Genomic DNA, 71932 nt, shown 5'->3' with positions numbered 1-71932 from the left:
ACTTTCTTTTTCCTTTTTGTTTTTAATTTTTTAAGTTTTTTGTTTCGTTGTTTGTTAGGATGATCCAAAAATTCATATGCAGGTGAAAAACATCAATTTTTCCCTATTGAACAAGTACTTGAACAAAAAAAATGATTACATCTCATGGATGAAAAAAATAATACATAAACAAAGGGAAAGCGATAGCATTTTATTCCTCCCAAGTCCAAACTAGTGAAATTTTTTTCAAGAGCTTATTATTGATTGCCGGATGTGTTATTAGAACTCAAAAACTTGTGCATTGCAGTATTGATGAAGAAGCCTGTGAATACATGTATTCTTTTATGCTTAATATTCTTACTATTGCCATCATGACAAAGATATTCAAATATTATTTATCTTTCCTTTTCCATTTTAGATTTGTCACACTGGGATTGTAAAACCTGAATTACCTTTTTGTCTTTTGGTTATACTGGAAGAGATCAAATCCGTGACCTAACCCTTTTTCCCACCCTCCTCCCACACCACTTGGGCTAACCCCAAGGCTTAAACCTGAATTACCTTTTAAAATGTTATCACCTTTCTTGAAGGTTGCTCATGAATTCATCGATTCCATATATGGAAAGAAGCCTGAAAAGTTTAAAGTTATTGTCTCTTCTCACAACTATCAACATACTCCATCTGTTGAGGCTCTTGGAAATCTTGTTGCAAGAATACAAGCCACTGGAGCTGACATAGTGAAGATTGCAACCACTGCCATGGATATCACTGATGTAGCACGCATTTTTCATATAACTGTGCATTCTCAAGTAAGCAGCTTAGGTGGTGTGCTCTTGCATTGTACTTTTAAATCTTTGCCCACAGTTTCTGTCCATGCCAAGCTGAATTTTAATCTGTTTTTGTAGTTACCATTTTATAATGCCAATATTTAGGATATCAAGTTGATGGATTTTGTAATCGACTGTATACATAGAACATACCTATGCACATATGTATGGTTGACTAAGGTGTGCATTTTTTTTAATTTCTGCTAGTAGTTACACTCTTTAAACATGAGTTGTGCCTTGGCACAACATTAAGTTACTCCGTTGCAGTTTGGAGGCTACGGGTTTGAAATGGGGGACAACCTTCCCTCAAGTGGGGATAAGGGTATTTACATTTGACCTTTTCTAGACTCTAGAATAGTGTGAGCCTCGTGTTCTGGGCCACCTTAATTCTATTTGAATATCACTGGATAGCATTTCCATTTGTTTAAATGATTAATATGATAATAAGTAAAGCCTTCTTATCAAATAATTGGGTTCATTCAGGGAATGAATGTTGGCAGATTACACCTCTTGTTTGAGAACTGATCTTCTCATGAATTGATGAAGAGAAAGAGTGACATCTTACTGTCATGCAGGGTAGGAGAACAGGATGCAAAGAGACTTGCATTACTCTGTCTCTCTTCATCTGTGGGCGCACACATGTGTGCCTGCATGAAATGTCTTCTCCTTGAGTCGTTGCATTTTTATTCTTCATATGATAAGAAAAAACTGACTCCTTCATGGAATTTCAGGTCCCAACGATAGGACTTGTAATGGGTGAGAGGGGTTTGATTTCAAGGATACTTTGCGCAAAATTTGGTGGTTATCTTACTTTTGGTACGCTGGACTCGGGAATAGTTTCAGCTCCTGGTCAACCTACTATGAAGGATGTATTACATCTATACAATTTTGCACAGATAGGGCCTGACACAAAAGTGTTTGGCATTATTGGAAAGCCTGTCAGCCACAGCAAATCACCTTTTCTGTACAATGAAGGATTCAAGTCAGTAGGTTTCAATGGAGTTTATGTACATTTGTTGGTAGATGACATTGCAAAGTTTCTCCAGACTTACTCTTCAATGGATTTTGCTGGATTCAGGTTCATTTTTCTATTGCTCATCCTTAGTGTCAAATAGAAATTGCAGTATCTATATACAGTTTTTTCGTGCTCTTTTTACATCATGATCACAGCTTGTAGTCTTCATTTCTAAAACAGCATTACAATTCCCCACAAGGAAGCTGCACTTAAGTGCTGTGATGAAGTTGATCCAGTTGCAAAGGTACTGAAGAAGCCATTCATGTTACGATGCTGATATTCTTCATCTGAGTACTTTGGCTTACCTTTGAGTCATACTAATACATGTCTTCTTCTTTTTTCAGTCATACTTTTTGATAATTTTTTTTTTTTTTTATGGTGATCAATATTCAGTCAATAGGAGCTATTAATTGCATTATAAGGAGACCAACTGATGGGAAGTTATTTGGGTTCAATACGGACTATGTTGGGGCTATTTCTGCTATTGAGGATGGACTGACAGGTTTGATCATGTTGTACTAGCTAAGTTTTTATCTTTCTTTATTCTGGCAAGAATCTTTCTGTAAGGTGTTCTGGGTCCAACTCTTCTTTTCTACAGGTTCACATAAAAGTGGCGGTATAACTGGTTCACCTTTAGCTGGTAGGCTGTTTGTTGTTATTGGTGCTGGAGGTGCTGGCAAGGCGCTTGCTTATGGTGCAAAACAGAAGGGAGCAAGGATTGCAATTGCTAACCGCACTTATGGTTCAGTTCCAGCTTTTCTTTCTTTTTTTTATTAGTTCATAAAATATTTGTTTTCATCTATCCTTTCACACCATTTCATTAACTTTTTTTTTTGGTGGGTGTTCTTTCAAATGGCTGATCAGAATAGTAAAATACCCACTTATGCATCATCTCAGCACTCATTTCTTTATTTTTTTATTAATTAAAAAAAGTAGATTATAAGTAAATATGGTTGAAGGGCAGAATCATTTATTTGGAAAAAGCAATTAAGGATAAATCGAAAGTATGATACAAGGTCAGGGTGGATTTTGGTGAATTACTCTATTGTAGAAGATAGAGATCCTTTCTAATTGAGATTTGCCACCACCATTTCAATTGTCTCATTTTCCTTAATTAGTATTGTTTTATGTGTCTCCAACCCGCATTTGAGTAATCTCTTTGATTAATTTCACTTTGATGATTTTGTTGTTTGAAATATCCTTATTGTTTGTTTTCATAATGTTAAACCCTTAGGCTTTACCACACTATGTAATTGTTCTTTGCCCTTTCCCATTGGCATAATGTCATAGCCTAGTTGGACTTATTACGGGATTTTGGTTGAGTGCATCAATATGTTTTTCCTAGGAGGGTTATTTAGGACAAAACTCAACGCTTGCTTTTGGAATGGTAGTGTTGGTAAGGCCTTTGGAGCTTAGGTGATTGCCCGTGGTGTACATTTCTTTCATATAGGGTGGGAATGCTACAGTGCGTTCCTCTGGGTATAAAGGTGGCTTTTTTGCGAGAATTGAGCTGATGTCAGAGTCAGGTTGGCATTTTATAGGGCTATCTAGAATTGTAAGAAGATTTGATTCATTTGCTGGATGAATGTCCTTATTTATGCAGGTCTCTGGCATCTTATGCACCATTTTGCTTTAGTTTTAGGCATTGATAACTTTTGAGAAGATTGTGTCAGATGTTTGATATGACCAATCTCTTTGAACTAAGTGCACATATTGAAAAAAATTTGATACCTTGGATCCAATTCAACCTGTATCCTTTCCTATGTTCTGAGAAATATATCAACTACTTTTACATCAAAATTATGACATTCAAAGCTTTGTGCAACCTTTGAAGTGTGCTTTATTGTAGTTTGTAGTATGATGTTCTAAAACTGGAGTGCGCTGCACCTCAAATCTTTGCTTGACATTTTGTGCAACCTTTGTATAGCATGTTAGCTACAAACCTTGTTTATTTTTATTTTTTTTCAATATTCTCCACTTCCATTTTCCCATTCAAAAACGAAATCACTGTGATTTTGTGTTCTTATGGTTGATTTTTATTTTGTTCAAGATCGAGCCAGAGAACTTGCAGACACAATTGGAGGAGATGCTTTGTCTCTTGCTGATTTAGATAATTTCCACCCAGAGGAGGGCATGATTCTTGCTAACACAACATCTATTGGAATGCAACCAAAGGTTGATGAGACACCCATTTCTAAGGTTTGGCGCCCTCCCATTCTGTTGAATTATAAATCATCGGCTGGCCTTGTATTAAAATATTTGATCATATTTGAATTTGCATATGATCGTTATGATTGTTATGTTCAGCAAAATGTGGACAGCCATATGAATGCATTAATTCTTTTTAGTTCTACCAACTTAAAAGAAATTTTCTTCAAATGTTTTCTTTTTGTGAAGTTTTTCATTGTAACACACTTGTGTGCAACACCTAGCATTCTAAATTCAACATTCTTTTAACTTGACAAACTTTTAGGTATCTTCGTAAATAACATAGTGAGATTATTGGTGAACTGGCCAATAGAAATAAAAACTCAACACGACTTTGAAAGGATAGAGTTAGCACAATTTGTTAAATAGATGAAAGAAAGTTACTTCAGATGATTTTATCATTTGCAATCAATGCCAGGGTAGAGTGCGGTAGTAAGTGTAGCTAACATGAAGATGCCTAAGAATAACTTGGATTAATGTGATTGAGGATTTCTGACTATGCATGGTTGGTGGTATGCTGGTACCGTAATGTATGGGGATATCTAGTGTATATGGAGAAAAGGGGCTAAAAATGCGTCTCCAAGGAGTTGACATATGAAATAGTAGTGCATTCGGATTTGACACATACATAGCTCAGCTTATCACCATCTAACCTGATGAAAATTTGTGAAAATTTGGTGCATACAACATATCTTTCAAACTGCATAAACCACAATTCAAGATCACATGAACACTAAGGTCTCCTTTGGTAACCATGTAGTTCTCACTTTTTAGCTAAAGATAGAGAACAACATATGGGAGAATTGAGGGAGAAAGGTGGGAGAAAGAAGAGAGGAGGAAGGGAGGATGGAGAAACAAAACTTGAAAAACAAAAAAAACATTTTGAACTTGTTTTTAGTTTTCGTTTTCTGTTGCGTTCCACTAGATTTTCTCCTTCCTCCCTTCTCCTCCCTCTTTTATTCTTTCACCCATATATTTTCCTTCTATTTGTAAGTAAAAAACCAAATACTGAAATGGCTGCCGACCTGCATTAATGCCAGAACTGTTTAGCCAGAATCAAACAACTCCAATAAAAGTTGGGGTTTTTTTGTTTGGGTTGTTTGGGTACCTAAAACCCTGACAATCCTAATGGACAACTTTCAAGATTGGTCCACAGTCAAATTTCTCTAACCTCTAAGCATTATCAATTTAAGGCACGTTATGACTTTGAGATATATAGGTTCCTCCAAAGCAAATTCCAATCTTAAGCTATGTGTGTCAAGCGTAGTGTGTGCTTATAAACAAAGATGCGTAACTCAATACTGTGATTCATTGTCTCTAGTCTTGGTGCTTTGGAGTCTCTGCCCCATTTTCTTTATATCTTTGTTAACGTATTTCACCCTCCATTTGGATTTCATGACCTAGGGAAGTTCACGCCCCTATATCCCAAAAGTACTAGTTACTAATGAGACTCCCTGCAATCGCGTACATAACCCATATCGACCTAGAAAGCGTACACCACCTCAGTGATATACCCTAAAAGGACTAGTTACTAATGAGGCTCCCTGCAATCGTTTATATAGCCCAGATCTACCTAGTACAGAACCGAAATGGGATTTAACACATGCTAGCCCAATCTGGAGTACCCACAGTTTTAGCATTTCAACGATTAATGAAATTTTCCATACCTAAAATCCTAAATTCTACTATCTCCTCCTTTAACAATTTTATGACAAACCTAAGTTAGGAAAACCCACACATTTAATCTCATACAAATAAGTCTTCGTCAACATATTCACTCATACCTAGAAGTGGGTGTTTATTATTTAATAAGGATCAAATGTGTAGTGTGTGAACTATATTGAGCTATGTAAGTCGAGTATCAGTGCCTGCTATCCTTATACACAAAAATGGCAAGTTAATCACGATCCACAATCAATAGAAACAGACAAAGATTAGAGATGTGAAGCTTACCCGTGATCTCTTTCACCAATGAAGAGGTGAGCAGACTCACAAACATCCACTGCACTAATACTGAGAAAAACTCTCTATTGCCACATTGAAAAAGGAGGAGTATCACCCCTTCACCTATCCAGAGCCTTTGTTAAGCTTTGGGTTTCACCCTTCTTTTGTAAGATGCAAGGTGTAATTGAAAAAGCATCAACGGCTTTTTTTCAGTACTTCAAATTTTGAGTTTTGACAGGGGTACGGATAAATCCCTAGGATTGATCGACTGAGGTAAGTTACTGGTCAACCACAATGATTGGTCAGTACATCGAGATTCTTTGTGTCTTTTATTGGAGACCTCTGTTCGACCAGTAGGTTGCCTTAGTTGATGCTGACAACCAGCCAATGGCCCAGTCGACCAAACTACCTTCTGGATGATAAGAATGTCTTTCTAATCAGTTTTCTGTGTTTTGATTTTCCTACTTCTATCTGTCTACTTGAGTTCTAATTTTCCAAGGGTCCTAGACATGTTCTAAAATATTGTGATTATCCCAGACCCTGTAGACCTAACTTACCTCTACTTCTTGGTCAAGAAACTTATCCTAGTTCGGTCTTCTAATCCTAATCTAGACCTTGAAGTACTCTTGCAGCCGCACTCAACTGTCTTAACTCTGTTTCGATTGTGGTAGTTCTCTCTTGATGTCACCTTTAATCTCAATGCTATTTGTTTGTAGGGGCCAGATTTTTACTTTTTTTTTTTTTTTTGTTTTGTTTCAGTTGGTGTGTTTTGTGCATCTTTATGTTAAGTTTGTTATATCTTATGTTGAGTAATGATTGTCTTCTGTGGACCACTGGTCTACTTTGGTTGCGCCTTTCAGTTTGTATTTTTATATATTGATTTTGTTTCCTAACAAAAAAGTTTGTTGGGCTCCCTTTCTTAATATCTTCGTTAACGTACTGGACCCTTATCTGGATATCATCGTTGTTCCACACTAGAAGCTTAAAGGGTGGGTTCTTATTTACCTGATCTCATTAAGCCATTGACCTGGGAAAAAAAAAACAAAACAAAAAAACAATACGGCCCGTTTAGGTTTTGAGTTAAATGATTAAAGGCCACCCAAGAGCAAAACTATATTTGGAAAAAATCATTAATTCCTTTCATATGATGAAATTAAGGAGGCAACCTCGATAGATTAAAACTAAGGAAACTGGTTAGTTAGGTCTTTGGGTTTTTACCAGTTTACCAGATTCAAGTGTTTTTTTTTTTTCTGGACAAAATTACCTGGAAAACCCATGCAGCAATAATAGTCTTTGAAGATCGAACCTCAGACCTCTAGCTATGAAACCAACTTACACCATATTCTATTGTTGTTTCATGTTTCACAAAGTTGATCAAATGCTATTTAGTGATTCATCAACTTGCTGTCACTTTCAAAGGCAATAGATTTCATTGGCTTTCTGTTTTGGCAGCACGCTCTGAGATCTTACTCGTTGGTTTTTGATGCTGTTTACACCCCCAAAATGACCAGACTCTTGAAGGATGCTGAAGCATCAGGGGCCATAGTTGTTAGTGGGTTGGAAATGTTCATTGGACAGGCATATGAACAGTTTGAGAGGTTCACTGGGTTGCCTGGTAAGATTAACCTGTATCACTTGTTAATATAGTTTCAATTTAATACAAAATTTACATTCTATCAACGTGCATCAATTCTTATTGGCTATTTTCTTCTTTGAACTGTAATTTGCAGCCCCAAAGGGACTCTTTCGGAAAGTAATGGACAATAGCTCTTGAGGTTTGTTTGGCTAATTATTATTATTACTTTTATTATTTTCCTTGAGCAAGTTTGTGTGCATCTTTTTTTGACATTTTAGCACCTCTTTTTTATTCAAAATACTGGTTATCGCTTCTTTGTAGTGTTCGTGCCCAGGGATTATAGTTTTATGCAACTCTCCATTGCTTTATGCCTGTCACCGGAGTCTTCTAACTCTTTGTTATACTCTACGCCTCTATCAGGCATAACGCTCTGTCATTTCTTTTCTGGAGCTTTCAGTCTGAAAGAATAAACACTTCGTGCATGCCAAACAGCCAAACACCCTTGCTGCTGGTAATGTCTTGTGTAACAAGCCACAGACGGGCTTGTTTCGTTGTCCTAAAGGAGCCATGCTGCGCTCAGTGAAATAATCTGGACTGGGTTGGGAATATTCTAATGCAATTAGTCAAGCAAACACAAAATATGGAGCATTTTACCTTGAAAAGCTCAGGTTGTAATATAATTATGTGCATGAATTTATGGGAAACACACAAATAATGACAACTACATTAGAACTAAAAGAAAAAAAAAAAGAAACAAAACATTAGATGACGTAGTTTTAATTTAATGCCCTTGTCTGAACAAAAACAAGGACATCCTGATAGGGATGGTACAATAAATACATATATAAATAAAATGAGAGCAATGATTTTTTTTGTTTTGGACGAAAAAATGAGAGCAATGTCGCTCCTAATATCTACATATAAAATTTACACTCAATTTTATTCAACTTTATTTTCATTTGACATGGTTTGTTCAACTTGCAAAGAGAGAACCCGCAAACAGTACGTGCAGTTCAGTTGCAAGGATCGAAATATCACCCACTACATGTTTTGTCATCGCTCTTACCAAATGCCCTCGATGATTACGTACTACCACCCCAAAATTTGATATTTAAAATCTAAAATCTAAGCGATTTACTAATTCGAGACTAAATGGTGATTCTATACCATAAACAACTAACCATTTCAATAAATCGAGTGCAAAATACATCAAATTAAGTAGAAGTGAAATTTTCTCGATGCGTCCCGTACAAAAATGAACTCAATGCATATCAATTATAGGGCTTAATTGAGCAACTGGTATAAAAATTATAGTTTTCTTTTTTCTGTATAAGCCAAACGCAAAACCCTTGATAATATAAATAAGGCTTATAAATAATATATAAAACAAATTGGAAAGTCTTTTAAGGTAAAATAAAACTAAATAAATAAATAATAGGTAAATAAAAGTAAAAGAAATTAAGATTATAAAAGTAAGTATGTTACGGTGAAGCACGTCAGAGACACTGTCCTAAAGCCTTTGTAGCCTCCCTACGTGCAGGTGTCTACAAGACTTCAAGATACGACCCTTAATACACAGGCTCAAGGTCCGCTATGAGCACTTTCACAATCGGATATGGGTCTCCAAGTCACAGAATCGTTGCCCCAAAATAATAATATAGTACAAATTGTGGTGGTGATTGTGGTATGTATTATTATGGTAGTATGGTATTGTATTAGTATTTGTGTTATGTAGTTGTATGTCACATGTGAAGGAAAAGTGGTCTTTTATAAGCATTTAAGAACATGTAACCTACTATATGTGAAAAGTAAGTAATATAACACCTAGGATTTTAATAACCTGACCAATATGAAAAGTATTTTTGAAAAATGAAATTTATAGTTAAAACCCTAAAAATTAAAGAAAAAGAGGGAAGAATGAAATTGAGAAGAAATAAACATAATATGCCTCTTACCTGAGTCTTATGGCTTCTCATAAGTATACTGCAATTGATTCAACAAGAAAAAAATAATATGAAGAACAGAAGAGATTCAAGAGAAGGAGAACTCTGTGAAAGAGATGGCATGAAGAAGTAAAGGGATGCGAAGGAGAAAACGCACAAAGAGAAAAGATTGCGTGAAATAGATTGGAGTATTTTCAGAAGTTTGTAAATTTCATTATACCCAGTACCTCTTCGAAACTGATTCCCACATAATCAGAAAATGAAAGCACCTCATTTGTTGTTTTCCCTTATAGTTTTCTTTCACATCAATTTTTAACAATAAGTGATTTTCTCATAGTTTACCAAACTAGCTGAGCTTCCCAAATTTTTTAAAACATCACTTATCACCCCAAATAAGTAATGTCAAACGGGCACTTAGGTGTTATATATGCATATTGAAGAGATGTACCATTGGAAAACTCAAATCAATAAATCAATAATGTATATGCGAATTTATCACCAGATGAGTCAACAAGATAATACTATGCATAAAACATGTTGCCTTGAAAACCCAATTCTCAAACAAAACAAATGGAAAAACTTATCTGGCAATGCCAATCATTCTTGCGACATCCCTCTGAAAAGTTCTTTTTGGATTTTGCCCCTAAAAGATAATGTCTCGGTGTAGGTAGGTTGTATGGCAGCCCTACTCTTCAAGATATAACAACTTATGACCCTTGTACGGGGTGGCGCGATCCGGTTCAGTCCGGTTCTCACCTTAAATCGAAATTGAAACCGATACTATATAACCCGTCTGCTTTAGGCAAACAAATTCAAAAACCGGCCGATTCGGTTCTGACCGGTTCCGATTTTGAACCGGATTATTAATTTAATTTTTTTTCAAAAAAAATGATTTTTTTTTAAAAATTATAATAAATAACTTATTTTTTTGGCTTAAAAAGTAACAAATAATCCAATTCATACATTTAGAATTTTTTTGAAGTTGAACTTGGAAAAATAGTGATTATAAAATTTAAAATATGGCATCATATTTTAAAATTTTGTAAAAATAAAAATATATATATATTACCGGACCGGTTCGGTCTGGTCCGGTGCGATGTCGTGTAAAATCGGAACCAGTTGGAACTGATTTGGTCCGGTTTGTTGACTTTTTTGGTCAACCAATTTTTTTTCACCGGTTCGGTTTGGTGTTCCGGTTTTCCGGTCCCGATGTCCACCCCTACTTGTAAGCGTACACTTGCATTGCTCATATCCTGTGAACACTTGAACCTTTCCCAGGAAAAAAAATGTGGATGAACAAAATAATAATAATAATAATCATCATAATAATCATAATAATAATAATTATTATTATTATAATAAAACATTTCTCGAAATATGCTGCTCTCCCTTTTCTAGCCAACTAGTTAAGGCTTTTATAGTAGTGGATTGCCTCCCAAATCATAGTCAAACCAAGGTGTTAAACTGCTGCATATATACTACAAAAATTGTACCTTTTTCTACCAAATTCAAAACAATGATAGCCAGCAAAATAAAGAATAATTAGGCTCAATAAAACTTGCAATAATATCACATAAACTCTCTGCCAGTTTTGCAAAATTAATAGCCATAAATGAAAAAAAAAAAATTAATATAGCTACTGAATACAAAATAGGCCAAAACTAAAGTTGATGCAATATTAGATTTTGAATTCAAAACAATTAAACTACAAAAGAACTGTTTGCATGGTTTTTTTTTTTTTTTCCTTTCAAGAATTTGAAACCAAAGTAAATAGTATACTACAAAAATTTGCGAAAATGCAACAATTAATATTCAAATCAAATTTGTCTTTATAGAAAGGAAAATTTAATTGTCTGTTGACCAAAATGCAAGTTACTTATAGTGGCAGCATCTTTGTAAAGCTCAAATCGACATCACAAATGCAATGGTCTGGTCCCATAATCAAATATGGTTAGGCCCTTCTTTTTTTTTTTCTTTTCCTTTTCAATTAACTGATATTTTGATACTTACTTAGTGCCCGTTTGACATTACTTATTTGGAGTGATGAGTGATTTTAAAAAAAAAAAATTGGGAAGCCCAGCCCGTTCGGTAAACTATAAGAATCAGTTATTGTTAAAAATTACTGTGAGAGAAAGCTATAAGGGAAAGCTAATGAGGTGCTTTTATTTTATGATTATGCAGAAATCAATTTTGAAGAGTCGCTGGGTTTAATGATTATGTGGGAATCATTTTCTAATTATACGGGAATCAGTACCAACAACACTTATAACAAAAAGTTTACGAAACGTCAAACTGCTTTCTCTCACAGCAAATCTGACAGTGATTATTTTTACAGCACAACAATACCAAACTGACCAAAGATTGAAACTACCATAAATTAGATTTCTTATCCCTGTGTCGATGTGTGACTGAATTTTAGCATTTGACTTGCCCGTGTTAACTAGAAAATAAATAAGTAAATAATTGAAAATTTGTGTTGTAGGGAGAGTGGTTAAATAAAAGAATCTTAAAGCAAGAGAACGTTGTCAAACTCCTGTTCTTCACTTAGACCGAAAGCAATATAAACTCAAGCCCACCTTAAAAATAAAAGTTACATCTATACTAGAACTAGATAGTTGGGTTTCTAAGTGTTCAATAAATTCTTACTAGGTACAACAATGTTTATCTCATATAACAAGGAAACTCATATGCAAGAAATAAAACAACCAACCGATATTTTGAAACAATACTAAATTATATAAAAATGAAATTACACAGAATTAACAGACGTTCTATAGCTTTAACTTGAAACTTATAACAACTTCAGTTCAAGAGGAAAATAATTTTAACATACAAGGGCTTTAGGTTGTTATAAAAATTATAGTTTTCCTTTTTCAGTATAAGCCAAACGCAAAATCCTTTATAATATAAATAATATATAAAACAAATTGGAAAGTCTTTTAAGGTAAAGTAAAACTAAATAAACAAATAATAGGTAAATAAAAGTAAAATAAATTAAGATTATGAAAGCAAGGTATGCACATCAAAACGCTATTCTAAAGCTCTTATAGCCTCCTTACGTGCAGGTGTCTACAAGACTCCAAGATATGACACAGGCTCAATGTTTGTTATGAGCATGTTCACAGTCAGATATAGGTCTCCATGGCACAGAACCGTTGCCCAAAAATAATAATATAAGTAGAGTGTTGGGGTCTTTTTCCGTCGGAAGGCTCGTCCGGACTTGTTGATTGTTGGATCGCCACAGAGTGGTGGATCAAGCATTTGTTGCCCTTTTTTCTGAGTTAGCGAGAACTAGGCCCAAAATATCCCGAGGGAGAAGCAAGTCCCAGGGGTGTACTTTGTTCTTCTTCTAGCGGCTGTGTGTTTTGTGTTGATGTTTCTGGCAGTTCGAAGAAGAGTTGAAGATTACTTGCTGATATTGATATGAGATTATATGAGCTTGGCATGAGAGCTTGGAGTGTTGGAGCTAAAGACCCACAAGTTTAGCAAATGAGAATGCATGTGCTTCGCTTGGTGTTGGATATGTTTGAGTTTGAGTGTTGATTATTTGTTGTTTGTGGCTATGACTATGGGGATTTAAGAGTTTTAAGAGAATAAGGATGCAAGGAAAAATTTGAGGTTTAAAAGCTATGGTCTTTAAAGCTTGGAAGGAAGGAAAAGCTTGGAGTTAGGTGATACTTTATGGATTTAAGAGTTTCAAGAGAAGAAGGATGGTAAGAAAAGCTTGAGGCTTGAAGGTTATGGTGTTTATAGCTTAGAAGGGTATGAGGAGGAAGGAAAAGCTTGGAGTTATACTTAGTGAGACTTTATAGGGAGAATGGCTTCAAGGAAAGGAGATTATAGCTGGGGTGCTTGCAGCAGCTAGGAAGGAGGTGTGATGATTGAAGAAAAGGGTTGATAGCTGCCGGGATACTTGCAGCAGCCAAAGCAAGAAGTGGTTATGCTGTTCCAGTAGCTAAAGGAATGGCCTAATGGCTTCAGAAATGGTTGGTAGTTGTTGTGTTGCTTGTAGCAGCCGAATGAGGGGGCTTGATGGTTGGAGAAAAAATGGTGATGACTGCTTGAATGCTTGCAGCAGCTGAAGAAATGTGAGTTCTCACAGTTGCTGGGAGGCTTGCAGCAACCAAGAGGTGTTGGTTTTGGCTAAGCAATGCCTCCCAATTTATAGAAGGTGAAGGCTATCTTTGGTTTCCAATAGGTAAAAGGAAGTGTTGGAGCTGGTCTATTTCCAAATGGTAAAAGGGAGAATTGGGACATTCTTATTCCCAGCAAGTAAAGATAAGCATTGGAAATTGATTATTTTCTATGGGTAAAAGGAAGTGTCGGAATTGGCTTGTTTCCAGCAGGTAATAGGGAGCATTGGGACATTCTTATTTCCAGCAGGTAAAGCTAGGCATTGAAAAATTACTATTTCCTATGGGTAAAATAAAGTGCTTGAAAAATATCTCATTTGCTCACCCACATTGGAGAACTCCAAGTAATGAGCTTGGACTTTGGTGCTCTCAAGTAGCTAGCCCAAAATCTCCATTATCCAAGAGCTTCCTTGGGCCTTATGAACTTTTGTAACCTTCCACACCACAATTCCTCTTGCAAACCCCATAAACCACATGACTTGGGTTCATGTGAGCTTGGTAGGTGATCGACATATGAAAAACGTATTATTGGCTTGGCATGACATGTACACAATTTCTATATTTAGTTAATGAATTAATTCCCAAACTACAGCTTAGATTAACGCATAACCAACATTACACGTTATATTGGGCTTTAAATGTCTTTGGGCTTCCCTTGACTTTTTTGGGTCTCAACATAGAGAAAGTATAAAAGGTAGAAGATGAGAGAATCAAATTGTGGTATGTGGTATTGTGGTAGTATGATATTGTATTTGTGCCGTATGTCAAAAGTGAAGGAGAAGTGACCTTTTATAGGCATTCAAGAACATGTAACCTTCACCATATTAAACTAAAAGAATTAAGGCATTCATTATAGAATAAAACCTTAAAATTAAACTCGCAATAAATAAAATGAAACAGCCAAAATAATTAAATAAATCAAAACGATAAATTTTTTAAAACCTTTTAAAATTCCAACACTAACTATGTAACAACCCAAACCAAAATATCTAGAAATTAGGATTTCTTTATTCTACCCAAAAGACGATTTTGCCCTCACATATTTTAATAGGAGAAAAATTGACTTTTTGATCGAGAAAGAATTTGGCAATTTCGCTTGCGCTGTTGCGTAGAGCACGGCGAAACGAGTCCATAGACACGGAGTAGACTCGAATCGGAGTTGTAACAAAGTAAATACGATCAAAATACCTAGAAGGGCAAAATGGTAATTTGGTCAAAAAGTCAGATTTTTATCCCTTTTCTCCTTCTCTCTCCTTTCTCTCTCCTCCCGATTCGCCACAGCCAGCGACCTCCGCCCCTTCTCACCGTCGCCCCGGCCGCCACAGGTGGAGCCAATCTCCGCCGTTGGTATCAAAGTGACCACCACTCAACCGCCGTCCTTTCCCGATCCGTCGCCGCCCTTGCCGTGGCCGGAGCTCGCCGGAATCTGCCATTTTTGCCGATTTTTCAGTTTGAACTTTGAGCTCCTTGTTCTCCCTCACTTCTCCACTAAATCGATCGAGTAAGGTATGGTTTCTCAGCTATTTTTCATGTTCTTACTGATGGATGTATGGGTTTCGATCGATTTTGGCTCTAGAACGTTCGATTTTCAACTTGAAAATTGGCCGAAATTTTGGCGTCGTGTTCGGCCATTTTCGGTCACTTTTTGGGGTATGTCCAAGAACAAAAGTGACTCCAAATGAGGTGTTTTACCTAGAATAGGAGTTTGGAGTCTTGGTTCTGAGATTTTCCGGCAACCCATAATCGCTTTGGACACCCAATCTGCCCGCGCGTGTGACGGCGCGTGGGCGAGGGTGGTGGAGTGACTCTATATAGTTTTGTGATCCTCGTGTCGTCACGAGCGCGTAGGATTTCGCGGATCTCAATTCGGAGTCCGTTTGAGCCCCGAACGGATTTTCCATATCGCGCGATCCTTGGGTGCAGTGTCGTCAAATCGTTGGATCGCACTGAATTTTGGATATGTTGTACTACATGATTCCAGGATCGTGTAGAATTCGACGGATTGCGAATCGGAGTCCCGGATACTACGAAATCGCGAACCCTGGGCCTAGGGTTTGGATTTTAAGCGATAATGTGATTTTGGCCAATCCGACCGTCCGTTTCGGACCAAATTCGCGGAACATGGTTCCTTCTCTATGAGGAACCTTCAGAGAAGCCCAGATTGGCCATCGGAGATCGTGAACCCCACGGGTTCCGGATCGGCCGGTCTGGTAGTTTATCGCTTAGTGAGGCTTCGAGTCTCTTAAAGCCGTTCTAATTGTCTGAAAGGGTAAAGTGGGCATAGGAGTAACTCTAAAACAAGTGCACATATTTCTAGGAGCCGGGGGCAGGATGTTTAATTTAATTCTTTTATTCAGCAGTTTATTAATTTATTATTATGGATAATCAGGCACCAGAGGTCCAGTCGACCCACAGGAGGGACCTTCGAAGGGTCCAGCTAGCTCGGACCATCAGTGAGTGGACTTTTCTTTCCTAAAAGATTTTATAATTTTATTTTATATTTGATCTTGAATAAGTGTTATTGCATGGTTTCTGAGCATGAATTTTATCGTAAAATCTCTTTATTTTCCTGTTACTTAGTCGAGCAGCAGATTTGAGATTTTTGATACATAATTAGTAACTTAGCTTAGATTTACCAGAATACAGAAGATTATCAGATTTTATCATAAATAGTTATTTTAGAACCACCGAGTACCCACTTATTTTTGGTGATTACCCACAGTCGAACCGATGTCTACGGACATCCAGTCTGATTTCAGTTAGTCAGCACTTGACTTGCCTCACGAGTTTCGGGGACGTTCGGACCGTGAGTGCTAGGATTGCGACTCGGCAGACTTGGTGTCCCGAGACCTGCCAGGATTTGTGGCTCGGCTGACTCTGTGTCCCCGAGACCTGCTAGGATTGCGGATCAGGCTGACTGCGGTCCCCTGCATCCTGCTAGAGCGGCTCGAGTCGACTTGGTGTCATCGAGACCTGTCGGCGGATCAGGCTGACCATAGTCCCCTGATTCCTCCAGTTTGCGGCTCGGTTAGACTTTGTGTCTCCGAAACTTGCCAGAGGATTTGACGGATTTTTACAGGGGTACAATTACGTGGTAGTATTAAAGGATTTTAAGCTCTTTTATGCAGTTATGATTTTCAATTATTTTATACCAGTTTCATTGAGAATTATACATTTATATCTTTATATATTTGTTTGTTCAGTTACGCGAGTATATTCATCAGTATGCTTATCCATGTTTATTTGAATACCTTGTATTGAAATATAGTCAAATTATCGATTTATATTCCTACCTATTTCAAAACGGGGGTTATTATGTTCTAAATTGCTTTCAAGAACATTATTTTTGTCCACTCACAACTTTAAACTGTTTTTCACCCCCAGGCCGTAGAAGTACGAAGGAAACCACTCGGGCCATCCTCCCAACTTCCGCCTCACCACCATAAAGTGTATGATCTCGTTGTAAATTTCTTAAAGTTCTGTAAATTTGTAGAAATGCTTTGATATCTAGTTGAAACTGAAAAACTGGAATTGAGATCTGTTATTTGAGATATTCTGGCAGTTGGTGTGGTATTTGAGCTTGTTTGACAGGTGGAAGACGTTGGGTTTGGTCAAAATAGAGGGGAGACTCTGCCGAATTTTCGGCAGAAGTCTAAGGGAAATTCTAAAAAGAAATTGAAACGAGAAGGGTAAAAAGGTCTTTTGTGCCCGATATTCGCGAGGTGTCGGACACGCACAGGACTTGATTCGAATTCTAAAGCGAAAATTGGGTCGGGTCCTGTCAAACTACCTCTTAGTCTAATGATATTTTTCTTCTCAATATTGGAAGATGTTCCAAGTTCAAATCCTCCCATCCCTAATTTATTTATAAAAAAATATAAAAAAATCTTGATTGAGCCATGTCCGCCATATACAAATAACTACAGCTAAAGTACATCAAACCCATAATGATCAAAATATAAAAGGCTTGCTGTTGGTAAAAAAAAAAAAAAAATTGCTATATTTATAGATATTTCAAAAATAAAATTACATTATAAATTTGCAAATTAAAAAAAAATATAATTCAAAGTATGAAAACTTTATAGATGATTGAGTCTAGAACTTGGTACTATATTCTTAAGACGAAGTTGTCTGCTCACTAGTGCTTCTAGAATTTATTGTCCCAAGATACAACAATTGAATTCTTGTGCAAGCAACACTGCAATCCCCAAAGAAAAGCAAACTGAAACTATGTTTAAACGCTGTCACATTAAAACTTGATATTTCTAAGAATGAAAAGTAGAAAAATATTAATAAGGTCTTTACCCTATGTGTTGCCCATCAGTGATTGAGTCCCACCACCAACAACTCCGTGCTAGTGGAAAATCTATAAATTTGAAAATATCTAGAGTTTGCTCTAGTCCTGAGTGTGAGGATGGCCTCTCCCTCCCCTAAACCTTTTTGTTCATAAAACAATGAAAAACACAATTTAAATGAATTGATGTGGACTTGCCTTTATTTATTTATATGTGTCAGATGCCTCAGTTTGAAAAGGACACACAACTTTCACCAAAAAAATAAGAGAAAAGGACACAACTTAAAACTGATGGCCCATTATGACATACATGACTGAAAAATAGCAACTCTTCGTAAGAAATAAAACTTCCAAGTCACATTCCAGACAAAAAAACACACCTTTCATATAACACGTTTATTTTCATACATTTTTCTCTCTATCTCTCAGCGCATAATGAGTCAATATAAAAGAAAAAACATTTAAAAAAATGTACATGAAACATAAGATAGGCAAGTTTTTTTTCGCTGTTCAAAAAATGTACCCAAAAAAAAAAAAAATCCTATAGAATTCTAAATGAATTGATGGGATTTGTCTTCTATATTTGTAGGCATTTAAGATGCCTCAGTTGAAAAAAGACAAGTTGACCCACTGTAAAATAGACACGTGGGGTTACAGCCTCAGAATGGTTCAAACCGGCACACTAATCAAAATATCAGCAGCCCTCTTTTCGTTACAATACAAAACATTTCAGTTGAACATTTTGTTTTAATATTATTTTTAATTTGGCACACCACATGGGTGCTCTGGTTAAAAATGTACACGTTTCAAAATCATTTCACTCACACTAATTTCCATTTTTTAACACCTACTAGTCTTCTCTCAGGTAAGAATGGCCGCAATCCAATTAAGTTTGGTTGGTCTAGTTTCTTAAATTTTTTGACCAGCGGCTGAGACGGCCTAATCATATTGTCCAAGTTATTATACACGTTATATTTACAAAAGAAAAAAAAATTAGCGAGTCGCCTAAAGATGCTTTAAGTTTGAACGTATCGATAAATAAAGAATGTTGCTAAATGAATTCTAAAATTAACTGAATACACATTAGTAATTCAATAAATAATTTTATAGTAATGTGTACTCAATTAATTTTGAAATTCATTTAACAACAATCTAAATAAATGTTCTTAACTACTTAAACTATAAGTCCTTTATGTCGTAGCATCTAAGTTTATATACACAAATATCATTTCAATCAAGAAAAAAAAACTTTCACATGAATTTACTCTACAAACATGATGGACTTATTACCAACCCGTTGTGATGTGGGGTCATGGCTCACGCACGGGAGCCCTCAATAATTCGGACCCCTTGCCCAAAAAAAGGATAATATCAGAATTTGACCTCCCAATCAGGTAATGCCACGTGGGCATTATGGTATAAGAGAGGACGGTTCAAATCTCCCTCTTAATTACGGATGCGCAACACAGCACACTCTGCTTTGACATTCTTTCCTACTCTTTTCTCATCTATCTCAGGTCTCAGCTGAGCTCTCTTCTCTTTCACTCGTTCTCTTGTGACATTATGGTAACTGCCTCTGTGCCTTTTGATCTTCCTTTCCTCCTTTCGTCTTTGGGTTCATGAATAATTTGAAGTACATTATCAGATATTTGTCTATCTGATTCGTTGCCAAGAAAATTAAGCAGGAAACAGAGAAGCTTATAAACAGTCAAACGCTACATATATTTTCCTGAAATTTTCTCAGCAACCAAACAGATATCATATATATACTTGTCTGATAAAAGGGAAAGCAAGAAAAACGCAGAGTGTTTTGCACCGACAATTATGTGAATAGAATTTTCTCACTTGTTTTCTTTTTGGTTGAGTTTTAGCTTAGTTCTTCTTGCTCTGATGCCCTGAAAGTTGGAGGTGAGGGGATGATGAGGAGGAATTCGACTCTAGTTTGTGTTCCGATAATGGCCGAATCAGTGGGTGAGATGGTGACTGATATGGGCAAGGCAAAAGGCCTTGGTGCTGACCTTGTGGAGATAAGATTAGATTATTTGAAAACATTCAATCACAATGAAGATCTCAGGCGTCTAGTTAAAGAGTGCCCTTTGCCCACACTTTTCAGTTATAGGTACTTTCCCCAAGAGTTCCTTACGTTATTGAGCTTGTTTTATGGTAACCATAGAATTGTTGGGATACAACAAAGAATTTTCCAGCCAGCTCCCACCTGACATTATGTGTACTTTTTCTAGGCCCAAATGGGAAGGTGGTCAGTACGATGGGGATGAACAAAATCGACTCGATGCACTTCGATTAGCAATGGATCTCGGAGCTGATTACGTTGATGTTGAGCTTCAGGTTGCTCTCTAACAAATGTATATAACTTGAAACAATTTTTGTTTGTTTTTAATGGCATAAGAGAAATTTGGCTCTTTCATTACTTGTCTTTGAAGGTTGCTCGTGAATTTATTAGCTCTATAGAAGGAAAGAAGCCTGAAAGGTTAAAAGTTATTGTTTCTTCTTACAACTTTGAAGAGACCCCATCTGTGGAGTCTATTGGCAATCTTGTAGCAGCAATGCAAGCCACTGGAGCTGACATAGTGAAGATTGCAACCACTTGCTTGGATATAACTGATGTGGCACGCACTTTTCAAATCGCCGTTCATTCTCAAGTAAGCAGAGTAGGTAGCATGCTTTTTTGCATTGTGCTTTTTAAGATTTGCCCATCATTTCTTTTTGTTTAGGTACCGTCAGGATGTGAAGAATTGGCCCATGTCGGAAAGTTAAGAAACTTTGCTAGCGCTTATAAGGAGTTAGGCTACTCCCCAGATTGCCAAACTTCCTTGAGATACCATTTTAATGATGCCAATCTATTTGAATCGTAGCTGAATGGATTTCTAACACACTTTCTCTGGAATTTCAGGTTCCATTGATAGGACTTGGACTGGGTGAAAGGGGTTTGATTTCACGGATACTTTCTGCAAAATTTGGCGGTTATCTTACTTATGGAATGCTTGAGCCAGGGACAGTTTCAGCTCCTAGTCAACCTACAATCAAGGATCTAATACATCTATACAATTTCAGACAGATTGGGCCGTACACAAAAGTGTTTGGCGTAATTAGCAAGCCTGTTAGCCACAGCAAATCACCAAAATTGTACAATGAAGTGTTCAAGTCAGTAGGTTTCGATGGAGTTTATGCACATTTGTTGGTAGATGACATTCAGAAATTTTTCCAGACATACTCATCCATGGATTTTGCTGGATTCAGGTTTAATTTTCTATCGAGTATTACTCTGTTCATGCTCTTTTTACTTCAAGTTCACAGCTTGTATTCTTCGTTTCTTACGCAGCGTAGGCATCCCTCACAAGGAAGCTGCACTTAAGTGCTGTGATGAGGTTGATCCAGTTGCCAAGGTAGTGAACAAAACCCTTCATATTATTAAGATGCTGGCAGTTTCTGTTGGACAAGTTTTGGCTGCCTTTTAAATCATACTTGATTAAAATCTTGATCAAAATATTCAGTCAATAGGGGCTATAAATTGCATTATAAGGAGACCGGCTGACGGGAAGTTATTCGGATTCAATACCGACTATGTTGGTGCTATTTCTGCCATTGAGGAAGGACTGAAAGGTTTCCTCTAGCAATGCTTTTACACTTGATTATTTGTTCTTGTAATGTGAAGCTTAGGGTTTTTGCACGTGTTTTTTACAGGTTCACATAATAATAGTGGCAAGAACACAACAAGTGGTTCAGCTTTAGCTGGTAGGCTGTTTGTTGTGATTGGGGCAGGTGGTGCTAGCAAGGCACTTGCTTATGGTGCAAAGCAGAGGGGAGCAAGGCTTGTAATCGCCAATCGCACCTATGGTTCACTTTTTTTTCTTTTCCATTGCTCATCAACTATTTCTGTTTTCTCACTCCATTTTCACCTGGATGATTGTTTTTGTTTGAAATATCCTTATATCATTTCGAGAAATTATACTATTACCACAGAATAATTTGACGGAAAACACCACTAGTGCAACGAGGGACCTAATTTGACGGTAATTGAAATTATTATTGGAATTTAAGGATATAAATATAAATTGGACTACAATTTACCCTAAAATCTATTTTGAAAAAGAAATATTATCAAAACTGGAAATCATATTTTTTTATTTGTACAAGTGATAGTCTAAACTATAGGAAATGGGGTTTCTTACACACACGTACACTACTAAGATACTGTGGGGATTTGAACTTTAGACTTCTTGCCTTCAAGTCATAACAGATTATATACTTGTAAATCCTCTTTAGAAGGAAAAAAAAAAAAAAAAAACCAATATAAAAATATTTATAGCTGAATGATTTTTATAAACAAACTTTATTTGTCCCAAAAATCCCCATGTAACAAGTTCTTGTAGAAAGAACTCCTTATTGATAACACTCTTCCAGACAAAGTCCTAACTTTAGAATATAAAGTGAATTACTTGCAAAACCTTATACATGATGCAATAACATTTGGCTAAATTGTAATTTAGTTTTCTTAACTTTTGTTATATATTTAAGAAAGCCAAAAAAACAGTGAGACTTTATTTTCTTCTTGGAGATGACTTACAATTTATTTATTTGTCTTATTCAAGATCGAGCTAGAGAACTTGCAGACATAGTGGGTGGAGATGCTTTGTCTCTTGATGATCTACCTAACATCCCCCCAGAGGATGGTATGATTCTTGCAAACACAACATCTATTGGAATGCAGCCTAAAGTTGATGATACGCCCATTTCCAAGGTTTGAACTAACTAACAAGAATTTTTTTAGATTTTTTATTTATACAAACGATAGGGACGGGGATTCGATAGGGACGGTGACTTCTTTTAACAACTTAAGCTACAAGCACTTTGCAACTAACTTGTATTTCTAACATGCATATAATTGCTCGTAATTGAAAATAAATAACTAATTAATTAAAGAAATTAAAGAGAATTAATGGGTTAATTTCCAATTTTGCAGCATGCTCTGAGATCATATTCATTGGTTTTTGATGCCATTTACACCCCCAGAGTGACCAGACTCTTGAGGGAAGCAGCAGAGTGTGGTGTCACAGTTGTTAGTGGGTTGGAGATGTTCATTGGACAGGCATATGAACAATTTGAAAAGTTCACTGGATTGCCAGGTAAAAATAATCTATATATTGCGTAAAGAATTCAAATTGTACCAAAAATATTGTCTCTATTTTGTTTCTCTTATTTTTTTTTTTTCGAACTGTAAATTGCAGCTCCAAAGGAACTGTTTAGAAAAGTTATGGAAAATCATTCTTGAGGTTAGTTTGACTAATTCTTTTATGTTTCTTAAGAAACGTGTAATTGATTTTCTTGAGCAAGTTTTTGTAGATCGTTCTTGAAATTCAGCATCTTCCAATTGCAGTATGCGTACTTAGGGTTGATGCCTTGTGTTTCAAGTCAAGCAGCAGAGAAGAAAAGTAATTTCATCTCCTCACCTCCATGATATGAGTGCTGGTAATAAGGTTTCATGCAACAAGGCATCGTTGCTTTCTTATACCAATCATCTCTATCAAAGATACCAGAAACGGCACCGTATTAGGTCTTTCATGGAGCTTTTTATAGTCTAAAATAGTAAGTAAATTCTGTGTACCAATTACCAAACACCCGTGCTTCTTCTGTTGATTAGCAGTGGGTGGATTTGTACGAGAATATGCAGTGAAATTAAAGAAGAAAGTAGGGATAGCCCTACAGTTTCTATTTCCTAGACGTCAACTCATTAATTTTGAAATCTATATATAAAAGTCAAATTTAAACTAAAATGCTCTGTAAAATATAAAAGGTTATAGTACTCCTACATTTTTCAATTTGTTTGCCACCAAACTTAAGTCAACTTGACGGTTTTGAAGCATGTCATTTAGTCTCTCATTTTTTCTTAATACTTCCTCATTTATAGCATATCAATGAGTTTGTTTTTAGGAGAGCATTTTTGCTTACCACTTTAACTCAATGTGTATCTTCACCACAATTCTTATAACTTGATACATACCTGTAATTATAGTTAACTCTTTAATTTTAAAATTTTAAAAATTTTAAATTTAAAAATGAAGTAAAATAATAATAAAATAACATTAAAAAACAAACTCTCTCACCTAGGCTCTCCTCCGTTCAACCCACCCCACCCCACCCCACCCCTACCAGCCCCGTTCACATGACCACCAGCTCGCATACGTCCAACGGTGACACCAAAATCCTCGAGATCACAACATCAAGCGCTCTGTTTTCGCCTCCAAGCTCACTTCCCTTTGCGACACCCTGAAAGCCGTCGTCTACTGCAAGTACCAGCCCCCCTGGTGAACATCTCGATGCCCTCAACCCCGTCACCAACGACGAGGACCTCGACCACATGATGATCAAGTACGACAGGCTCTAAGGCCAAAATTACTAAGATTCAGGTGTCTCTTGCCTGGGAACCTGACAGGACCCGACCCAATTTTCACTTTGAAATTCGAGTCAAGTCCTGTGCGAGTCCGACACCTGGCTAATGTCGGGCACGAATGACCTTTTTACCCTTCCTGTCTCAAATTCTTTTCAAATTTCTCTTCGACTCCTGCCGAAATTTCGGCAGAGTCTCCCCTGTATTTTGACCAATCCCAAAAATTTTCACCTGTTAAACAATCAATAAATTCACACCAACTGCCAGAATATTTCCAAATAACAGATCTCCACTTTCAGTTTTTCAACTTCAACTAAATATCAGAGCATACTTTTAAGTTTTCACGGTTTCAAAGATTTTCTACAAACTCTACCTTGGTGCGGAAGCTATAATTGGCCCGGTGGTGGATCCCTCGTACTTCTACGGCCTGGGGGTGAAAACAGTTTGAAGATGTGAGTGGACCAAACATAAGAATTCTTGAAAATAGTTTATCAATCATAATAACCCCCACTATAAAAATAGTTAAATAAAACTGAATACGTATTCTCCATTTAAAGCATACTAAACTCAAAGCATTCTATGTAAATTATATTCAAGCTCGATAAATTTTATTTAAAAGTACTGAAATCAAAGCTTGTATAAAACACTGAAATCAAACTTGTATAAAAGCACTGTACTCAAACCTTGTATAACTGAACAAAACTATATAAATGTATAAAGGCCTGAAAAATCAGAGAAGCTAGTATAAAATAGCTGAAAGTCATAACTATATAAAAGAGCTTAAAATTCTTTAAAATTACCACCTAATTGTACCCCTGTCTTATCCGTCAATTCCCTGGCAGGTCTCGGGCGTCACGCAGGCTACCCGAGCCGCAAACTGGCGAAATCAGGGGACTATGATCAGCCTGTCCCGCCGGCAGATTCCTCGATGACACCAAGTCAGCTCGAGTCGCTCTGGCAGGATGCAGGGGACCGTAGTCAGCCTGATCCGCAATCCTGGCAGGTCTCGGGGACACAGAGTCAGCCGAGCCGCAATCCTGGCAGGTCTCGGGACACCAAGTCTGCCGAGCCGCAAATCCTGGCACTCACGGTCCGAGCGTCCCCGAAACTCGTGAGGCAAAGTCAAGTGCACTGACATAAACTGAAATCGGACTGGATGTCCGTAGACATCGGTCCAACTCTGGGTAATCACCAAAATAAATGGGTACGAGGTGGTTTTAAAATAAAATCCTTTAGAAAAATCTGAATAACAACTGAAATCTCAAGTTGTGCTGCTATTTCTTCTGTCATAAGCCTAAAAATCTGTTTTCTATAACTCTTAAGCATGTAAAAGTAAGCAGCACACAACTTATAGAACTAATTATGTACTAATCATGCTCGGAAACACAATAAAGCTTACTCAAGATCAAATAAGGAATTTAGTCAAGTAAACTCGTTTATAAAACTCTTTTATATAAAATCAATATAAAATTACTTATAAAATCTTATTTATGGAAAACCTCTATATAACTCATTTATATAAAATAATTCATGAAAGAAAGTCCACTCACAGATGGTCCAAGCTACTTTGACCCTTCGAAGGTCTCTTTTGCAATCCTGTCGGGCTCCTGGTGCCTGATTACCCATAAAGATTAAATTAATAAACTGCTGAATAAAAAGAATTTCAACTAAACACCCTGCCCCCGGCTCCTAGAAATACGTTCACTCGTTTCAGGTTACTCCTATGCCCACCTTAGCTTTTTGGACAGTTAGACCGGCCTTAATAGACCCGAAACCTCAATAAGCGGTAAGCTGCCAGATCGGCGGATCCGGGATCCCGTGGGTCCAAGATCTCCGATGGCCGATCTGGGCTCCTCTGAAGGTTCCTTACAGAGAAGGAACCATGTTCTGCGATTTTGGTCCGAAACGGACGGTCGGATTAGCCAAAATCGCGTTATCGCTGAAAATCCAAACCCTAGCCCCAGGGTTCGCGATTCCGGAGTATCCTGGACTCCTATTCACAATCCGTTGGATCCTACACGATCCTTACATCGTGTAGACCGACATATCCGAAATTCAGCGCGATCCGATTATTTAACGACACTGCACCCACGGATCGCGCGATATAGAAAATCCGTTCGGGGCTCAAATGGACTCCGAATCGAGATCCGCGAAATCCCAGAAACAAGCCTCAAGGAGGCGTCCCGACATACGCTCACAGACGACAAGCCTCACCCCCATTGCAGACAAGCTGCTCCTCGTCATGCGTTATGTCCCCGGCATACACACATAGGCAACAAGCCTTCTCTCCATTGCAGGCAAGTTGCTTCACAAGTACAAACTCAATGGAGTCTCCTTCAAGTGCTATGTCTCCGGACGCACATTTACAAGATACAATGAGAATTGAAGTTCGAAGGACAACTGAAAATTCCATAACAAAGCGGCCAATCAACCAAGTTAAACAAGAAATAAGCCTCATTTTGCTCAACCGGTACCATCTGCTCAGCTGCCTGCTCCTCCGCATCTGCCCTAAACCTCATTAGCTGCACCACCTTTGGCGTTGTCTTCCTCCATTGCAGCTTCATTTGCCACTTGCTCTTCAACTGCTTCTGCATTCACAGCATTGATCTGCTCACTTTAAGCAGCAAGTCAAGATAGAGCTACTCACCATCCTCATGTTCGAGAGGGCAACAAGGAAGAGCATCGTTCCTGCACAGCTTGTATGCATTAGCAGCAATTTCATGCTTGGACGCCTCCGTGGCTTCAACATGAGTACCAAAATTGACCAGCAGAGCTGTCACCAACTCCCGGATCGGTAGTTCGTGCAACTGAAGGACATTTTGCTCGAGCAGACGACTCTTTAGCTCTCTTTGCTGCAACTTGCGACATTGAGTTAGCTTCACGCTTAACTGTTCGTGGCTTTATAGACGAGTCATGGTCGTAGATAGAGGTACAGTCCTCTCAATTTGATCCTTGGATCAGCGCAGGCGACCAAAACCCTGCTTCTCAACAACCTTCTTATAAGGCAGATCACGGGTTTTGGGCAGTTCGGGCCGAGACTTGAGCAAAATATCCCAGACCTTATGCATGCTATTGATTTTCTTGTTGTTCGCGTTGACGAGGCACTTGATCTTGGCAGATGAAAAAGGAGCAACACCCATGGGGATCTTCTTAGCACATTAGACCCCCCTTAAAGAAGACTTGCTCGTGGCAGAAGGAGGAAGTTCGGTCGAGGACTCCACCTGCTCAACTGGCAGATCATTTAGGCCCCTAGCCATACAGCTTCCATCTTCCAACATCTCCGGCAGGGGGCAGAGCATTAACCTCCTTTCGATGTTTGCTCAGCAACCAACGCCCTTCAAGGAACCTGATAGAGATGTTCAGAGCTTGCTGAACCTTGGTCATGTTCGGGCCGAGATCGAGTTTCTTGCAGATGTCATTCTCTGCAAGCAGAAGATGGAAGTTAGTTAGATACACAACAAAGAATTCCATGGAAACTGTAGCAGATCAAAAGGATGCAACTTACCATCACAGTAAGTGAGAAGAACGAGCGAACTGACGCCAACCTCCTCTTCCTATGTACCGCTGACTTTCAGCACGTTCGTGCTCCGTACATGATCACCTTGACTCATACTGATCCTAGTTCGTGGCACAAAAAGAAGAAGGAATTGAAGTAATTTGGATCAGCCACAAAAAAGACGACCCAAATTGCCACCTACTCCAGCAGTAGATCTCACACCTCCTCTACGCGGGAGATCAAGTCCACGAAGGAAGCCCAGTTATAGCTGGACAGCCCAACGGATAATTTACATCTCCTACATGCCACCACGTGCCATGCAGAAGCTGGGGGGCATTTGTGGGAACCTAATTAAATCAAACCCTAGGTCAAATAATTCCTACCATTTGGGGATTATTTGACCAAATTGGGAATTGATCAACCTAATTGGGAGTTACTCAATTTAATTGGGAATTATCCAATTAAATTGAATGTTACCTAATTAGGTTGAGATTTGATTTGGTTAAATACCACGATCCCAATTAAATAAGGAGTTGCCTAAATTGAATCAGGATTGATTTGATACCTACCACAATTAGGGATTTGATTTACCCTAATTAATCAAATCCATAATTAATCAAATCAATTCCAAAAAGGGGAGGAATAATTCCCTTCCATCTACGGAATTATTCCTCTGAAACCCTAGCCTCCGAGACCACTATAAAAGCATAGCCATACACAATGGTTGAGGTACGCCTAAATTCCTACTAAAACTCTGCAGAAATTGTTTCTCAAAAACCCTAGCCACCTCCTCTCTTTCTCTCTCTCACACAAGGCTCCGGCACCACACACGGCTCCGGCCACCCTGTTTTCCTTGAATTACCCTACCTAACTTAGGCATCGGAGGGCCTTTGGCCAACACCCCCCGGGTGTGGTCCTTTTACTCCGATCTGTTTTGCAGGGAGAAAGAGAGGCGGAGAAGAAGAAGGAATCTTGGGTGAATATTCTCGTGGGGAAATTTGCTCCCACAAAGGTTATGAAGTATATGTGGCCTTCTAGAGTTTGGATGGGAAAAGGGCCACAGATGTCTGTATGGTTTATGTCCAAGAGTTGACCACTTCTGTTTGAGCCTTTCTTTCTTGCCTTAGTTAATTTCCCTTACACAGACATGTAGATTAGAGAAGTCTACTGGTGGCAGGACTTGTTCTTTAACTAGGCGTTGGATTCTATCTTTAGAGATGTGACCTAACCTATGATGCCAAAGCCTAGTAGATTGAGTTGGATTTGGAATGATTTCAGTGTTTAGAGCAGATGGAATGAATTCAAGTGAAATAAACCACATTCAACAGGGCCTGTCGCAACTAGAATTGAATTATGAAACAAACTGAAGCCTTCTTTATTGAATTGAAAAGAAAAATTCGACAAAACTAACTTAGAAATTGAAATAAGATTCCTTCTCATGGAAGGTACATAGACTATATCATCTAGCTCTAGACAATGACTCGATCCTAGCTAAAGATTGATGACTCTTACTGCTTTGACTTCAACCTTTGTTCCATCCCCTACGAAGACATTGACTTCATTCCTATTTGGAGTTCTCTTTCTTAGAAAGCCCTGCAAAGTATTTGTGACATGGACAGAACAACCAGTATCAAGCAACCAGGAATTAGAAGGAACGTCAACTAGATTAGACTCAAAACAGACAAAAGACTGGAGATTACATTTAGCTTCTTGTTTCTCTAACCATTGCTTGTATTTATGACAAGCTTTCTTTATGTGCCCTGGACTTTTGCAGAAGAAACACTTAAAGTTGGATGTTTTGTTAGCCTTAAAGTCATTGGTCTTTTTGGGGAAGTGAGCATTCTTGACTGGCTCTTTTTTGGCAGACTCATTTGGGAGGATTTTGGAGGGTTGATTTTAGTTATCATGTTAATTGTGGGGTCCACTTTTTCACTTTTGATCCTATCTTCTTCTTGAACACATATTGCTATGAGTTCATTCAAATGCCACTTCTCTCTTGGAGCATTATAACTTGATTTCAGCGTAGTGAATTCAGCGGGCAATGAATTGAGAGTGGTATGCACAAGAAAAGCATCAGACAGAGATACCTATAGTTCCTTCAGTTTGCTAGAGATTTCAATTAATTTCAAATGCCACTTCTCTCTTGAAGTATACTCAACGCGTGCTCAAGGAATCCGTTCCTCCTATTTTCCAATCCAACGAAGCCTTCCAAACAACCATGGTTGGAAGCAAGCGCATTAGGAGTAAGACCGCCGCAATGGCTCAATTCGTGATGGCCCAAAGCCACTCCTCCCATAATCCCACGATCGACATGGTGGCACCACCACCCCAAGGTGCCACCACCGCAAATCTGCAGCAAGGCCTCGCTGCCATGTCTTCACTTAGCACCACGGTTGGAGCCGCATCACAACTGCACGGCACCTTGGGTGCAAGCATCATTGCACCGGCCTTTGCCGTCGTCGTACCATCTCACAGCCTCGTGGCTAGATCAAGCCACCTTCATAGCGCCGCTGCCGAGCATGGTGGAACCTCCTATCAGGGTGGGCACATGACCACTGCCGACGTAGGAACAATCTTGAAGCAACTTCAATTATTCCCTCCATTGCCTCCGCGCTCGAAGTACACTCCTATCCAATGAAACCCTAGCCTGTGTGCAATTGGGCTCCACAAAATTCTCTCCTCCCGGTCCATGAAGTTCAGTAGACCTCAATCTGAGATACGATTTGATGAGGCAGCTCCTCAACCAAATAAACTTGGCTCAAAACCTTGGCCTTGGACAACAGGGCGAAGAGAGAAGGATGGACGAACGCGCCGATGGGCAGTTTGATGGGTACCAAGCAGGTTGAGCAGGAGTAAGCAGACAAGGAGAGGGACAACAAGGCGGTCGGCTTGCCGACATGTTGCAAGCATTTGCAAGCCACAGTCTGAGCAGACAAAGTCTCCCATCCAGATTGAATTCAAGTACTAATATGCGTGAATGGCTGGGCCCATGACTTGGCGTCCATGCCCGCCTGGGCCCGCAAGGATATGTTCACGAAAGGCTAGGCCCTCAGGGAGGTCTACTTGATAACCCACACAATGAGGATCGTGAAGAAAGGCGCTCTCCTGCCCGTTCACAGGGAAATGTTCAATAAAGGCTAGGTCCCCATGAAGGTCAACCTGTCATGTCACATCCTATGATCGGCTTCGCCATAGCACGATATTGTCCTCTTTGGGCCCCACCTCTCTGCCCTCACGGGTTTGTTTTTGGGAACTCACGAGCAACTTCCCAGTGGGTAACGCATCTTGGGATTGCTCTAGCCCCAACTCGCTTAACTTCGAAGTTCCCATGACTCTGAAGTCAGTGAGCTCCCAAAAGGCCTCGTGATAGATGGAGGTGGGCATGTACATATAAGGCACATCACCCCCTCTCCATTGCTCGATGTGGGATGTTACAATCCACCTCCCTTAGGGGCCCGACGTCCTCGTCGGCACACTCGCACCACACGGTAGAGTGGATTTGATACCAAATTGTCACATCCTGGGATCGGCTCTGCCTTAGCACGATATTTTCCGCTTTGGACCCCCCCTCTCTGCCCTCACGATTTTGTTTCTGGGAACTCACGACCAACTTCCTAGTAGGTCACCTTTCCTGGGATTGCTTTAGCCCCAACTTGCTTAACTTCGGAGTTCCCATGACTCCGAAGCCAGTGAGCTCCTAAAAGGCCTCATGATAAATGGAGGTGGGCATGTACATATAAGGCATATCACCCTCTCTCCGTTGGTCGATGTGGGATGTTCCATGACAACCCTCACAATGAGGATCGTGAAGAAAGGCACTCCACTGCCTACTCCTGAAGAACCAATTCTGAATAACAAGCTACAGGAAATCCCTAGCAAGCACAGTCCACCAACATGCCGCCTAGGCAGCACAACCAAGAAGGTCGACCCTTGTGAACCAAAGAGGAAGTCAATCAACGTCACCCAAATCCTGAAGGTCACCAACGTGACTGACCAGCCATGTGTGCAGAAGACGTTGAGAAGCTTGTAAGTAACTGACTTCGAGACTTCAGCATTGGCGAAAATTTCTAAGCTGCACTACGCATGGAGGTAGACCGAGCAAACTCCTCACATTTGACAGCCAAAATCGAGCAGGCTACACCCCCGAAACGATTATCAATGCCCTTTTTCACATACTTCAAATGCGATTTCGATCCTGAAAGCCATCTGAAGCACTTCAAGAGCGTTATGATCCTCTACAAGGCCGAAGATGCACAAATATGCAAGGTGTCTGCAATGACTTTGCGAGGAGCAACTCAGGACTGGTTTCATACCCTACCATATGGGTCGATCAGCAGCTTCAAGGAGCTGGCTTACGTCTTCACCAAAGAATACACTTCTTACCTAACGATCAAGAAGAATCTTGACTACTTGTACAACCTGCACAAGAACCCCGATGAATCGCTTTGAGATTACATCAACAAATTCAAAACAGAAAAGGCCAACATTGTAGGGTGCAATGATCGAATCGCGTCCTCTTCTTTCAAGAAAGGTCTTCCAGCTAAACACGACGTATCCCATGAACTGATTATCACTCCCAACCAGACGTTGGCAGAGGTCTTTGTGACGGTCGAATCACCGCGAAGAAGTTTACCAAGAAGGAAGATCAACCAACCAAGCGGGCAAGCCAAAGAAGCTACATGCTTAATAGCAGGAACAAAGACAAATGTAGGTCGCGCCCACAAGGAGACGTTAAGGCGAAGGAGAACTACACCAAGTTCTCCATCCTTATACATCAAATCTTAGCCCAGGTGAAGGATAAACCTTAGGTAAGAATACCGCCACCCTTGCAAGGAGATCCGGACAAGAGGGATACCAAAAAATATTGTGCCTTCCATATGACGCACGAGCACAGTACGAATAACTACTTTGCTTGAAAAATGCACCTCGAAGAACTAGTAAGAGAAGGTCACTGCACGAAGTTCATTGCGAAGCAGGCCATCTAGCAGATTGAGGACCACGATACAGCCAAGGAGCCACCCCAGAAGGTCATAAGGATTAACACAATCCTAACCGACTCCAAGGACTCCGGGCTGACCACAAAGAAAAGAAAAGGAAGATCAAACAGGCTACTTGATCTCCCAAGCCTCAACTAGCATCCCACTGGCAGAAGAAGATCTCGTGATCGGCTTCCAAAAGAAAGGTCTAATAGGCCTCGATCTGCCACACAACGACGCCCTTGTCATTAGCATTCAAATCGCGTAGGCCTATTGGATCTTTCTTTTGGCAGTCATTCAACAGATGGGCTTAGAGAAGAGGGCAGCACAGCCAATATCCTACAATTGGCAGTCATTCAACAAATGGGTTAGAGACAAAGATCAATAAATCGACCAGGTCACTAACTGGCTTCAATGAAGCAACAACAGTTATTGTTGGCACGGTGGATCTCGACGTCTACTCCCCACACTTGTAATCAGCTAGCAAACATTCATGGTCATCGATGAAGTCTCACCCTACAGTGGCATTCTGGGCAGACCATGGATTGGCAAGATCAATGCCATCACCTCCATGTACATCAGAAAATCCGCTACCCAATCCCTGGGGGCGGTGTTGGCCAGATCAATAGCGATCAGGCAATGACAAGGAAATGCTCTGCTCAAGGGCTGAAGAGAAACAAGCAAACATAGTTCCTCCCTGTGAATCAGACAGATCTAAATGGAGTAGAACAAGCAAAGGAGAAAGCAAATCCTATTCCTGACGGCCGAGCAGACAAGAAAGGAAAAGGGATAGCTACTCCCCAATAGCAATCAAAGAATCAGGACCATATGTCCGGAGGTTTTTCCTGAAGAAGGATGGAAGCTCGAAGAGGATGTCGAGCTAGTACCCCTTGATCCTGACAAGCCAGAGAGATCGGCTTTTTCCTAAGTCAGGAGGAGAAGGCAAAGCTTGCAGTCTTCTTCTAGAACAACAAAGACGTATTCGCACAGTCGCCATCTGACATGCCAAGAATTGATCTTCTGATCATCTGCCATTGCCTACATGTCAACCCAACCATCAAGCCAGTAGCACAGAAGAGACGCAACTTCGCCCGAGCGAGTCGCCATCATCGAAGCAGAGATCGACAAGCTCCAAGCTGCCAGTTTCCTAGAAGAAGTCTCTTATGCAGAATGGCTGGTGAACCTTGTTTTAGTAGCAAAGAAAGATAAGGGCCTGTGGAGAGTTGGTGTCGACTACGCCGACCTCAACAAGGCATGCCTTAAAGACAACTTTCCACTGCCATGAATTGATCAGCTCGTCAATTCAACTTCTGGCAATCAACTATTAAGCTTCATGGACGCCTACTCTAGCTATAATCAAATCATGATGCATGAAGACGACAAGGCAAAGACCTCCTTCACCATCGAAAGAGGTACATACTGCTATAAAGTCATGCCCTTTGGGCTGAAGAACGCCGGAGCAACCCAGCAAAGGCTAGTAAACAAAATTTTCAAGGAGCAAATTGCCAAGACTATGGAAGTCTACGTAGACGACATGCTAGTCAAAGCTCCTCAGCAAGCAGACCATATCAAAAACCTGGCCTAGGCATTCAGCCTGCTATGAAAATACAATATGAAGTTGAACCTGAGCAAATGCACATTTAGAGTCTCGTTCGGCCAATTCTTGGGATACTTAGTCACCCAAAGAGGAATTGAGGAACATCCGAATCAAATCAAGGTTATACTCAACATGAAGTCACCTGCGACAACAAAGGAGATTCAAAGTCTAACGGGTAGAGTAGCAGCTCTCAACCGATTCCTCTCAAGATCTACCGACAAGTGCATGCCATTCTTCAAAGCCTTGAAGAAAGGACACAAAGACAAGTGGGATGACGAGTGCTAAGTAGATTTTTGAAACATAAAAACCTACCTCACTTCAACTCCCCTACTCTAAAAAATGATACCAGGCAAAGACTTGTACATCTACCTGGTGGTGTCCGACTTAGCTATTAGCTCAGCTCTCATTTGAGAAGAGCTGGGGGCACAACATCTGGTATTCTACACTTCAAAAGCTCTTCTCTATGCAGAGACTCTATCCAAAAATGGAGAAAACTAAGGCTCCACTATCAAGCATACCGGATAATTGTCATGACAGAAATGGGCTAGAGAACCCTGACGCTTCTTAGCGACTCATGAAATGGGCTATCGAACTCAGTCAATACGACCTCTTCTATTGGCCGAAGACTGCTATAAAAGCTAAGGCTTTAGCAGATTTTGTTGTAGAGTTTATCCGATAGCCGAAGAAGAGAAGTTGGTCACGAAAACCAAGAAAAAAACAGACGATACCTCCCCAACCGATCCAAACCCGCCTAACGACATGTGGTAGTTGCATCATATCAGAAATGAACGGGGGCAGGGGCCGTCATAATCACCCTAGATGGAACTTTGTTGGAACAAGCCACCACACTAGGCTTTTCTGCTTCAAACAGCGAAGCAGAATATGAGGCATTGCTTATCGGACTACACCTAGCAAAAGAACTGTCGATCAAAAGATTGGTCATCTACTCAGACTCTCAGCTAATCACGAATCAAGCCTTAGGTAAGTACTTGGCAAAACATCCAGGAATGGTCCAGTACCAGACAAAGTGCAAGGACTTTTGAAAGAATTCCCTACTTTCACCATCCAACAAGTTCCACGGGCAGTGAACACTTATGCAGATGCGTTGGTGATCCTAGGATCAGTGCTGGACACCTAGTTCAGACGCACCATCCAGGTCGAACACCATGACTGGCCAAGGATCAAAGAAATAGAGTCAATCGACTCAATCCAAATCGATGAAGACCCTAGCTGGCAAGACCCTATCATCGACTACGTGGTGAATGGAAATCTACCAACAGATAAGTTTGAAGCTAGGAAGGTCCAGCAGAAAGCCGCGAGATACTACATGTAAGACGACAAGCTCATTCGCAGATCATACTCTGGCCCTCATCTCACTTGCATAAAATACCCTTAAACAGTTGAGGCCCTCTGCAAAATTCATGACGGCTAGGCCACTCACCAATAAGGCTGTAAACATAGGCTATTTCTGGCCTAACATGTGCCAACCTGCCTGTTGAAAAAAATGATGATTGTCGCCACTGACTACTTTACTAAATGGATTGAGGCTGAAGCTCTATCATCTACTAAAGAAGCCAATGTGGAAAGATTTATTTGGAGAAACATCATCTGCCAGTTTGGCTACCCTGAATCACTAGTTACCGATAATGGCTCACAATTCATTGGCAAGCAGATCATTGCATTCTTGAAAAAATATGGCATTAAGCATCATCTGTCTACCCCAAGATATCCTCAGGGTAACGGCCAAGGTGAGGCATCCAACAAAATAATATTGAATTGTCTAAAGAAGAGATTAGAAGGTGCCGAATGAAAATGGGTAGATGAGCTCCCTGGAGTACTATGGGCTTATCACACCACCAAGCGAAGATCAACTGGCGAAACCCCGTTTTCCCTCGCCTATGGAATTGAAGCAATCATTCCTCCTCACGTCATTATCCCCTCCATAGGCATTGAAGTAGGCAGTATTGAGTAGAACTTCAAGCAGATGAGGCTGATCAGTTCACAATTGTATATCATTTTGTACCCTTCTTGCTTATGATTTGGTTATGTTATTGAGTCAAACGTGTGCTTTTAATCCCTTTTCTGTTTATCATTCAGTTCATTGGGCCTTAGGTAACAATGGTGTCTTTGGATAAGAAAAGATGCAAAATGGTGCAAAAAACGAGCAGACTAGGTTAGCAACTCATTTCGGCCTTAACATCTTTCTCCGAACTTGGATTGGCCCAAATAATATGTAGTTAGAAAGATGAGAGTCTGAACTTCAAGATGGACTACTCAAATGCATCAGATAATGAAGTTGAGCCCAATTCGTGAGCCCATATGCACACCAAGCTCAGGATTGAAGTTTCCAGTTGTTGAGCCTTGGATACTTTCTTTGAGCCATGTGACTCACCACAGCTTTCCTTGACTTTAGACCTGACATGTTGAGCAATTAAGGGAGCAATTAAGGGAGCAATTGAGGGAGCAATTAAGGGAGCAATTGAGGGAGCAGGGAGCAATTAGGGAGCAATTAAGGGAGGTGTGTCAGCTACTCAAGTGCAGAGGAGTCACTCCATTCACCAATAATTCACTCCAGCCATCCTATATCACTTCATTCAGCCCAAAATCAAAGGAGAACTCCAACAAGCCTTCCTTCCATTTCCTACGAATTTGTTCTTTCTCTGCCATCACCAACCACCCAAACTCATCCCAAATCACCTCTTTAGTTGCCATACTCTAGACATGAGAAAGTTCTTGGAGTAGCATTAGAAGTGGAGAAGCACCTGGAGAAGCCTTGGAAACCACAAGCAACTTCAGAATTGGGTTTTCTCTACTCTTATTGCATTCAATATGTTTTCTCATTTTTGCTTAAGTTTCATTTCCATTATGAGTAGCTAAATTCATAACTAGGGCTATGATGTAACCTAACATGAATATTCTGGGTTTATAAGTTGAAGTTTTGAGTTTCAAGTTTGATTCATGATTCATATTCCTATTCTTTATGCTTATCAGCTAATATGCTTGTTTGGATGATTGATCACCATTAGAACTTGTATATTAGCTACCTTGGTTTGAATCAAGAGTAGACACCATGCTTTGATTTGAATTGAACTATGAATAAGAAAAGTATGTATGGACATTCGACAACAGGGATTAGATACATGCTTGGTTGTTTAAATTGTTCTTCTATGCTTAATGGGTTCCTAATGCTTAATTTAGATTAGACAACAAATGATCAAGTTAGGGAATTAGGAGCACAAGGTTAGGACCAGACACCATGGCCTAATCATACTTTAGCTAGAATCAACCTTTGAATCCGAATGAGACTTGTCACTTGACTCCTTATAACCCAGAATTGAATTGTTATGGTGAATCGAATGCCCTAGTATCCCAACCTGTTTTCCAGCCTACAAAAGTACTCTTTGTTACATTTGTTCACCTTGCTTTTGTTTGAAATTTCGCTTTGCCTCATTTGTTCAACAATTACAACCACTCTTGCTTTAAATTCTGTTTTAGACTTAACCTCCTACTTTCTTGAATTTGGTAATCTAAGTACATAACTAATTTTAACTTCTCAGTCCTCGTGGGTACGACCTCGTACTTGTCTTGCTATACTACTAATTGGCCCGTACAATTGCGAGTTAACATTTTAACAACAAATTTTGGCGCCGTTGCCGGGGACTGAATGAAAGTTCTTCCCTGGTTATGTGCCCAAAGTTACCCTATTCTTTTAGAAGTACTAATTAACTCAAATTATTTTCTGTTTCAGGTAGTTTATGTCTAGTAATCCTTTCCTTGAACAAGTGAGGTCTTCATTCCAACGCTCGAGATCTTTGAACGCAGGGCCATCTTTGCAACCAAACCGGGTGATCTCTGAAATTCAGAATCGTCTAGAAAGAGAGTTAGCAACTGCAAAAGAGCAAGCCATTGCCACATTTGAAGGTCTTGCTATCCACACTGACCTCCCAGGGTCTTCACCTTCAAATTCGGAATCAAGTTCAGACCAAGAAGAAGAAGAGATGGCTGCCAATGAGTTCATGGGAGACCTTGATATCCCAACAATTCCAGCATCCCCTTCAAGCATCTTGCTGCCCACCGCAGCTCGAAACTATGAGCTTAAATCTTCTCATCTTAATATGCTCCCTTCTTTTTATGGTTTACCTAATGAAGATCCATTAACTCATATAAAGGATATTTTTAATGTTGTGAGCTCTTTTCCCTTGACAGGTGTGACGGAAGAGCAACTTCGAATGAGAGTGTTTCCGTACACTTTGAAAGATAAGGCTAAATATTGGTTGAATTCTTTGAAGCCTGGTTCACTCATGACTTGGGGAGCCATTCAAAAGAAGTTCTTGGAGAAATATTTCTCCACGCAAAAAACCGACATGCTCAGGGACAAGATCTTTCTATTTGCACAACAAGATGATGAGTCGTTTTGTGAAGCATGGGAGAGATTCAACGGGCTGCTCAATCAATGTCCTCATCATGGGATTCCATTGAAGCTTCAGATGCGTATGTTTTCATAAAGGACTAACCCCCTCTAGCCATAATATTTTCACTAATTTTGCAGGTGGTTCTTATAAGACTAAAACTCCAGAAGAAACATATGAACTCTTTGAGGAGATAGCAATGGAGACCCAACACACCGATACAAGAGGTAAACGTATTGCTGGTGGTTCTAATGATTCTTCCAGGGTGCAGATTTCCAAATTGGAACAAAAGCTAGATGCCCTCCTTGCATTGAACTCAAGAAACCCTTTGAAGGAAGTGTGTAGCATCTGTGAAACTCATGATCATCCTACCATTTCTTGTCCCTTTGGGGCTGCATATCCAGAATTTGTGCAAGAGCAAGCTAAGTTGGTGAATTCCTACAACCGAGGTCCAATAAATGACCCATATTCTCAAAGTTATAATCCAGGTTGGAGGAATCATCCAAACTTTTCATGGAGGAATACACAGAATCAAGCGAATCCCCCTTCACTTCAAAGGCCACAACAATCATCATCGTTGGAGGATATAGTGAAGCAAATGGCAATCAACCAATCCAATTTTCAGCAAACAACACAAGCTGCCATCTCCAAGTTGGAAGTCCAATTGGGCCAGATAGCTACTGAAATAGCTCAAAGAGAACCTGGGAAATGGCCAAGTCAAACCGTGATCAATCCAAAAAACCAAGAAGCCAAGGCCGTTCATGTGCTCAGATCAGGTAAGATTGTTGATAACAAAGTTGGTTCTGATCTATCAAATGATGTTGTGGTTGTAGAGGATGAAGATGAAGAGGAAACCACAGCTATGGAAGGAGAACAACCCAAAACGTCCCAATCTGCTCCTAAGGCCAAATCTGATTCTCAGGAACCCAATCCATTTCAATTGCATAAAAGAGATGACAAATTTGTGCCATCACATCTTCATCAAGATAGATACATCCCACCTCCTCCATATATTCCACCGATTCCATTTCCAGGCCGCTTGAAGAAAGCAAATCAAGATAAGGCTTTTAAAGAGATTTATGATATTTTGAGTAAAGTTAATATCAATTTGCCCTTGCTTGATGTTGTTAAACAGATTCCTGCATATGGAAAGTTCATCAAGCACTTGATGACTCACAAGCTCAATTTTACCCCAAGTGAAGAAGTAAAGCTCAACAAGAATGTGAGTGCTGTGTTGCAAAGGAAGCTTCCACCAAAACTAGAAGATCCTGGCAGCTTTAACATTCCCATTAACATCGGAGATAAGACGGTTGGAAGAGCCATGTTGGACTTGGGAGCAAGCATCAATGTAATGCCATATTCAGTTTATCAGGCGCTTGGCTTAGAAGGGATAAAGAAAACCTCAATTCGTCTTGAACTAGCTGATCATTCTATCAAATATCCAAGAGGTATTGTAGAAGATATTTTAGTTCAAGTTAATACACTCATTCTTCCGCTGATTTTGTAGTGATGGATATGGAGGATAACCCATATGTAGACCGTGTTGATCCCATTCTCCTCGGGCGACCATTCATGGCCACTGCAGACACAATCATCAAAGTGAAAGATGGCACCCTCTCCATGACTGTTTTGGGTGAAACTGTTGAATTTAAAGTGTTTGATGCTCTGTCTCAACCTTCTATCACTCTTGATACTTGTTTTTCAATTGATGTTGTGGATCATGAGGTTTCTTCTAAAATTGTGCAGAAAAAGTCTAATGATGCTTTGGAAGCGGTCCTAACACAAGAAGAGGAAGATCTCTTTGAATCAGAGTTCCAAGAAGTGATGGCTGCCTTAGAAGTGTTTCAACCATACCCACCATCCTTTAGGCCACCACTTGAGCCTATTGCATCATCCTCCACAAAATTGGAGCCATCCATTATCACCCCACCAAAGCTAGAACTTAAACCTCTACCCAATCATCTTAAATATGCTTATTTGGGTGCTAATGAAACCCTCCCTGTTATAATTGCTGCAAGTCTCACTTCACATGAAGAGGACAGTTTAATTGAAGTTCTGAAAGAACATAAAACAGCCCTTGGATGGACCATAGCAGACATCAAAGGAATTAGTCCAAGCATGTGCATGCACCGAATTTTAATGGAAGAAGACAGCAAACCATCTCGTGATGCACAAAGGAGGCTAAATCCCAATATGAAAGAGGTGGTTAGGGCTGAAGTTTTGAAGCTACTTGATGTGGGAATCATCTACCCAATTTCAGATTCTAAGTGGGTGAGTCCTGTGCAAGTGGTTCCAAAGAAGTCCCGAATCACCGTTGTAAAGAATGAGAAGAATGAGCTAGTTCCAACACGCACTATCACCGGTTGGAGAGTTTGCATTGATTATAGGAAGTTGAACACATCCACGAGAAAAGATCATTTTCCCTTGCCTTTTATTGATCAAATGCTTGACCGCTTATCTGGCCATGCTTACTACTGTTTTCTTGATGGATTTTCAGGTTATAATCAAATTCCCATTGCTCCGGAAGACCAGGAGAAAACCACATTCACATGCCCATTTGGTACATTTGCTTATAGAAGGATGCCATTTGGTTTGTGCAATGCTCCAGCAACTTTCCAAAGATGCATGATGGCAATCTTTTCTGATATGGTGGAACGATTCATGGAGGTATTTATGGATGATTTTTCAGTTTTTGGTTCATCTTTTGATGATTGTCTTCACCACTTGTCTCTAGTGCTTACAAGATGTCAGGAAACAAATCTGATTTTGAATTGGGAGAAGTGTCACTTCATGGTAAGACAAGGAATTGTGCTAGGCCATGTTGTTTCAAACAAGGGAATTCAAGTGGACAAAGCCAAGATAAATATCATCACAAATCTACCACCCCCTTCCTCTGTTAAAGGAGTTAGAAGCTTTCTGGGCCATGCCGGATTCTATAGAAGGTTCATAAAAAATTTTTCAAGCATTTCAAGACCATTGTGTAATCTCCTTGCTAAGGATGCTGTTTTTGAGTTTGACGAGATTTGCATGGAAGCCTTTACGACTTTGAAGAAAGAGCTAACTTCAGCCCCTATTATCATAGCTCCAGATTGGTCTTTACCATTTGAAATAATGTGTGATGCCTCTGACTTTGCTATTGGTGCAGTTTTAGGTCAAAAGAAGAACAAGCTTCCCCATGTGATTCATTATGCAAGTCGGACCTTGAATGATGCCCAACTCAATTACTCCACAACAGAAAAGGAGTTGCTTGCTGTGGTTTTTGCTTTAGAAAAATTTCGTCCTTACCTTGTTGGTTCTAAAGTAATTGTTTATTCTGACCATGCAGCTCTTAGATACTTGCTCACTAAGAAGGATGCCAAACCTCGCTTGATCAGATGGATTCTCTTGCTGCAAGAGTTCGATTTGGAGATTCGAGACAAGAAGGGATGTGAAAATGTGGTGGCTGACCATTTGAGCAGAATTGTGGTTGAAGAGCAAGGAGAAGCTGTACTACCATTGAATGAGACTTTCCCAGATGAACAACTATATGTTGCCCAAGTCAAAGAGCCATGGTATGCTGATTTTGTTAATTATCTTGCTTGTGGTGTTCTTAGAAATGATCTAACTTATCAGGAAAAAAAGAAGTTCTTTTCCATGGTGAAACATTATGTCTGGGATGAACCTTTCTTATTCAAGCATTGCCCAGATCAACTCATTAGAAGATGTGTTCCAGAAGAAGAACAAGAAAGCATCCTTAGGCATAGCCACGAATTGGCTTGTGGAGGCCACTTTGGAGCCAAGAAAACAGCACTTAAAATTTTGCAATCAGGTTTCTTTTGGCCTACTCTATTCAAAGATGCATTTAATTTTTGTGTTAAGTGTGATAGGTGTCAAAGGATGGGAAACATAAGCCGCAGGAACGAACTGCCATTGAAGAACATACTTTTTGTGGAACTCTTCGATGTATGGGGTATTGATTTCATGGGACCATTCCCATCTTCCTTTGGTTATACCTACATACTTGTTGCTGTTGATTATGTGTCTAAATGGGTGGAAGCCATAGCCACCAAAACCAATGATCATAAGGTGGTCCTGAAGTTCTTGAGGGACAATATTTTCACAAGGTTTGGTACTCCAAGGGCTGTCATTAGTGATGGAGGCAGCCACTTCTGCAACAAGCTATTTGAAGCACTCATGAAGAAGTACAATATCACCCACCGAGTCTCTACACCATATCATCCTCAAACTTCTGGTCAAGTAGAAATAAGCAACAGAGAAATTAAGCAGATCCTAGAGAAGGTGGTGAATAGTACAAGGAAAGATTGGGCTGCCAAGCTCAATGATGCATTATGGGCTTATAGGACTGCATATAAGACTCCCATCGGAATGAGCCCTTATCGCCTTGTGTTTGGGAAAGCCTGTCACTTGCCAATGGAGCTTGAACACAATGCTTTTTGGGCCATCAAGAAGTTGAATTTTGATCTGGACAAGGCCGGCCATGTTAGAAAGTTTCAGCTCAATGAATTGGAAGAAATTCGACATGAGTCCTATGAGAATGCAAAGCTATACAAAGAACGTACCAAGAGTTACCATGACAGAAACATTCAACGGAAAGAATTCACCAAAGGTATGTCAGTTCTTTTGTTTAACTCACGTTTGCGTCTCTTTCCAGGAAAATTGAAGTCTAGGTGGCTTGGCCCATTCACCGTGGTCAATGTATCTCCCTATGGAGCTGTGGAGATTCAAAATCCTAAAGATGGCTCGACTTTCAAAGTAAATGGACAACGTTTAAAGCCATTCTATGAGGGAGTGTCAGTTGGAATTCAAACTGGTCATGTGGTGGATCATCTTCCCTTCGTACAATCAAGTTAGCTAATGGCATAATGTCTTGCCAAGACATTAACTAAGGCGCTTCTTGGGAGGCAACCCATGTGTTGAAGAATAAGGTGCTTGGTAGCGGTCGACCTAATCGCATCAAGAGGGAGTTTCTCTAATACTTTGTCTTAAACTTTCCCCTTATTATTCACATGTTCTCACTCATCCTTGTTATGCTTTAACATTGAGGACAATGTTCAATTCAGGTCTGGGGGGGAGGTTTTCAATTTTTGTTCATTTGTGTTTACAATTTTCGTTCGCTTGTCACTTTCATACAAACCAATGCTATGGAGCTGCCATTGAGATTTTCATATCAGAAATTTTACACTTCACAAAGCTTTTGCTCTTAGAATTCTGGTGGCTAAAGTACCATGCTCAGATTCTTGAAGGAAAATAGTGGAGACTACCCTAGTGAGCTATTTCGAGCCTAATTGCTTTCTTGAGAGGGTTTAAAGTGTTTCTATTCCTCATCTCTACTTATTTTCTTCAATTCAGTCTAAATGATCTCATTGTTCCATTTTGGTTGAATACTAAGGATGATTCTCTTTGCAGATATCAGGTGCGTGCTCTCACCCATGAATGAACTCATTGAAGTGATGCTAGGCTCTGCGTGTATAACCATTTTATGTGCTTTCTTTTCACCCTACCCATTTGTGTGTTCCATCAGCTCTCTTGCAGCCAAACACTACAAGCCTTTTTCTTCTATCACCCTCATAATTCCCCTAACTTTGTATCTCAATCAGAGATATTTAACCTATTATAGCCATACCCTATAGCTTAGAAATATACCAAGGTGTGCCAAGATAAAGTTTGAAGCAAGGAGGTTGCTGCCACATGCCCAAATGTAAATTGGTGCGAATCTATGCAGAAAAAAAAAAAAAAAAAAAAAAAGAAAAGAGAAAGATAAAGAGAAAGTGTTTCGATTTGATCTAAATGTGAAATATAAAGTCTATGCCAGATGATGCTATGAAGTTGCAGCCATACCATTCTAAATCAATGACACCTTGCAGATCAATGAAGAATGCAACCTTGGTATGTTCTTAAGTTAGTTGTGTTCCTTCCAATTCTTCCACTTCCCTTAACCTTAGCCTTTCATTACAACCTTGTGAAAGACCTAGCTGATCTTTGAGGATGTATTCATGGGTGCTGGTATGTATGTGTGTATCTCTACTCTTAGTATTTGATTCCCTTCATGAGATCTAACCAAATATTGTGCGTCTATTTCATATACTCACTTATGCTTGTTTGAGAGAATAAAACCATAGGTTCTGAGTGATTGAGTGCTAGATGTGAGAATTAGAGTTGAAGCATGTTCTTCCTTCAAGATTTGAGTATGTTTACTTTGAAGCCGTGTGCCTTTGAGCTATAGCTTCCACTTTACACACTTATTGATCATCTATCTTGGCAACTCTATGGTGTTGGATGCATGATTAAAGTTTTCTTTCATTAGTTGTTTTCAAAGTTAGTTTTCTAACCTTTTGGTGTTAGAGAGTCAGTAAAGCGTTTGTGGGTATCGTTTCTGTTAAATCCTCAGGAGACACAACTCTTCCGATTAGGGATGCCGAGAGGTTTAAAGGCTTGTTGCATATGCACATTGCAATCGAGTTACCTACAGAAGTGGTTTAGTTAACTTCTTGTTTTGTTTTCAACTTTATTCTCTTTTGTTTTGCTCGAGGACTAGCAAAATCTAGGTCTGGGGGTATTTGATCAGTTCACAATTGTATATCATTTTGTACCCTTCTTGCTTATGATTTGGTTATGTTATTGAGTCAAACGTGTGCTTTTAATCCCTTTTCTGTTTATCATTCAGTTCATTGGGCCTTAGGTAACAATGGTGTCTTTGGATAAGAAAAGATGCAAAATGGTGCAAAAAACGAGCAGACTGGGTTAGCAACTCATTTCGGCCTTAACATCTTTCTCCGAACTTGGATTGGCCCAAATAATATGTAGTTGGAAAGATGAGAGTCTGAACTTCAAGATGGACTACTCAAATGCATCAGATAATGAAGTTGAGCCCAATTCGTGAGCCCATATGCACACCAAGCTCAGGATTGCAGTTTCCAGTTGTTGAGCCTTGGATACTTTCTTTGAGCCATGTGACTCACCACAGCTTTCCTTGACTTTAGACCTGACATGTTGAGCAATTAAGGGAGCAATTAAGGGAGGTCTTTCCTTGACTTTAGACCTGACATGTTGAGCAATTAAGGGAGCAATTAAGGGAGGTGTGTCAGCTACTCAAGTGCAGAGGAGTCACTCCATTCACCAATAATTCACTCCAGCCATCCTATATCACTTCATTCAGCCCAAAAATCAAAGGACAACTCCAACAAGCCTTCCTTCCATTTCCTACGAATTTGTTCTTTCTCTGCCATCACCAACCACCCAAACTCATCCCAAATCACCTCTTTAGTTGCCATACTCTAGACATGAGAAAGTTCTTGGAGTAGCATTAGAAGTGGATAAGCACCTGGAGAAGCCTTGGAAACCACAAGCAACTTCAGAATTGGTTTTCTCTACTCTTATTGCATTCAATATGTTTTTTCATTTTTGCTTAAGTTTCATTTCCATTATGAGTAGCTAAATTCATAACTAGGGCTATGATGTAACCTAACATGAATATTCTGGGTTTATAAGTTGAAGTTTTGAGTTTCAAGTTTGATTCATGATTCATATTCCTATTCTTTATGCTTATCAGTTAATATGCTTGTTTGGATGATTGATCACCATTAGAACTTGTATATTAGCTACCTTGGTTTGAATCAAGAGTAGACACCATGCTTTGATTTGAATTGAACTATGAATAAGAAAAGTATGTATGGACATTCGACAACAGGGATTAGATACATGCTTGGTTGTTTAAATTGTTCTTCTATGCTTAATGGGTTCCTAATGCTTAATTTAGATTAGACAACAAATGATCAAGTTAGGGAATTAGGAGCACAAGGTTCGGACCAGACACCATGGCCTAATCATACTTTAGCTAGAATCAATCTTTGAATTCGAATGAGACTTGTCACTTGACTCCTTATAACCCAGAATTGAATTGTTATGGTGAATCAAATGCCCTAGTCCCCCAATCTGTTTTTCAGCCTACACAAGTACTCTTTGTTACATTTGTTCACTTTGCTTTTGTTTGAAATCTTGTTTGGCTTCATTTGTTCAACAATTACAATCACTCTTGCTTTAAATTCTGTTTTAGACTTAACCTCCTACTTTCTTGAATTTGGTAATCTAAGTACATAACTAATTTTAACTTCTCAGTCCTCGTGGGTACGACCTCGTACTTGTTTTGCTATACTACTAATTGGCCCGTACAATTGCGAGTTAACATTTTAACAACAGAGGCTCACCCTTAATTTACTTGAAGGCGAGCTTGAGAAAGCCATTGTCCTAGTCGCCTCCTATTAGTAATGGTTGAAGTCTTACTATGACAAAAAACACAGTTTCAACCAAGCGACCTTATGCTAAGAAAGGCATTCATCACTGCACAAAGACAAAGGTCCAAAAAGATGAAGCCCAATTGGGAATGCCCTTACGTGATCAACTGGTCCGGGGCAAGGGAGCTATACGCTTGACACCATGGATGGAAAGGAAATTCCACAACAATGGAATGCCTGCCACTTTCAAAGGTATTATCCATGACGCTTCCTCCTACTTGCTCAGCTCCAAGCAATGACTGAGGTCTGCACATTTCTAAAGAAGAGAAGCAACTACTAGAAGTTTTGGGTTCTTTATTCAGTTATTTCCATTTCGAATCAAGCGATGTAATCTCATGAACATCAATAAAAGTTCAGTTTCTCATTCCATAATGTCCAAAAAAAAAGAAAAAAAGTTGCCCATAAGAAGCATCCTAAGGGAGACGCAGGGCGACAACTAAAAGAGTCATTCAGGATACGCAACCAACAAAGAAAAGTCCTCAAAGAGACGCAAGGTGTGCCAGGAATTTCCTAAGGGAGGTCTCCATGCTTCCTAAGGGAGGTATCCAGGTTCCTATCCATTTCCTAAGGGGGCAAGATAGTCATACAGTTGCCTATAAGCAGTGTCCTTCAGGAGACGCAGAGCGACGACCAGCAACGTCCTTCGAGAGACGTAGGGCGACGACCAGGAGCGTCTTTTGGGAGATCCAACCCGGAAAGAAGCGTTATCAGGGAGACGTAGGATGCACCAAGAATTTCCTAAAAAGTGGTCTCCATTCTTCCTAAGGGAGGTATCCAGGTTCCTATCCGTTTCCTAAGGAGGGTAGGATAGTCATATAGTTGCCCATAAGCAGCGTCCTTCGAGAGATGCAGGGTGTGCCAGGAATTTCCTAAAGGGGTCTCCATGCATCCTAAGGAAGGTAGGATAGTCATACAGTTGCCTATAAGAAGCGTCCTAAGGGAGACGCAGGGCGACGACCAAAGTATCCTTCGGGAGATGCAGAATACACCCGGAGTCCCTCAAAGGGGACCTAGCTTATGTCAATATCCTAAGTGAAAGGCACACCAAGACACTAGCCGGATACTCAAGCAAACAATATGTAGATTGAAGTTGAAAAAATAATTAAATTTTCATAGCAAAGTGACCAACCGGCCAGGTTCAGCACAAACAAGATGGTCAAACAAGACCAATTATTCTAAACAAAAAGCACACTACAAAAGCTAAAAAGAAATAAAGGAGTCTTCATCTACTCCGAGACGCAGGCAGGAGATCCCTGATCTACAGCCTCTTTGGCATCCGCCTGATCAGCCACACTCTTAGCAGCTCCATCTACCTGATCAATGACATTTTCCACCACCGCATTAGCTCCATCCTCCTTTGCTCCATCCTCTTCAGTTACCACCTCTTCAGCCACCTGCTCTTCAGCTCCTTCCATGTTTACAGTATTAACCTGCTCACTTTGCACCAGGAGCAAGTCAGGGCAGAGCATCTCGATGTCTTCATCTTTAATGGCATAGAAGGGATCATTTCCATTTGTGCAGCCCAAGTAGCCCAGCTTGTACGCATCCATGGTAGCTTCGAACTTGGATTCTTCAGCAGACTTGTGATAGGCGCGAAATCTAGCCAAAAGCTTGTCATAACTAAGAGAGATGTCAGCATTCTCGCGCTCAAGACTGAAGTAAGCATTTTTTTTTACTAGCTAAGTCAACAGCAGAAGAGTTAAGCTCCAAATCTTTCTCAGCAAGGGAACTCTTCAGCTTAGATATCATCGCCCTTAAATCACATGTCTTCTTCTCATAACGAGTCTGCTTGGCAGAAAGCTTGCTAATTAGTCCGGCATTCTTCTTCTCCAACTCACTAAACTGAGTAGAGGAGAGGGCAACAACAAACAAGTTTCGAATAGTCTCAGCAGCAAAAACTACTCATTTTTGGAGCAGATGAAATGTTACTTCCTTTTGTTTTTCCAAGGAAAGACTAGAAAAAGTACCAAGATCACCAGCCAAATGGATTTGAACAACCAGCTCAATACTAGCAGATGAACTTGATAGAAAGTTCGTCTTGAGCAGATCAGACACATCTGTATCCCCTGCAGGGTTGGACTTGTCCACCTCGGGATCAGCTGCTGACATTGCAGAAAAACCCTTTGCCTTGGCAGATGACTCTCTTCCTCTCTTAGCCTCTGCCAACCTCACTCCCAAAGGAATTGGCAACGAAAAATCTATGCTTGATTGCTCGTGACTCAACAGCTGGATCATGATGGTTGGATGGATGAGCAGACCGCATAGATCGACCTCTACTCTTCGGCTGGTGCAAATGACCTGAACTTTGGAGAGTAACATCTGCATCTCTTTGCCTCTCAATAGGTGAGCTAGACCCCGCATGGACTATTCCACGGAGCAGACCATGATATCCAAACTCATCAGCAAGAGGCTTAAGGGGAGCATCCCTAATCTTGCACATACCGCCAATCTTCTTACTGTCTGCACCAACGAGATGTTTGATCCTGACAGATGATGCGGGAACAGCTCCTACTTAGGTCTTCTCAGTAAAAGAGAGCTTTGGCTTCTTCCTCAATGGGGACACATTACTCCCATTTGTAACGAAGTAGCTTGAGTTCTCAAAGACATGACATCAGCCTTCCTCTTTAAGGGGGTAGATCATCAGGGTCCGGACCATCCTACTTTCATCTCTCCACATCCTCGGGAGGGGTAGTCCACCGCCTTCCTCCCAATACTCGCTCAATACCCAGCGTCACTTGCGAAAACTTGGGGGGATGTTCAAAGCACGGCTGACCTTAGCCATGTCCGGTCCAAGCTCCAATTTCTTGCAGATGTCAATCGCTGCAAGTAGAAGACAAAAGTTAGTCAGCCACACTTCAAGAAATTCAAATAAAAAGATAGCAGCTCAAAAAACGCAAAAAGACTTACCGTTGCAATAGGTGATGGGAACAAGTGGACCATCACCAACATTGTCTTCCCACGTTCTGCTGACTTCCAATACATCGTTGTGCCACACGTGATCTCCTTGACTGAAACTGTCAAACAGCTTAGCATGGTAGATGCGAACTTGAGCGTACTTCCCGAAGCGCCTCACTTTGAAAAAGTAGAAAAACTCTCGCACTATCAGCTCCAACATGAAGAAACGACTCAGATTTTCAAAACACATGATTGCCCGGTAGATTCAGAGTACACTGACTAGGAGCACACCCCATGGAGCAGAACACCTCCTTGAAAAGCTTTGACCGCAGGAATGTGAAGCCTAAGGAGAAATAAAAGGGACGAAAGGTGATGATGCTAGCATTTGGAACGCTCACATCCACACAAGGCATGTCATCAGTCAAAGGCTTCGCCAGCTTAACATGCACATCATCAGGAATTGCAGAAGCATAAGCGGCCCACTATTTCTGGAACTGAGCTTCAGTCGCAATGCGGTGCAGACTAACCACGAACCTCTTCTTGTACACTTGGGAGTCTCCCCACATATACAAAGGCACTTGGGAGTTTGGTGACTTGCTACCGTCTTTAGAAGACATGGTCAACGGACAACTATAAGAAGAGAAGAAAATTCTACAAGTTAGAATACCAAAAAGATTATTAAAAAAAAAAAAAAAAAAAAAAGCTGGCCGTAAAAAATTGCCCAAGCCATGAGCTTGCAGCCCAGGCAGTCAGCTTGCCAGGCTCATGCAGAGCACTCAGCCCAACTATTGCGTCTAGCCTAGCATGCAACTGGTCCATGTCCAAGCTCATCAGCTCCTCCACTCCAGCATGCGTGGGGTACTTGCCCAGCGCAACCCACATCACGAGTAAGGCCCAGCTCCATACTGCCTCTGCTCCGAAGCACAACGCCTTCATGTCTTCGAGCCCCAGCGTACGTAGGCCCATGATAAGGACATAATTTCATAAAGAAACCATACCAAAGCATGTATTTGGCAGCTGGAGCAGTTGGCAAGTATGTCAGCTGAAGCAGTTGGCAAGTATGGGCACCTGGAGCAGTTGGGAGCAGCTAAGAGAGGTGTGCTTCCGCAGCCAAAGGGGAGGACGAAATTGCACTCTATAAATAGAGAGCTGCACACTCATTCAAGAGGAGGTGTCAGACACACACATTCACTTAATCCATTACTCTCATACACACATTCAGATTCACCACAAAGAGAGAAGGGAGCTTGGAGCTGTCAAGGGAGCTTGGAGCTGTCCTGGGAACTTCCTTGCTGCCATCATCTAGTTCTTCTCCTCTCTTTATCCTATCTATGTATTTCTTATTTTCTGTATTCATAGTTATGTCTAACTAATCCATTTAGTTAGGGCTTAGGATGAAGCCCTAGTAATGAATATTCAATGTAATGGATGATTTTATAGTTAATTGATTTCCTTGCTTTTATTATCAAGTTGTTAATCTCCAGTTTATTATGTGCTTGATATATGTTTTCTTGGAGTAGCTAACTAGGATTTTATGCATCTAGCACAGGTTGGGAAAGGGTTTAGATTCACCAATTCTACTCTCCTTTCACAAGCAACACATGAATGGCCTAAGAATCATTCAAGGGGTTAATAACCATAGGTTGACTAGGACAGATACCATGCTTTATTCTAAGTAGATACCATGCTTAGGTTGCATATTAGAGATCACGTGTTGTGTAGATACCATGCATAATCACATGCCTTAGGAGAATCATGCATCCTACACCTAGATACGTATGCGATAATCTATTGTTGATGAAGCTTGAGTCAATTTCTATGCATTCATAACTTGGATAGGAAAACTAGTGGTGGATTCCAAGGCTCTAACACCTCTCAATTATTGTTTCACAATCTGTTAATTGCAGCCAGTGTTTACTTTCGAGCACTTTCATTTCACTTTCTTCTTTTCATTTCAACAACAAAACCCCCCATTTCGAGTGTGTGTGTGGTGCTAGGATTCTGTCCTAGACCTTGAGTGCAAGAGGCATTGTTGAATTCGACCTTGCCTTTAGCTAGTTAGTCAGTTTCTTTGTTCTATGTTTTTCTAGCATTCTAAGTAATTTAACTTGGAACCAAGTTACCATTCTTCGTGGGATCGACCTCGTATTTACATAAGCTATACTATAAACGGTTCATGCACTTGCGAGAATTAAAGTTGCTGTTTTTAATAACTCATTTTAGTTGTTAAGAATAGGCTCAACAGCCCAGTTTCGTGTTGCTCTAGGCCCTTGGTGCATGCTAGCCTAGCCAGCTTCCTTCCATCTTTAGTTAGACCTCCAGCCTTTACCCACATACTTGCAGCTCAACCATGAAGCCATGACCATAGCTAAAAATATTCAGCTGGACCCCAACCTTGCTGCCAAAAGTCATAACTAAAAGGAAAAATATATATTTACGTGCTCGACTTACCTTGGGATGCATGACAACTCCTCTCTTCGACAAGCAGTACAAATTCTCCAAGATCTTTCTCAAGCTAAAAAGTAGAGAAGTGAAGTTTGTGATGTGAGAAAGAGTGAAGAGAAGCCCTGTATGTATACAAATTGGACAACCTGGGTGAAGAAGGAATCACAAGTCCATTCCTACTGGGAACCCAACACCAAGAACAGTCAGAAGCCCACTCCAATTGGGAATCCAATGTGCAAAAGGAGTCTGACTCTTTGAAGAAAGCCTAGACACAGCTGGAGAGCCCGAAAAATAATTTCATCTCTTACATATCACACAAGCGTCATGCAGAAGTTGGAGGGCATTTGTGGGAGCAAATTTTATCGTCTCCAATCATAGCACGCCACGTGGAAAAGAAGATTATCAATTAATTGAACCAATTTGTTTGGCTAATTAATTAATAAGGATAATATCTTAATTATAGGATTTTGTCTTTATTTAATAAGGTAAAATCATTAATTCAGATATTATCCTTATAAGGTGATATAGTCATTATCAAATTAGGAGATTTGGATCCCAATCAAATCCCTAATGGACTCAATCTCTACGAATTTGGGCAAAGAATAAACTCCTTCCTAAAGAGTTTTATTCTTTACGAAACCCTAGCCTCCGAGGCTCCTATAAATAGATGGCTTCGTTCATCATTCAAGGTACATCTAAACCTACTCCTAACACCCGAGAAAAATACTCGAAGCTCTCTCCCTCTCCACTCTCCACTCTCCATATTTTCTCCACACGGCTCCGACCACCATGCACAACTCCGGCCGCCCGATTCACACCATACATACACATCCGTACCCTTTTTTTAACTATTGTTTTCCTACAAACACTCGAACTAACTTAGGCATAGGAGGGCCTTTGGCCAACAACCCCCGGATGTGGTCTGTTTACTCCGTTCTTTTTTACAGGAATCAAGGAAGAGAGAGAAGGAAGATCAAAGGGCGAAGGATCTAGAAGCCAATATTCTCCCTCGAGATTATTTGCACAAACATTTGGTGCTTTCACTGAGAGCACGATTTATCCTCAAAGTGTGTTCAAGGAATCCGTTCCTCCTATTTTCCAATCCACTGAAGCCTTCCAAACAACCATGATTGGAAGCAAGTGCACTAGGAGCAAGACCGGATGCCCAAAGCCACTCCTCCCACGATCCTGCGATCGACATGGTGGCATCACCACCCCATGGCACCACCACCGCAAATCTGCAGCAAGACCTCACTGCCATGCCGCCACTTAGCACCACAAGTATGACAAAACCTGCAGCTCTGATACCACATGTTAGTCTTATAACATCTTAGCAGACTACAAATAATACACAAAATACCTGCAGAAGAAACCATTGTTCCAGTAGACAGGTCTTCCACCTATTTAACAAGCTCTGTATATCAGTCTATCTCAATGGGGCTCGAGAACTTTTGTGATTCGGTGCTTGACAGAGGCAGGGACCTATCCTATTTATAATGAGCTTTAGTTGGTTCAATTCTAATAGGACTCTTCCATTACAATCCTATTAGAATTCAACTTAATCACCAAGTAACCGGATGACTATGTCCAACTCTTTTAATTATATTAGGACTTCAATGGTTAAATAGAATATCTTAATCACATATGTATAAGTTTCAGAATACTTGTTCTCATTGATCTTGGTATCTGTCTTAGAGTCCCAGCCAAGTTCAACGAGTGTGTGACCTTATAACGCTTACAATGCCATGATTGATGCCTACATGAAACTGGGGAGTACCCACAAAGCACTTCTTATATTTCAGCGAAGCCCTGAAAAGAATATTGTCTCCTGGACATCTATGATCTCAGGGCATGCAGGAAATGTGCTAAAATATGAATATGGTTTGAATATCTTAGGTTAAGTTTTATTCTTCTCCATAAGGAGGTATATATAAGAGTTAACATGTGCTATACAAGGAATTAGATACAGTAAAGAATTAGGAAAGTATCTCCAAATTATACAATGATTTATCAACTATATAAAAATAGGAAAGTAAATCCCTTAATTAATCAAGGAAGTAAATCTCCTTGATTAATTAGGAGACTCACGTCAACACTCCTCCTCAAGTTGGTGCATATATGTCACCAATGCCCAACTTGGTAAGTGAGTCATAAAATACTCTTCCACAAACAGCTTTGGTTAAGATATCTGCCAACTGATCTTCTGATTTTACAAATGGTAGGCGGATGATATTCTTCTCAATTTTTTCTTTGATAAAATGTCTATCCACCTCAACATGTTTAGTTCGATCATGTTGAACTAGATTATGGGCAATATCGATGGTTGACTTGTTATCACAATGTAACTCCATTGGCTTTTCTGGCTTGAACCCCAATTCTGTCAATAGTCTTCTTATCCAAAGTAATTCACAAACTCCTTGAGTCATTCCTCGATACTCTGCTTCAGCACTAGATCGAGAAACTACATTTTGTTTCTTACTCCGCCAAGTGACTAGGTTACCTCCCACAAAAGTGAAGTAACCTGAAGTAGAGCGTCTATCAGTAACGGAGCCAGCCCAATCAGCATCTGTATATCCAACAACTTTGAGATCTCTATTTTTGGAGAACGTTAACCATTTCCCAGGTGCTGACTTTAAGTATCTTAAGATTCGATTAACTACATTCCTATGGGACACACTGGGTGAATGCATAAACTGACTAACCACACTCACAGATATGCAATATATGGTCTTGTGTGAGCTAAATATATCAACCTTCCAACAAGGCGATGATACTGTTCCTTATTGGTTGGTTCTTGATCCATGTCTTCACATAACTTGTGATTCATCTCGATGGGTGTATCAACAGGTTTGCATCCAAGCATTCCTGTTTCAGTGAGCAGATCTAATACATACTTCCTTTGAGACAGAAATATACCAATTGTGGACCTGACTACTTCAATTCCTAGAAAGTACTTCAGATCTCCTAAATCTTTCATCTCAAATTCCTGAGACAAATACTTATGCAGTTTCAATTGCTCTCCTGTGTCGTTTTCAGTTACGATTATGTCATCCACATAAACAATCAATGCAGTAAGTCTTCTTCCATCACGCTTCAAGAACAAAGTGTGATCTGCATTACTCTGTATATATCCAAAATTCTTCATGAATTTAGTGAATCTGCCAAACCATGCCCTAGGGGATTGCTTTAACCCATACAATGACTTTCTGAGCTTGCAAACTTGATTCTCCTCGTCAGGAGCTAAGTTACATCCTGGTGGCAAGTCCATATATGCTTCTTCTTCCAAGTCTCCATGTAAGAAAGCATTTTTGACATCAAACTAATGTAATGGCCAATCGAGATTTACTGCTAGAGATAGAACTCTGATAGTTTTAATCTTGGCTACTAGGGCAATGGTCTCTTGGTAGTCTATCCCATATCTTTGTGTGTACCTCTTCGCCACCAATCTAGCTTTATATCTTTCAATGGATCCATCTGCTTTGAGTTTTGCAGTATAAATCCACCTGCATCCCACTATCTTATTTCCATGAGGTAATGGCATGAGTTCCCATGTATCATTCTTCTGGAGAGCTCGCATTTCATCATTCATAGCTTCTTTCCATTTTGAATCTTCTAGTGCTTCAGTTACACTGTTGGGAATAGGTATGTCGGCCAACTGCTTCACAAATTGTACCCGTGACTCTGATAATCTGTTGATGGATACATAATTGTTGATGGGATATTTCCCCTTTGCATTAAGGTTTGTTTCGTAGTGAACTGGAGGTTTTCCACGGTTCTTCCGTTTTGGAAACTGATATGCAGGCTCTGTGCCTTCTGAAATTAAATCATCATGGGCTATTTCATTAATGGTATCAATTTCAGGAAAAGATTTTACCTGAATGACGTCCTCAGCAGGTGATTGGTCTGGTACTGGAGCTGAAGAATACTCCTGAGCGGCCAAAAACTCCTCAATTTTCTCCTCCTGAATTTGACAATCGGGAGACGACTGGTCGCAGTCCTTTGGCGATCGGTCGTTTTGAAGAAGCATATTAGGATTTGTAGGTGTCGACCGGTCGCTTTCAACCTACGACCGGTTGTTTTCAGTCTGGGAAAAATTCTAAAATGTGAGAAGTCTTGGCATTTGGATCCTCCTCCTGGATGACTGAAAAATATATGTCGGATTCCCGGAACACAACATCCATAGAAGTATATACTTTTTGACTCGGAGGATGATAAAACTGATACCCTTTCTGATGAGGTGCACAGCTGATGAAAACACATTTTTCGGCCTGGGGATCCAACTTGCTGCGTTGGTGATCATGTAAGTGGACGAAGACCACACAACCAAAGATCTGGGGTTCCAGATTTTTGGAAGGAGGTATTTGGAGATGGTGGTAAAGTGTTTGAAGGGGGGGTTTGGAAATTGAGGATACTAGAGGGAATCCGATTGATAAGGTATGCTACAGAGAGGACGGCTTCTCCCCAAAAGGACCAAGGCATATTAGCACCAAAGAGAGAGGCACGAACCACTTCCAATAAGTGTCTATTCTTTCTTTCAGCCACACCATTCTATTGGGGAGTGTAAGGGAATGAGCATTGATGTATGATGCCATGATCTTGTAAGAACTGATTAAGATCATGGTTGAGAAATTCTCCGCCATTGTCAGACTGAAGAACCTGAATTTTGGTATGAAATTGTGTGTCTACCATTTGATAGAACTGTTGAAATTTGGAACTGACTTCCCCTTTTGTTTGGAGAAAAGAAACCCATGTCATACGTGTGCAATCATCGATAAACGTGACAAACCATCTAGTTCCCCCAGGAGTGGTAATTTTTGCCGGGCCCCAAACATCAGAATGAACAAGAGAAATGGGAACCAAACTTTTTTGTGAACTTAAGGGAAAAGGAACACGATGGCTCTGGGCTAGTGCACAGATGTCACACGTAAAACTGGAGATATCTAACTGGGAAAATAAGGAAGGAAATAGCTTCTGTAAATATCCAAATAATGCATGTCCAAGACGTCGATGCCATAACCATACTTCAGAAGTTTGCTTCTCAATACTTATACCCCCAATTTTGTAAGCTTGACTGAGGCTGGCTTCACTGTCAGAGGCCAAGTCCAGGTAGTAGAGTTTGCTCCTCTTAGTACCACAACCAATCGTCTTGCTGCTGAGGATGTCCTGAAAAACACAATGAGTAGGCCAAAAGGTTACAGTGCAATTCAAAGCCTTAGTAATTTGGGCAACAGACAAAAGATTATGGTGTAAGGATGGAACAATCAACACAGAATCCAAAGTGAGGGAGTCAGAGAGAGAGAGAGGGAACCCTCGCCAATTACTGGGGAAGGGGTACCATTGGCATTAGACACCACCAATTGAGAAGACGGTGTATGAGAGGTAAGTTGTCCAGGATCATAGGTCATGTGATCAGTGGCTCCGGTGTCAATGACCCAAATGTGTTTCTTTGAAGAATTATGCAAAACATAACCGTGGGAACTTCTTGTGGCAATTTTGGAGGATGGGGAAGTGAAGGCAGTGGTTTGGGAAGATGAGACGATATTCATGGCAGCGGAAGGATTTAAGAATAAGAGAACAAAAAAAGAATTTGTGTTTAGGGTTTGGTGATAAGAGGATATGAGGATTCGGGTATGAAGATCTGGATCTGAAGCTGTAAATATGAGGAATTTGATTTAGGGTTTGGGTGTGAAGAAATTTGATATGAGGATTTAGAGTTTGTGTTTGAAGAAATTTGATATGAGGATTTAGCGTTTGTATTTGAAGAAAATTTGATATGAGAATTTAGAGACAATCGAGGATCGATTGCTCTGATACCATGCTAAAATATGAATATGGTTTGAATATCTTAGGTTAAGTTTTATTCTTCTCCATAAGGAGGTATATATAAGAGTTTACATGTGCTATACAAGGAATTAGATACAGTAAAGAATTAGGAAAGTATCTCTTAATTATACAATGATTTATCAACTATATAAAAATTGGAAAGTAAATCCCTTAATTAATCAAGGAAGTAAATATCCTTGATTAATTAGGAGACTCACGTCAACAAAATGGACATGGGGAAGAAGCTGCTAGCTTCTTTATGGATATGGTGAGAAGTGGTGTCCAACCAGATGATATCACATTTGGAGCTGTCCTTCATGCATGCTCAAGCTTGGCAGTACTTGGCCATGGTAAGATGGTCCATGGTTGCATACTTCACTATGGCTTTCATGCTTACGTCTTTATTGGGAATAGCTTAGTTAACACGTATGCTAAATGTGGGGATTTACTTCAAGAAGGATCTGGTATCTTGGAATGCTATGTTGTTTGCATTTGATTGCATGGGCAAGCTACCCAAGCTCTACAGTTTTTTAAAGAGATGGTAGAAAATGGAGTTTAAAACCAGATAATGTGACCTTAATTGGTCTGTTGATAGAGGAAAGTCGCGTGGTTTTTGAAACCATGGGGTCAGTTTATGGGATTTCTCCTGAAATGGATCATGTGGCATGCATGGTGGATATGCTTGGCAGAGGCGGTTACTTAGCAGAAGCGAAAGAGTTGATTGATAAGTACTCAGGTGTAGGTAGTGCTCAGATGAGCTTGTGCGAAGCTCTGTTTGGAGCTTATTTCGCACAGGGGAATGTAGGAGTTGGAAGAAATTTGGGCGAAAGTCTGATGATATTAGAACCACATAAAGAGACGAGTTATGTGTTGCTGTCTAATTTGTATTGTGCAAGTGGGCAATGGAAGGAAGCAGAAATGGTTAGGAAGATGATGGTTGATCAAGGGGTGAAGAAAATTCCTGGTTGTATTTGGATAGAAGTGAGGAACAAGGTAACAGCTTTTGCAGCTGGGAAGCATTCTAATCCATATACGAATGAGCAATGTAATATAATTTCATTGATTTTGAAATGAGAAATCCATGCTTTGTTAACATTGATAATTGAAGGAATTCAAATGCTTCGTTCACATTGATTTTTAAATAAGGAATCCATGCTTTGCTGTTGTCCACTATGGTCGTAAGTCTCCAAAGCACAGAGCAATGACACAATTATTATCCCGTCCAGAAGAGCATGACCTTCAGCAATAAGCACATATATACCACAAGAACAAGTGCTAGCATATAGCGGGGAACCATTTGAATCACTAATAACATAACCCGCCGAACAGTTTCCATCGAAACGAACCGAGCCATCAAAGTTGATCTTCAGATAGCTAGGAGCAGCAGGATTCCATTTGATGGATGGAGGTAGGGGCGACAGGTTTTTCAAAATGACGCTAGCTTCCCAGAAACTAGCTCCTATAGAAGCAGCCTTGTGTATCACTGTAACAGGATGAGGGTTTACTTGGTTGAAAATCTTCTGATTCCTAGACTCCCAAACTTGCCAGCAAATGAGAAGCAACTTGCTTAGAAGAAGCTCACTGTCACCACCAACTTGAATATTTAGGACAGAGTTTTGTAACCAATGTACTAGGTCACTAGATGGAGGAGGAGTAGGACTGCACACAACTCCAAACAGCACGAACTAGAGGGTAATCCGTAAATAAATGATTTAGAGTTTGGGTTAATTAGGCCAATGATCCCTGAATTTGTACATGTGTTTCACTTTGGTATATTCTTTCTGTTATTAAATTCTATAGCCCTAATATTTTTACTCATGTTTCACTTTCGTCCGTACCGTTCTGTCAAAAAATTCGTTGACTTCAAGAGTCATTAGTAACTTCAATTCTCATCTTAAACAAAAAAAATATATATTATTAGGCTAACGGTCCCTAAATGTGTACCCAGTTTCACTTTGGTCCCTCAATTTATTGACATTCTGGTTAGGGTGGCTGTGGGTAGGGATGACGTGGGGGGCTAGGATGAAGCCCTAATTATGATTACTCTATGTTTTTAATTGTTTAAGTTATATGCATTCCTGATTTTATTGTTGAAGTCTTAATCATTGTTATAATTGGTGATTGTTTCAAAATTCTCTTGCTTGATCACCATTAGTGTTTTAAATTAGGGCTCGTCAATGGGCCGGGCCGGGCTTTAAAGAGGAGAGAGAAAATATCGGGCCGGGCCGGGCTGGGCCGAGTTTTTTTAGAAAATTCAAAGCCCAAGCCCGACCCATGAGCCGGGCTTGAGAAAGCCCATTGGGCCGGGCTAGGCCTAAACGGGCCCTACTTCATTAAAAAAAAATCATAAACTTAATCATAAGGGCATTTTAGTCCAAATTTGAGATTAAACTCACTTAATTCCAATATTTTCACATCAAACCAAATTCATAAAGCACCCAATAAAGTCATACAACTTATAAGATTTTTCACAAAAATAATAAAACCAAGTATTATTTTTGAGGTTATTACATAATTAGATCGTAATACATTTTAAAAAATAATAAGTATAAAAAAAATATTTTTTTAAAGGATGGCATGAATAAATATGCAAATATTTGGTGATGTGTACAAGAAAAGCATGATTATATTTGGTGGTACAATTATGTTTCGTGATATGATTATATTTGGTGATGTGATATGTTGTTCATCTTATTTATATATATATAATTGTTGAATTAATAATTGACACAAATTAATGTGCTAATCATCCAATTATAAACTAGGAATAAGTAAATAAAAGTAAATGAAATGAAACAAATTATATATGTGATTTAAGTGATATAATCATAAACCTAAACTCTTATTTATACATAATTATATATGTATGCGGGCCTAACGGGCCGGGTTTTTGTGGGCGGGCCAGGCCAAATTTTCTTGGGCTTAATCGGGCCGGGCCGGGCTTTAGACACCCAAGGCCAAGCCTAGGCCGGCCCAAGGCGGGCCGGGCCATCTCAAAGCCCATAACGGACCGAGCCGGGCTTTTTTTTCGATGGGCCGGACGGACGACCATTGGCCCATGAGCCTGCGGGCCAAATGATGAGTTTCACTTTCATCCTTACCGTTCTATCAAAAAATTCGTTGACTTCAAGAGTCATTAGTAACTTCAATTCTCATCTTAAACAAAAAAAAAAAAAAAAAAAAGATTTAGTCATTAGTAACTTCAATTCTCATCTTAAACAAAAAAAAAAAAAGATTTATTAGGCTAATGGTCCCTAAATGTATACCCAGTTTCACTTTGGTCCCTCAATTTATTGACATTTTGGTTAGGGTGGCTGTGGGTAGGGATGACGTGGGGGGCTAGGATGAAGCCCTAATTATGATTACTCTATGTTTTTAATTGTTTAAGTTATATGCATTCCTGATTTTATTGTTGAAGTCTTAATCATTGTTTTAATTGGTGATTGTTTCGAAATTCTCTTGCTTGATCACCATTAGTGTTTTAAATCTATAGTCTATTTGATGCGCAATTATGTGATTGATCATTTTGCATGTTTGGAATGCTTCTTCGGATGTAAGAGTTGTGAATTCATGATATATTGTGGTTTGTATGTAGAAATATTTGAACCTATCGTAACAAAGGGTAGATTTCATAATTGGAAGAACTTGTGGCATATGTACTCGACCAAGGTCATGTGTGTGAAAACCGTCAACAAATATCTGTGAATTTGTTAACTTGTTACTGAGAATTTGAGTAAAGAGTATTTTTTGTTTTGTTTTTTGGTCAAGAGTAAGAGTATTACTGGTGAATTCAGATGTGTTTAAGGGTTCGTTTGATAACCATTTCATTTTCACTTTTTAAAAAAACTAGTTTTCAAAATCATCCTTAGTTTTGAAAACAACTTGAAAGTGTTTTTAATTTTCAATTTTCGTTTTCATTTATTTTGTCATCCTTTATCACTCACCAATTTTACATCACCACACATAAAATGCACTCCAGTTGTCAAAACTTATTATTTGGGACCTCCCGACTTGTACCCAGCCACTCGACTCTTGCATTTTTGCGCTCACCTAGTCCGAGACTCGGGATCTCCTGCTTTTCAATTCACCAAAAATTAATCCTAATTCCAAAAAAGTCACCAAAAAGTACTACTAACTCTTTGTAACATGCACTTTTATTCTATGACCTTAAAGTCATAATTTGATGCCCCAAAAAATTTCATTTGCAAGTTCCACGAACCGAAATTAATTACCAAAACAACTTTTAAACAGTTTTCGATTTTTTGAAAACTCAAATTTGGTTACCAAACAAGTTTCCTATTTTTAGTTTTTTTTATAAATGAAAACTGAAAATTAAAAATTAAAAATAGAAATGATTAACAAACAAGAGTGATTCATCATATGTTGCAACATCGATCCTTAATTCTTGAAATTGCCTTCTTGGTATGCAAAAAATTTGTTTTGCTACAAATTTCACAACCATTCACTGCCATAAAACTGTTCCAACTTGCTTGTTTTCTTGTTTACCTATTTTTGTGACTTTTAGGTTATTAGGTCTCAAAATCATTCTTCAATCTAAGCTAGTTAGAATTAAGGGTCCATTTGGTATCTTACTAAAAAAAATAACTCAAAAATCTTTTTTTTTTTTTTTTTTTAAATATGGTTTTTAAATACTGATTTTAGAATCTAAAAGCTTGTTTGGTATTGAATTCCAAATTATTTTTAAGATCTAAAAAAATTGAAATTAAAATCAGAAACCCTAATTTCCAAATTGAAATTAAAATCAGAAAGCCTAATTTCAAAATTGAAATTAACAAAAGAAAAGGGGGGAGAGAGATATATATATATATATATATATAGAGAGAGAGAGAGAGAGAGAGAGAGAGAAAAAAAACTGTAAACCTCACTTTTTAGAGAGAGAGAGAGAGAGAGAGAGAGAGAGAGACAGACGAGAGAGAGACAGACGAGAGAGAAAAAACTGTACACCTCACTTTTTTGTTTTCAATAATGGGGGTGTTTTTGAGTTATTTATTTTTTTGGGTTTGAGTTTTTAAAAATGGGCCTGCCAAATGAGTTTTTCGAGTTTTGGACTTAAAATTTGTTTTTGAGTTTATAAAATTGGATCCAAGTAGAATACCAAATGGGCCCTAAGTTATTTGAAAATCAACCTCTATGGGTATGACCTCGTTCTTACTTTCTGAATTGCAATAGATTTGTACCTTGTGAGTAAGTAAAATTGGTTTGGAATTAATCCGTTTTACGTTGTTGTATATTTTCATGTTTTGCCATATCTGACCGGACCCTCTCAACTAGGACACATAGGACAAATGATCCAAATTAAAGGCCTATACGTCCTAGCCCAGCCACCAGGGCTCACAACGACCATCGATAGGATTAGCCTTTGGAAATCTCACATGTAGATTCGGCCGAACGAAGGTACCTGCCATACCACTTCCATTTAGGGACATGTGGCAGCCCCTAGGGTGTCGCCAATAGTCCCACATCGAAGTAATGACCCAATGTGCTCCACCTCTTTCCTCATCAGGTAATAGTAATTCGGCTCTAGTACCCTTACTCTATCCAATTACGTTACACACTCCGTCCTTAAGATAACTTCAGCATTCGAGAGCCTTTGGCCAGTACCACACTGGTGCCTAAGGTCTTCACCTTTGCTCCTCTTGCAGATCCATTCTACATCTGCTGCAAGACGCAATCAACCGAAGGCAAGATCACTTCTAAATTGAATCCATTTTCCAACATCAACATTTGACAACACTGGCTTTTCCTAGCTATGCGCATTATCTGAATTAAACTTTTACAGCTCTACGTGGAATGATCGCACTCCATATACATCCTAGACAGAGGAAATAGAAATGAAACAAAGGATCCAAAGGAAGCTGATTTGACAAGCAGAAGGTTCTAGGCTAAAGTAACTAATATATTTAACATTAAAAGTTTAAAAGGGATAAAATGTTTACACATATTTAGGCTTTTCAAAAATAATAACTTTATATTCTATCCAATCAAAAAATGTTAACAGTTGGAGAGTACAATTTGTAAATTTGCTTGTGTTATTCTGAGCAGTAATATCTCTCAATCAATCTTAACGAAGCCTTGATTGGCATAACCTAACAGATCATGTTTAGTGTATGTTTCTGTTGAGGACACGAAAGGCCCACCAAGTAGACATAACACCACTGCATCCCACGTGATTGTCGTACATGACATTGTTCATCTCCTTATCTGAAAACGATCTTAGTCCCACCATTGCTGGGTTTTCTCCCTTCATTAATTAATGCATGGTTTCTTCCATGATTAATATCAACTACCTACATTATACATGTACTGAGGTATATAAGTATCTGTAATTCCACTTCTTTCTTTTTTTCTTATATCTATTTACATGAATCTATACCAAGCTTTAAATAGTGTCAAGGAGTGGCTTGAGTTCATTCTTACAAATTAATCATTGGCACAAAATGGAAATATTATAGAATACGGCCACGTGATATAGCTTGTATACGTGTTATAATATGAGTGGACGACATGGTTGATATTTCCCAATTATCGGGAATAATATCAATAAATATTTACTTAAATTATCACACATGGAAAAATTATAACACGTGACTGTACTACCGTACTATATATTATGCATAAAAAAAATGAAGCTTGATATTTGGAAGGAATTAAGTTAGGGATATGAAATATGAGAAGGAGGTAAAGAATGCTTGAAAAGCACGTCTTTATGTTTGTCCCCAGGCCCAGCACAGCCACTGTTAAATTTGCCTTCAACATATATTCAAGTCCAGCTTCAAGATTGTTTCACCGTACGTAGTTTTCAAAACCCCAAACAATAAAAAACTGAGCCACAAAAAAAAAAAGGATAGGATTATAATTGCTCAAAATAATTGGGTACTAGTGATAAAACTGGTTGGATTATTCCTCTTGCTCAAGGGAAATCGCTCTCGATAAACATTTCCTTTCATTTTGAAAGTTTACCTAACAGAACTTGTCATGGTCTGGTTATTAGACTGGGAATTAGCTGTGCCGACATTCTCGCTTCCTCTTCGTCCACCGCGGTTCAATGTATGGCCTACAGATCTTGCTTGTTGTAAGGTGTTCCCTGGTCTCTATTTCTCAGAACAAGCAATGTCTAAACACATAACCAGAAAATGAAGCAGAGCAAGCTGCAAAATTAAAGATAACTACCAACAGGGCTCAATAACACTCAACTGTCCACATGTATAACTGCTGTTTGTGTCGATCTATTTGGGTATTATATGATTGGAACTAAAAGAAAGAGGAAGTCAATGAAGTTTTATTCACCACAAATTAATCCAAGGCTACTGATCAAGGCCTCGTCGAAAAGTGCTAGTTAAAGTTAACTTGGTCCTATGCCTTAAATAACCTAGGGTTCATCTGGATACAAGGATTCCAAATCTAAGGATTTGTACGCATGCCAAGATTTGAATAAGAATGAAATGAAGAAAACAAATGGATTTCAAATGACTCCTTGTATAGTAATTCCAAATTTTTTAAATGTATATTACATCTAGTTATTTCAAATACATTGAATTTTATGTAATTGAGTTTTTCTTTCAAATACATTCATCCAAATGAAAACTAAGATCTCCCGACGCATATATTACAGATGTGGGATTTAGGGTTATCACGAAATCCAATTATGCAGTATTTCTACATATCCGTCTTAAGAGTTTACGCGCAATAAAAGGAAAAAGAAACTATTGAGACGAATATCTAGAAAAATACGGGTGATAAAAGGAAAACTTTTAATAAGAAGACCATCTAGAAAAGTACATTAGAAAAATAAATAAATAAAAAGTCTTTTTAAGACGCGCATAGCGTGAATGATTAAAAAATGCCTCTTGCACATGTAGAAGTGCGTGCGAAGAGGCTAATATCCCTTTAAAATAAAACAAAACTGTGTTCATGAATCAATTTTATACATCTTTTTTTGTATCCCTCTAAAATAATAAAATTCACCTGGGCTATATAGGCTATAGCCTAGGTTAGCCTCACCTTGGTTTCCCACAAAAGCGAGACCCCTTTTAAGTAGCTGGTTGCCAAATTGAAGCAGATGACAAAACTGCATTAATGAATTTTTGGTCATTAATAAGAGGGTTTTGTCCAAGCATCTTTTCCACACTAGACCAGCAGGAGACATTGATGTTGACTCTGTAAGACCTTCTTGCTCACGTAGAGTTACTACAAATTTAGGTCGCAGTCCAATTGCAGCACATGTCTAAGTATCTAGGTAGCACAAGACTGTTCATCCATCTGTCTGTAAAGACCCTGACCATCAAGACACTCTCTATATATGCAGATAGAAGGACTTGAGATTTGATCAATATTATATGTTGCACTACTACTTGGACTAGCTCAAGCTATAACCAAGTCTAATTATTAAGATATGGCCGCCATACCGTTCAAGCACCTTCTCCTTGTGGCCTTCATCTTGCTTTGTTTCATCTCTATCACAGCTGAAGGTAAATTATTTATATATATTTCTTCTTGTTTTGACACATAATACAAATTGCACAAATTGAGTCCAATTACTTAGCACTAATTAAACTTGGTTTATGTCTTGTGTTTGTGATTCGTCGCAGGACGAAGCTTGGGAGTGGTTAGTAAGAGTGCTGATGATGGTCATCAGAAGAGCCATGATCTTCATGATCCCTTTAAACAGAAAGAAGAGGATCATGAAGGGTTGCTGCCAGATGAGAGCAATGATTTACTGGCTATGGATTACACTCCAGCAAGTAAAAAGCCTCCAATCCATAACTAAACAAGCTGCGCCTTGAGGCGATTTGACGACGCCTCCCCATGACTCTTTCGAGCCTCAAAGACGCTTTTCAAAACCTTGGTATATAGCAGTTTTGTTCAAGCAGTACTAGCAAGTTAAGTTTTGCTTCCTAGCTAGCCCAAAACTCAGAAGAGTGTTAGCTTAGTCTCAATCTAGATATATATCCTCAATCCTCGACACAAAATATGAGAAAAACTGCTGAAAAATACATGCTACCAGAAAATATTGTAAAGCTATAAAAACAATATTTATTATCTGATTGGATGGTGCTCTATACAGGTCTTCTGTTCACAAAACCTTTGCTTTCTCCCAATCCATGGGGAATATGATGCACCAGTAGTTCATTGGTGAAAAATGTCCTTTTATCCCTCCCCTCAAAGCATTTTTATATATGCATTCATGAGCACCACTAACTAAACGGAACTTTTTTCAAATCTAAAACAATATTAAATTCAAAGACGACAACTTGGAAAAGGCAAGTTTTCCAAACCTAACCAATATTTAAATCAAGCCTATCATTAGCAGCACTAAGCCATTCTTTCGAGATTAATCGTTTAATCAAGTTATATATATGTCTTACCAGCTGCTGCATAGAGTTGTGTTCAAGTGCATATTTCATTGCTGGTTGTTGATCAATGATCATTACATATATTTCACATCTTAGTTGCACTAAAAAAAAAAAAAAAAAAAAGAGTGTGCAATAATAATGTTCGTCTTCATACTTCAGTGGTTGTTCATGTCAACTATTCAAGTGTTTTGAGGAGATGAGGAAAAAAAATCTTACGTGTTGTTGTTTATGTCGTGTGAAAGTGTTTTTGTGGTGGGATAGCATATAGTGACATGTATATTTAAAAATTAATATTAAGCAATAAATTTAAAAATGTTATATATTTGAACTGGATCACTGTGACAGGAATAATGTCATCGAATTTCTTCTCGATAAGAGAAAAGGCCATAGTCCAATGATGATGTGTGTGAATAAACCTTTCTAAGAATTAATGACTGCATATTGGAATCGGGTCTTGTACTTGAGAACTTTAGGCCAGAATTTGAAGACAAATATGTATGTTGAGAGTATCTCATTTTGGAAGATGGAAGCTGTGCAATTGTCCTTAAAAGATTTTGGGCTTCTCTACTCATTGCCCAATTAATTTTGGGTTGAATACTAACATTCTGATATGGTATATAACAATCAATGGCGGATCTATGAATTTTTCTTTCGAGGGCGAAATCAAATATTGATTAAGTTTTCAACTATTTATTTCACACAATCTACTGATGCTAAAACTGAAAGCACTTAGCTTAATTAATTAGTACCAATAATTACATGTTTTTTTAAAGCTAAAACTAAATGCAGTATATCATTCATAATGATATTAGTTTTCGATAAAAGCTTTTATATAACCACATTGCATAATATTAGGCACACCAATATGTCAAACAAATTCATTAACACCCAAGCAATTGAGCCATATCTCTTGCTGGCAAGAGTGCAACATGATAACAGACAAATATGTGGGCAGCAATATGCCAATACTTGAATATGCAAGGTGTACTCTGTTGGATTTGCCCCCTATCTCAGCCTCCTCTTTGGGGCATTTAGTCGAACATCTTGCAGGCTTTGCTCCCATGCTCCAAAAACACAACAAACCCGCCGGGCAATTTCTTGGGTGGATCTCAAAAGGAGTGAAGGCAAGCGCCTGCACTCGCCTATTATAAAAATCCTAACATGTTTCTTCACCACTTGCCTAACCCCAAGTAAGTGGGAAGCACAACTTAGAGAAAGAGCAATCCAAAAATTACTGCTGGCACTCGCAATAGCATTTCCGAACCAAAATATTTGGATACACAAGAAACTGCAACAGATTTGCGAGGATGCTACCAGCAGACGATACACCAATGAGACATCATTAAAATTCACAAATATTATAACTCGACTAAAATACAAGATGTCACATGTAAATGTGATTTTTCTCAACTCCATTATTGTTTTTCGTTTTTTAATTTTCGGTTTCTAGATAAGAATTCTACTGTTGAAGTTGAATTTGCGTGCGAAGTAGTGTACACATTCCAAGTTTTCCTTTTGTGAAAATTTCAAAAATGGAGGTTGTGTAGTCAAACTAGCCTTGCTACGCGGACATTTCTAGGTCTCTCAAGTTGCAGAAGCCTATGGGCATCACCCTGGCTATCTTAAACAGCCTTTTTTCTTGAATTGCATTTCACGTATCAGCATTTGAGCTTTCTGGAGTAAACTGGAATCCCACACATTATAACCAATTTTCTGCAGGTGCATTCTTCAGCCTTCATTTTTTTCATAGAAGAGCAAGCTAGCTTCTGCAGCAAGAACAGCTTCCTTTGAAACACGACACACTTCTGAATCTGAAATAGAAAACCAGCATGGAGCAGCAGCCTCAAACTGATCATCAGATTCTTCCTCGCATAAATCAGCTCTCACGCTTCTGTAAACAGTGTAATGCCCACTTCCAGCTCTTCCAAAATGCTCAACAACAGCAACAAGATGGTACAAACAAGGATCTTCGCAACTCTTAGACCACTGCACTAAGTACACAAACGTTAATATTCAACCTAAAAGTTTGTTATTCATCAAACACAACAAAAAATATATAATATATTTTTGTAAGTGAAAAACAAATACAGGGTTTAGATGCAAAACTTGCTCTTTTATGAGGAAAAGCAAAAGCCGGATTACTCTAAAATCAAACCATATAAAAGGATAACAGCATACTTAAACTACCTGATCTCCTCCTGAGTGCATGGTTTTTGAAAACCCTGCAGTTTGGGGAAAGCTGGATTCTCCTGGTAAATCTTGTGCATTTGCAGCGAATCGAGATATATCTGAAGCTAATTCTTCTGATATTCCTCCTCTCGTTAATCCATAGACATTATTATGCTTTCTCTGATCATACTGCATAGTGAACTGATTGGAACGAGTGCTTGGGTTTCTACTTTGTCCCTGAGCTTGCCCTCTTCTCATGTTGTCTTCCCAACTGTTTATTTCTGACCCACTTGTTGTGAACTGTGAAAGGTCCAAAACCAATGGAAAAGAAATACAGCCCTACAATCACCAGTACAGCAGCCCACTACTATGACATCTTTCAAACCATATTCCCAAGCAAGGAATATTTGTTATCAGGTAACATAAGCAAGAAGGTAGAGGGGAAAAAAAGGAAGGCAATGACACATTGGCGTACATATATTTTAATCTGAGAACAGAAATTGGTGACATGCGTCCAATTATTTCAAATGCTGTATGCATTGGCGTACATACGTTCTCATGGATCAAATAAAGTACAGCAAGAAAGTTTAAAATACCTGAAGTTTTACAAGTTCTCCAAATACATTGATTGAAACACGTTTAAGATGAATGCACAGAATCTGCAAGGACACAAACAGACCAATGGATATTCTTAGAGATTGAAGTACATAACTACGGTCTTTAGAGGAAAAGGAAGATGTCAGGATACCTCAATAAAATACAGAATACAGAAAGTGAGAAAACAACTAGAGCGTAGTAGCTGAATTATGAAAGAAATTCCAAGAAACCTGTATCTTTTTTGCAAAAAGGGTTATGTTACTGATTTAAGTCATAGGTAACGAGATCAAATAAACTAGTTTGGGTTGTTCTGGTCAAGTTTTTAGCTTTCCTCTAATCTTCTCATTCATAGTTTCACATAACCATGTGGTTCAATTCCCAATTCAGGCTTAGCTTTACCAACATAATTAAACCCACCCTACGCATTGTATCTTTTGTATAATTTTGAAGCTTCTGTTGATATAAAAATAATCTACTTTCATCAGATATTTAAACATGATGACCCATGATATTAAATTTTTGATGTTTAAACCTGATGACACGTGATATCAGAAAATTTCATAATTATCAATAAATATTCCAGTCTCTCTTTGATGTGGGGTCACAAAGTGAAATGAAAATTCCTTGTTTTTCTTTTACATTGTTTTTCCTTTTTTCTACAAGGCAAATGAAGACAATAAGGAAAAGAAAAAAATATAACGGAATGTTGGATCCTGTTACTAAACCCCAAGAACCAAACATGCCAAGTCAATCCACTTTGGGTTCATGCATATTTGACAGTTACATTTACAGTAGCTTCAGCAAAATGAACGATAATAAACACATTGACCATAATTTGTTTGTTAGATTGGGCTTCTTTTGTCTTATGGAAATATCTACATCTCTTCCTACAGAATTTTCCTTCCTTTTTCTTTTAACCATAATAAGCTGATTCCAACAGCTTTTTGGATACCCATGTCATGCCTAATTTCCTTATTCAATCTTTTAGATGATGCCTCAACCAAAAAAGATATATTGGATGAAGCAGCTGAGTTATTCTCATTATGGCTATTATACATTTTTTGTTTTGTGCACAGCAAGGATTCCACATAATAGATCAAATAAAACCAAGTCTTCAAGATGACTACCATGTCATGCAAACCAGTTCCCAATTCCAATTTATCTTTCTTGCGAACAAGAACTGTTCATCAGTGTTGACACCTGGAAAGTACCTCACAGCTTATGAAAATAATAAAACAACAAAAAAACAAACCTTTGGGCAACGAGCAACACTTATTTGCTTGAGAGTACATGAAAATTTATTTGACCACGGTAGCTTATCTAGATGAAAAAGTCTTCGACAGTCACAGGAATCTTGCTCAGTGCATCTCTTAATCTTTTCAATATCTGCCTGCAAAACAAGCACACACGAGCAACAATTAAGTATTTATAGCAGTCAATAGCTCTGAAAGAAAGGGATAAGAACCTCAAGAGCCAGACTAAGGCTAGCATAAGGTAAAATAGGATAAATTAAAAAAAAAAACTAGCATTGTCCC

At 39.2% G+C, this 71932-nt stretch overlaps 4 protein-coding genes, 1 long non-coding RNA gene and 1 other non-coding gene across 12 annotated transcripts in view; 4 read left to right on the top strand and 2 right to left on the bottom strand.

The window, feature by feature from the left end:
* Nucleotides 1-8253, top strand: part of LOC117633163 (bifunctional 3-dehydroquinate dehydratase/shikimate dehydrogenase, chloroplastic-like) — a 10362-nt gene extending 2109 nt beyond the window's left edge. For 2 of the 4 annotated variants that reach the window (XM_034366858.1, XM_034366859.1), the window contains exons 6-14: nt 570-788; nt 1538-1884; nt 2002-2065; nt 2215-2323; nt 2420-2563; nt 3872-4020; nt 7426-7588; nt 7704-7748; nt 7970-8253. In XM_034366858.1, the coding sequence (XP_034222749.1) occupies nt 570-788; nt 1538-1884; nt 2002-2065; nt 2215-2323; nt 2420-2563; nt 3872-4020; nt 7426-7588; nt 7704-7747 (1239 nt within the window). In that variant the 3' untranslated portion in view covers nt 7748; nt 7970-8253. Of the gene's footprint in view, nt 1-569; nt 789-1537; nt 1885-2001; nt 2066-2214; nt 2324-2419; nt 2564-3871; nt 4021-7425; nt 7589-7703; nt 7749-7870 lie in introns of all 4 variants that reach the window. The other 2 variants (XM_034366860.1, XM_034366861.1) reach the window with 2 other exon arrangements.
* An 11131-nt stretch (nt 8254-19384) lies between these two features.
* Nucleotides 19385-23656, top strand: LOC117633161 (bifunctional 3-dehydroquinate dehydratase/shikimate dehydrogenase, chloroplastic-like). 3 transcript variants are annotated; one of them, XM_034366855.1, is made up of 13 exons: nt 19385-19485; nt 19791-20038; nt 20160-20265; nt 20361-20579; nt 20652-20690; nt 20831-21177; nt 21260-21323; nt 21432-21540; nt 21622-21774; nt 22530-22678; nt 22901-23063; nt 23166-23210; nt 23315-23656. In XM_034366855.1, the coding sequence occupies exons 1-12, from the start codon at nt 19483-19485 to the stop codon at nt 23207-23209; spliced, it is 1644 nt and encodes a 547-aa protein (XP_034222746.1). In that variant the 5' UTR covers nt 19385-19482; the 3' UTR covers nt 23210; nt 23315-23656. The 3 variants fall into 3 exon arrangements, with proteins under 3 accessions (XP_034222746.1, XP_034222748.1, XP_034222747.1); XM_034366857.1 differs by lacking the exon at nt 20652-20690; XM_034366856.1 differs by lacking the exon at nt 20652-20690 and having other exon boundaries at nt 20361-20588.
* Nucleotides 23657-38758: 15102 nt separating this feature from the next.
* LOC117633336 lies at nt 38759-38865 on the bottom strand. The gene has a single exon (XR_004586644.1). It is a non-coding gene; the product is annotated as a small nucleolar RNA R71 (small nucleolar RNA).
* Nucleotides 38866-58522: 19657 nt separating this feature from the next.
* Nucleotides 58523-59331, top strand: LOC117630356 (pentatricopeptide repeat-containing protein At2g36980, mitochondrial-like). Its single transcript, XM_034363093.1, has 2 exons — nt 58523-58721; nt 58853-59331. The coding sequence occupies exons 1-2, from the start codon at nt 58523-58525 to the stop codon at nt 59329-59331; spliced, it is 678 nt and encodes a 225-aa protein (XP_034218984.1).
* A 7162-nt stretch (nt 59332-66493) lies between these two features.
* Nucleotides 66494-67337, top strand: LOC117632786. The gene is made up of 2 exons (XR_004586518.1): nt 66494-66746; nt 66867-67337. It is a non-coding gene; the product is annotated as an uncharacterized LOC117632786 (long non-coding RNA).
* Nucleotides 67338-68497: 1160 nt separating this feature from the next.
* Nucleotides 68498-71932, bottom strand: part of LOC117631411 (ubiquitin carboxyl-terminal hydrolase 27) — a 6584-nt gene continuing 3149 nt past the window's right edge. For both annotated transcript variants that reach the window (XM_034364551.1, XM_034364552.1), the window contains 4 exons: nt 71650-71787; nt 70397-70459; nt 69819-70139; nt 68498-69617 (listed from right to left, as the gene is read on the bottom strand). In XM_034364551.1, the coding sequence (XP_034220442.1) occupies nt 69360-69617; nt 69819-70139; nt 70397-70459; nt 71650-71787 (780 nt within the window). In that variant the 3' untranslated portion in view covers nt 68498-69359. The remainder of the gene's footprint in view (nt 69618-69818; nt 70140-70396; nt 70460-71649; nt 71788-71932) is intronic.

Source organism: Prunus dulcis, chromosome 6, assembly GCF_902201215.1.
Source record: "Prunus dulcis chromosome 6, ALMONDv2, whole genome shotgun sequence".
Lineage (NCBI taxonomy): Eukaryota > Viridiplantae > Streptophyta > Magnoliopsida > Rosales > Rosaceae > Prunus > Prunus dulcis.
The sequence above is the reverse complement of the archived record's forward strand: the minus strand, read 5'-3'. Positions and strand labels throughout refer to the sequence as shown.

Coding starts and splice junctions, on each gene's coding strand:
- LOC117630356 (XM_034363093.1), top strand. CDS start 58,523: ATGGTGAGAAGTGGTGTCCAACCAGATGATATCACATTTGGAGCTGTC. Junction 58,722..58,852: donor TTTACTTCAAGAAGGATCTG/GTATCTTGGAAT, acceptor GTCTGTTGATAG/AGGAAAGTCGCGTGGTTTTT.
- LOC117633161 (XM_034366855.1), top strand. Junction 20,039..20,159: donor CCCACACTTTTCAGTTATAG/GTACTTTCCCCA, acceptor TACTTTTTCTAG/GCCCAAATGGGAAGGTGGTC. Junction 21,541..21,621: donor CATTGAGGAAGGACTGAAAG/GTTTCCTCTAGC, acceptor TGTTTTTTACAG/GTTCACATAATAATAGTGGC.